The 71,446-nt window shown below is 39.1% G+C and overlaps 7 protein-coding genes and 1 long non-coding RNA gene across 8 annotated transcripts; 6 read left to right on the top strand and 2 right to left on the bottom strand.

Annotated features, from left to right (window-relative positions):
• Positions 1–11,343: 11,343 nt before the first annotated feature.
• LOC112190961 lies at positions 11,344–13,205 on the bottom strand. Its single transcript, XR_002932721.2, has 3 exons — positions 13,149–13,205; positions 12,103–12,124; positions 11,344–11,536 (listed from the first exon to the last, which is right to left on the bottom strand). It is a non-coding gene; the product is annotated as an uncharacterized LOC112190961 (long non-coding RNA).
• A 4,781-nt stretch (positions 13,206–17,986) lies between these two features.
• Positions 17,987–19,435, bottom strand: LOC112183937 (disease resistance RPP13-like protein 4). The gene has a single exon (XM_024322255.1). It carries the CDS (start codon positions 19,433–19,435, stop codon positions 17,987–17,989), a length of 1,449 nt encoding a protein of 482 aa, XP_024178023.1.
• Positions 19,436–26,315: 6,880 nt separating this feature from the next.
• Positions 26,316–35,218, top strand: LOC112183935 (disease resistance protein At4g27190). The gene is made up of 3 exons (XM_024322253.2): positions 26,316–28,700; positions 34,455–34,811; positions 34,922–35,218. Exons 1-3 carry the CDS (start codon positions 26,316–26,318, stop codon positions 35,216–35,218), a joined length of 3,039 nt encoding a protein of 1,012 aa, XP_024178021.1.
• A 4,694-nt stretch (positions 35,219–39,912) lies between these two features.
• Positions 39,913–40,927, top strand: LOC112190762. The gene is made up of 2 exons (XM_024330243.2): positions 39,913–40,544; positions 40,625–40,927. The coding sequence occupies exons 1-2, from the start codon at positions 40,308–40,310 to the stop codon at positions 40,838–40,840; spliced, it is 453 nt and encodes a 150-aa protein (XP_024186011.1). The 5' UTR covers positions 39,913–40,307; the 3' UTR covers positions 40,841–40,927.
• A 9,016-nt stretch (positions 40,928–49,943) lies between these two features.
• LOC112183933 lies at positions 49,944–50,582 on the top strand. Its single transcript, XM_024322244.1, has one exon. The coding sequence runs from the start codon at positions 49,944–49,946 to the stop codon at positions 50,580–50,582; it is 639 nt and encodes a 212-aa protein (XP_024178012.1).
• An 81-nt stretch (positions 50,583–50,663) lies between these two features.
• LOC112183931 lies at positions 50,664–51,281 on the top strand. Its single transcript, XM_024322243.1, has one exon. It carries the CDS (start codon positions 50,664–50,666, stop codon positions 51,279–51,281), a length of 618 nt encoding a protein of 205 aa, XP_024178011.1.
• A 4,622-nt stretch (positions 51,282–55,903) lies between these two features.
• Positions 55,904–60,850, top strand: LOC112190693 (PE-PGRS family protein PE_PGRS5-like). The gene is made up of 3 exons (XM_024330161.2): positions 55,904–55,930; positions 59,148–59,540; positions 60,672–60,850. The coding sequence occupies exons 1-3, from the start codon at positions 55,904–55,906 to the stop codon at positions 60,723–60,725; spliced, it is 474 nt and encodes a 157-aa protein (XP_024185929.2). The 3' UTR covers positions 60,726–60,850.
• Positions 56,394–58,144, top strand: LOC112190692 (IMPACT family member in pol 5'region). The gene is made up of 5 exons (XM_024330160.2): positions 56,394–56,765; positions 56,857–56,972; positions 57,103–57,208; positions 57,484–57,537; positions 57,637–58,144. Exons 1-5 carry the CDS (start codon positions 56,439–56,441, stop codon positions 57,790–57,792), a joined length of 759 nt encoding a protein of 252 aa, XP_024185928.1. The 5' UTR covers positions 56,394–56,438; the 3' UTR covers positions 57,793–58,144.
• Positions 60,851–71,446: the final 10,596 nt, after the last annotated feature.

The following is a 71,446-nucleotide window of genomic DNA, read 5'->3' as shown; positions in this document are numbered from 1 at the left end:
TCTGTCTTGATTCTCAGTCTTAGACACTGAGCTGCATCTTTCAAGCTGGTTGAGAAGTTTGGGAAGCAGTTGAAATAAGCCACTTGATTGCATAGTGATGCTTCAAGGGTTCCCAACAGACTAGCTTGAAAATCTGTTAGTCTATTGTCTTGTAGGACACATAAAACTGAACAGTTTATGCCTTCACGGGCAAGAAGTTTTATGCCTACTTGGATTGCTCCAATATGCATAAATTGATAATTTTTTGTTCTTGCTCGGTCAACTTCTGCAGGAGTGATCATCAGTAGATCGGTTTCTCCTGTTGTGGAGGGGGTTGTAAATTCTAGTAATTTGAAATGATGGCTATCCATAAGATCAAACGTTCCCCTTTTGTAGATTTGTTTAAAATCTAACTTTGGAATTGAGGAGTTTTTTTACCTCATGTTCGATTTCATTGTATTCGAATTCTTCAGCGTTTAGGAGTTGTACTCATTTCTTTTTCCCGAAGATGCTCATCATTTTGATATCTCTTGTATCTTTCGGGTTTTCATACCGAATACTAGTATGACTAGTAGATGATTCCAGAAAAATCATGTTTGGAACAAGATTCTTATCTGGTTTTTCTAATGGTTTAAATCCATTAGTTTTCTTTGTTTTTACTGTAGGCACTTTCTTGTCCTTCAGTATGGTTTTCATAGAATCCAACGTTTTTTGCTGTTCATTGATTTTTCTACTAACACTTGTTAGCTTTTCTTCTTCCGTTTTTGGAAGTTTCTTGATATAATCTATTTTGTTTTCCAATTTTTCTAATTGGAAAATTATAGCAGGTAGTTTTTTTAGATGATCTTGACATCTAGCTAATTCCTTCAGTAGGATCTGATGTTTCTCATCAGAGGATTTCAGTAGAGAATTCAACTTTTCTAATATTAAATCAGACATTGTCCCCATTGGGGATTCCCCTTTTGAGCTATTTTACAAGCTCTGATACCAGTGAAGTGCAGATCTAACCAATACTCAAATAATCAAGAGGTTTTTGTTCCTCTTTAAGCACATATAAGATATTTTCAATATCTTGTTCAACTTTATAGATTCTCGTTTGAATCCTAAAGATGATATCCTAGTAATTGAGAGTTTCTCTGTTAAGATTCTCTAGAAAGTTTTTCAATTTTCTCAAGTTTTCTCTTTCTTTCTTCAATTCTTTGCTAGTAATATTACAGATGGCAATTAACTCAAGTCTGTCAACGATTGAAATTATGAATAGTAAAATTTAACTGCTTACCTTTGAATATAGAGGATGAATTATAGCTGCAATCATAGTCTAGACAAATAAATTCAAGATGGGCTCACCACGCTTTATCAAAAAATAATAAGGATGTAAGAAGGAAGAAAAAGATGATGGAGAGGGGTATTAGTGAGATGAATAGTGAGTGGTTTTGAAAAGTAGGGAGAAAAAGTGGAAAGTTTTGTATGAGTGGGAATAAAAATAAGTTGGTGGGGTGTATGAGAAGTAGATTGCTAGATTTGGGGTGTATGAGAATTTTCCCTAGAATGAACTCATAGCTATAGACACGACATTTACCTAGTCAATGTCACTAGCAGTTAGACCTGTAAATGGATCGGATTTTGATCCGGACCCGCTCCAGATCAGTGGTTATTGGACGGGTTTGGATCGAAAATTTTGATCTGTTAATGATCCGAATCAGTTAACCTGTTTATTTAACTGATCAAATACGGATTTAGGTCGATCCGATCCTTTAATGATCCGACCCCTTTTTGTAATAATAAAATATTATTTTTTATTAATATATTATTATTTTAAAAAATATAAAATATAAAATATGATGAATTTCTAATAAAATTTTTTTATAGAAATCTGAGGAACATTCCACCACCCAAGATTCCAAGAAGCATTAAGAATTTTGATAACGTAATTATACTTTTGGTGATAGTTTTCGTGTTGTTTTAATATTTTATTAATATCTTATGAGGTATAATTATATAAATTTAACATTACTAGTTAAAATTTTAAAATATTTGAAATTATAAACGGGTCGGATTAGCGGATCGGGTAGCCGTTAATCCGGCGGATATGAATTTGGATTGAGCTATCAATGATCCGTCGGGTTAACGGAGCGGGTTTGGATCGAAGTTTTTTTTTTTAGTAAACGGATTTGGATTTAGGTCGATTCGATCCAAATCCTGTTCATTTACAGGTCTACTGCAGGTCTAACAACATTAATCCTACCCACTGAAGATTTCATTCTCAAGTCAAAACATTCCATAGCGCCATCCTTACCACCACAAGCATCTAAACCATGAAGCTTGCTGAAATTTTAAAACAAAAGCAAAAAGCACAGACTTGATAATTGAAGAAAAGAGAGAAGAATCTAGATAGCAAAAAAGGTCGATGTAAAAAGACACACAGTTTCCTACACTAAAGCTTTTGTGGGGATTTGTAGCAGTAAAATTGGACTGGATTTACATGTAGAAACATTCCCAAGGCAAATCCACTAATCCCTAGTCCACTTCAAACGACAATGCATTACAAATTAACCCAAAGTTTATCAGAAGAAGAGCTCGTAAACAAACCAAAATTCCTTACCGCTTCGAAACCAATAATCCACACACATTCCCAGATCCTCATCAAAATTTCGTAACTAAAACCCAAACGAAGCAAATTAAACATCTTCGGCATTCAATCTAAATTGAGCTTTGGGTCAAGGCCCGTAATGGACATTCTCTTGGAGCTTTGCTTCTAGTCTTGATATCCCTAGTTCCACTGTGGTGAAGGTGATGACTATGATTAATGCAATTGAGCTGACTTAGCTAGTTCGTGATTGGAAGCACATATAACTGGAAGTTGATTCTTCTCTTATTCTTGATTGTATTAAATCTCCTCTAATGATTCCTTGCCAACTTCATGTTAATACCGGGTTTCTCAAATAACTTTCTGTGTTTCCCATATTTTTCGTGAAAGAAATAAGGTAGTCGATGTTTTAGCAAATTATAGTATGACTTTTTCTAATATGCTGTAATGAGATGCTCCTCCATCTTTTATATTATTGCATTGTAATAGTGACCAATTGGGTTATCCTCAATTTTAATTTCGATTGCTTGTTTTTTCATTGGATTTTAGGGCGGTTTGGTTTGGCCTAAATTATTATTATTTTTCAGGCTAAATACTGTTTACTATCTAGTGGTTTGGGTTCAAAATCAATTAAGTCCCTGAACTTTTAATTTCATCAAAAACACCCTCACACTATCATTTCTCATCCAATAGATCACTCTGTCATGATTCCGTCAAATGGACCGTTAAGTAGGTGATGTGGCGTGCCAACTTAGCATTGGTGCGCCCATATGGCAGCAAAATTCTGAAATAAATTTTTAGAAAAATAACAAATTTGATTGTCTCTCCCTCTCTCCCTCCCTCCCTCCCTCCTCGGTTTCTCTCTTATCTTCCTCTTCAGTATATTCTCGCTCTCTTCCCTCTTCCTCCTCTACTCCGCTCTCTTCTCTGTTAATCCCAACCATTTTTCTGTTACACTGATCCCTTCTTAAGTCGACTAGAAAAGACTACGACTCCACTGCTTGGGGATTGATGTCCTCGCCGGAGAAACCGACGAAATTGGGTTCTGGGTTTCGAAGATGGATTGAATTATGAAACTGGGTCTGAAGAATTTTGAGCAATATTCATTCTTGGGTGGGTAGAGGATTTTGAACTTGGGGGCTCTCAGATTGGTTTATTCTAAAAGTTATGTTGGTGACTTCACAAGCCATAGCCTGCATTAATAAACAAAAGTTCAATACCCAACAAATAAACAGAAGCAGTGTTGTGAGAACATATGTTTACAATTCGATAAGGATTAACTTCTAAGCTCACCTTGCTTCGAGCTGTTAGAGTGGAAGTGAAAGCCTTGACTTCCTTCCTTGGACCTTGTACTGGCTCTATTACCAAAACATCTAAATAAAGCGTCTGAAAGTATAGTAATTGATACACAAAATAGTAGCAGAGAAAGTAAGATTGGACCCATAAAAGAAAGAAGTTGATTGAGAGAGAAATTACAATCGAACGTGAAGAGAGGTAAACACATAAGAGTAAACCCACAAAAGAATCACAAAAAGAAATATAGAAACAGGTAAACACATATGAGTAAACCCAGAAACCCAAGATTCCAAATTTATGAAAAGAAAATGACAGAGGCCTAGAATCAAAGAGTGAGAACTGGGTTTTGTTCATAAAGTTCCACAGTTCCAATGCGTTTCAATGTTGGACATCTAGAGGCAGAATCAAAGAGGTAGAAGATAAGAGAAAAACTATGATCTAATTAGTTATTGTTCTTATGTCGTGTATTAGACAACTGAGATTTGATTTGAGAAGATAATTCTTCTGCTATGAAGGAGACACATAAGATAGAGAAGTGATAAGATATTGATGAGAGACAAACCGGGGGGGGGGAGAGAGAGAGAGAGAGAGAGAGAATCAAATTTGTTATTTTTCTGAAATTTTATTTTAGAATTTTGAAATTTTGCCTGCTATGTGGGCTCCACAGTGCTAAGTTGGCATGCCACATCAACTACTTAACGGTTCCATCTGACTGATGGAGTGATCTATTGGATGAGAAATGATAGTGTGAGAATGTTTTTAATGAAATTGAAAGTCCAGGGGGCCAAATTAATTTTAGACCCAAACCACAGGTTACTAAACAATATTTAGTGTTTTTTTTTTCCCTAATAAATTGCGAGGATAGGGAGTTGCTACTGCTCAATCTAGTCTTTTTTCTTTAATCAAAGGAAATAACTTAAAGCTCAATAGAGTTGATTACAATCATAATGAACACATCCAGAATACATTCTTGGAGTGTTATCAACTCACAAGGAACTTGTGCTAATCTCAAGCCAGAATGGCTACTATATACCCTTCTGCTGCCATCGACAGATAGAACAGGAAGTTGTGGTAGTACACACAGTGGTACATAGAAATAGGTCCACTCATTGAACATCCAACGTTCACTTATTGAAAAATGGCTTGAAGCCTCCTTCGATACTACTCTAGAAGATACGCTAGTACTCCATCTGTCAAACAAAAAAATAATTTCACGAAACCCTAAAGAATTAGAACCCTTTAGAATGATCCACCAAAAGGCCCAGGTCCAAAAAACCTTTCTAATTGTTTTGGACACCCTAAGTCCCCAATTTGAATTTGTTTTGGGCCCCCAGATTGGTTTGGGCACCCAAACCGATTTGGGCCACAAAACTATCTTGGGCCCCAAATTGATTTGGGCACCCTTCCACAGGTTGCACCACCATTCTCTGCCTGCAACTTCGCCTGCTCCACATTCGATTGAGACACATAAGGTCTTGTCACTGCACGATCCAAACGAAGCATAAATCCACTCGTCGCCGCAGCCACTGCATGGGAGTTTTTCGCCTTTGCCTCTACATATTGGAAACCCTTTGGCCCTCCAGCGTGCATAGCTCTGAATGGCACAACCATCACACCGGTCACACTTGCAGGTCGGAATGCAACGATGCCCATTCCTCTGGTATGGGGACTGGAATCTTGTCTCCGCCGGTCAACCAGGGATTTTAGACCATCTTGATTAGCATCGCGGTTCTCCACTGTTGTCAGAGTTGGGTTGGAGTAAAGGTTATCCCTCCTTGATACAATATGCTCTCATCCAACCCTGATCAGATCCGATTTGAGCCGAGTCCTACACGGGAGAATCAAAAATTCCATTCTCACACCCATCTAGCCTTGGGTCTCATCGGATTAGACCCCCGATCAATCTCATCCACATCAACTATTTCACTCTAGCGTAAAGCAAACATAGTGATGAAGCTCTGCAAGCTAGATTTGGTGGTCGGCGCATAAGATCGGCGTTGGAGGACCATTAAGAAATGGCTTAGGAGGGAGGCCAGCCATTGATGGAGCGCAGAGCTCCAGAGGCTAAGGTTTGGAGAAAGTCGAGGCATTTTGCTATTCCTCCTCTATCTAGCCTTTGCTAGAGCGAACAACAAAATTAGAGAACATTGAAATAAAAATGCTCTGTCTTCTGCACTTTTGCTTATTGGTTTGGCATTTGTAACCAAAAAAATCACCTTTTCACCCTATACGCTAGAAAATTATGTTGACTCTGGTCAACATTTAATTTTCAGAGTATTGAAGGATGTTGACATTGGTGAGCCTTATCAAACTAGTATTAGTTCTATAATTGTAATAGGAGAAAATGTTCTAGAATTCCTAGTCCTATTCGGAATAATTTTCCTTATATCATTAGAATATGTACTTTGTAATCCTTATATATAGGGCTCCAATTATCAATAGTGGACCACACAATTCTCTCATCTATCTCTCTCAAATCTCTCATTCTTAAACACATTATCGGCACGAGTCCTAACCCTGAAATTAAAAATCCAAAACCAGAAAATTCTCCAACGTTAGCCTTGGCAAGCACCTGACCCGTGCTAGCCTGCCTGCCCTTGTAGCCATCTCGGCCAGACTTGCCGGCCATACCTCTCGATCGACCATTAGCAGCCCTCGGCCAAGACTAGCAGCGCACAAGCACGCACGCACCAGCACGACCGAGATTGCAACCCAATAGCAATTCTGCTGCACGTTTGCAAACCTACTTCGGAATCAGGATCGAAAGCTGCCTTGCAATCCTATAGAAAGGATCGAAAAACATCAACAATCCTAAAGACCTTTAAATGCCTGCATCAACACGTGCATGTATCAAGGTAAGCTGCCTTGCAATCCTATAGAAAGGGTCGAAAAACATCAGCAATCCTAAAGACCTTTAAACGCCTGCATCAACACGCGCGTGTATCAAGGTTTTCAAGCTTCAAATTACCAAGTTTTATATTAAAGTTCCCGCTTTTGAATTTAATTTTAATTTAAATTCTTTTTCTCGGGGACTTGCAACCTCCCTTCTTCTACATCCCACCTTTCTGTAACGTGGGGTCGATTTTCTATAAGCAAAATCGTGGGGATTCACGCTATATACGAACTAAGAGCATTCATAGGCTACAGACTAAGAGTGTCCGTGAACATCAAAATTTGACCATATAAACGTCATTGGTTTCAATCCAAATCCAAAATTTGGAAACTATCAACAAAGACAATAGTTATAAATTTTTCCAATGTAGGCTCATTTAAAATTAATTGTGATGTCTAGGAAAGGTTTGAACTGAGAGAACGGTTTTAAAAGTGAGCACTGCTCCACCAAAATCTAGCCTTACCTTGTGTGGTCACAACAAATTGGAGTTACCGAAAGGATTGAGTAACTACTACTTGTCTAAGCTCGATTGTCATTTTTTGGATTAAATTTTGATTTAGAAACTTTGACATAATCATTGGCTTTCATTGAAATAAAGTGTCGATTTTGATTCGAACTTTATTTATCCAAGTATGTTTCCCGGTGAACTAGAATGCCTCGTGGATAGTGCTATTACGCACACCATACTTCGAAATAGGCAGTTATTTCTTGAGATGATGCGTACTCGATCTTTAGTGACTACAATGGCAGGGTCATCTAAATTGATTCATGGTCGAGGACCAGCTCAAATCTGGCTGCCACATGGCACAATCATTAATGTCACTGAAGCTTTCTACGCTCCTAGGGCTGAAAGAACCCTTTTGAGCTTTAAAGATATAAGAGCCAATGGTTTTCATGTGGAAACATATTGTGAGAATGGACAAGAGTTCCTTTGCATCACCTCTAATGACTACGAACATAAAAGAGTCTTAGAGAAACTTATGTGTCGATCTAGTGGGTTGTATGTAACCACAATTCAAATCATTGAATCCAATCATGTTATGAGAGATGATTTATGGGATTCTGACACATATAGGCTTTGGCATGACCGTTTGGGACATCCAGGTCGTGATATGATGATCCGTATCGTAAACACTTCACACGGACATCCATTCTTTTGAACGAAAAGAAGTAAAAACTGAATTTTGGACCAAGGAGGTGCACCTGCACCTCACGGCGCCGTCCCCCTACAAGACCAGCCATCACAGGTCGGCGCCGCGTCCCGGCCAAAGAGTGGCATTGACGCCACATATACTTCCTTGCTTCCAAATTCTACTTCTAAAGTCAATTGTGACTTTATGGCTCATCCAAAATCCTCATTGGTTGTTTCTAAAGCCCATCATTCGTTCTGCAAAGCCTGCTCTTTAGCAAAATTAGGATCGAGACCATAATATGCAAAGGACACTAAAGAAAACATACCATTATTGCAAAGAATCCAATGTGATATTTGTGGACTCATCAACCACCTTGCAGACCATTTAGATATTTTATGGTGTTGGTTGATGCATCGACACGCTGGTCACATGTCAGGCTTTTGTCCACTAGGAACGCTGCATTTGCTAAACTCCTAGCACAAATTATTAAGTTAAGGGCTCACCACCCTGATCATCCTATTAAGTCTATAAGATTAGACAATGCTGGGGAGTTTATATAAATTTTTTTTGATGATTATTACATGTCCATTGGGATTGAAGTTGAACATCCAGTTCCGCATGTTCATACCCAAAAAGGTCTCGCAGAAGCCGCTATTAAACTACTGCAAATAGTTGCTAGAGCATTGGTAATGTGCACCAATCTCCCTGTTTCTGCTTAGGGCTATGCAATATTGCATATAGCTGTGCTTATTCGTTTGAGGCCCACTGCCACTCAACCCTTTTCTGCGTCCCAGATGGTGACTAGGTATGAGTCACACTTATGCATATTTGGGTGTGCAGTTTATGTGCCAATTGCACTGCCACAGTGCACCAAAATGGGTACTCAAAGACAATTAGGCATTTATGTTGGATATGATTCTCCAACTATTATCCACTACTTAGAACCCTTGACAGGCGACACTACAACAAAACCTAGCATTAATGACCAACACAATGGTCACTAAAAATAGCCAATTTGGTCACTAAATATGATTAGTGACCAAATATTGTTGGTCACTGAGTGGTCACTATAGGCCCGTCACTAATTCTATTTAGTGACCAAAGTATGTGGTTGGTCACTAAAATAAAAAATTTTAGTGACCAAGATTATTTGGTCACAAATCATGAAAGAATTAGTGACCATAAAGTTCCTCACTAAACCTAACAGATCTGGTCACTAAAGCCTAAGTCACATGCGTATATCAGTGACCGAACCTTAAGGCCACTAAAGTTTTGGTCACTATAAAAAAAATATATATCTCCTAAGCTTTTTTATTTTGGTCTACTACAATAGCTATTAAATTGTCCAAATGTTAGCAACTAAATCACAATATGCAATCGGCCATTGTTTTCAACTTTCTTATATATATATAACTAGAAAACTTTCCCGTGCTTTGCTGCGGAGAAATCATTGTAAGTTATTGTTGAATTGCATTAGGATAGGCAGGCAAGAAATATATGACTAAAGCTACGGATACTGATGAAGTTTCATGACCAGAGAAGAGCAACCTCAATATCCAGTCAAGAATTTGCTCCTTTAAAAGATTTGAATGCTTGAAAATCCATCCAAGGAGATCATTTTCCCATATGTTTTTACTTTCCTTCTTCACTCTCTCTTCCATTTTGAGGTTAAGCTGCTTCTGCAAGAACCAAGAAAGAAGATAAATAAGTCATGCAATGATGTCTAATTAACATGTAGAAAAGTTCACAAATTCCATCTAAAATTTTTCTGTCCCAATGTAACACAACTCAAGATCATGGTATAAGAAAACATTGTTTTTCAGTCCATATGGTTTAGCAGTGCCATTATTACTAAATGTCTTGGAAACCAATTATATTCATACAAAGCTAATACCTACTACTTTCTTATCACTAAAAGAAATTAGCAGAAAGTAAACTTTTCATTAGAAGAAATGATTTTCAAAATGTCTCTGCAATGATTTTCCTTTAAGAAATATGCTTTCAGAAGTAAGCTGACAGGATTTATATACATTGATGGGGTACCATGACCTTAAGAATGTCTCCTACAATGTTTGCCTGCTCAAGCAAGGGTGACTTTGATTTTTGGAGTCACTGCATCAATATCTATTCCCCTTCAAATACATGTAAAGCAACTTCTATGCTTCATGTACGATATCTGTATCTTCTTAATAATGCTCTAGCTTCCTGCAAATTAAAGATTAAGGCAGTGATGATAGGCAATGGGTATGTAATCATCTCCAAAAATTTGAATCATGAAATACTTGTGCTTTACCTGGTTAATTGTAGTAAATCCTTGCTGTAAATCTTGGACTTATGAACTTTGCTTTTTTTTTTTTTTAATTGGAACTTTACAGCTGAACAACAACTTGGCTAAAGCTTATTTGGAGCCTAAACACAGAGTAGAGAAATAGTTATTCAGTTCGGCATGCATGTAGTTTTTGATATGCAGAATAACTACAAATGCATATATATACCTCAATGATGTAAGCGTAGGGTTTTCTACCAAGGGAAAACAAAAGCACAGAACTGACTACCAGCATTTTCATACTCCATCTGTATGGAAAATTGCTGATGTGCTTTCTCTGGCATTAGTTTTACATGTTGTGAATCTGCATATCAGGTGAAGGCAACTATTGCTGAAGTGAGCAATGCCATATAAGTATATCTAAACGCACATGCCAGTATCACACATTTTTAATATACTTGTAAAACTAATATGCAAAAAAAATATTAGGTGGTTCACTATCTACATTGCTTACCTTATATATGGCTGCATTCAAGATGTTCAATTCCGAGACAATTTTCTTCTGAACAGCCTCTAACTCTTGAGGACTCATTAGCTGCTTAGGAAGACTTGATAAGATATTCACAGGACATGTGAAAGTAGTCATAGAAGAATTGAGAAATGACCAGAGAAACGATGTGGGTTTTGTTCGATCAGCAAATTTTTACAGATAAAGCTATAAAAGAGAATGAAAGAGTTTTACCATCAACTATTCAGAAATTAAACATAGAAGTGAAATTGGAACTCTAATTCAGAAATTAAACCCATAAAAAACTCTAGGAAGAAAATTTCAATCCATGAGGAGAGAGACCTTAAAAGTTTTCGGGGATCCGCACTAAGAAGGTCGACATGTGCTTTCTTATAAATTTGTCGACATGCATAAATAGATGCTAGAAATTAAAATTTAGTGTTTTCTTGGTAACGTTATGGAGTTCTGATTTGGCTGTTAATCTAATTTCATATAAATCTCATATTCACAACCACACTAAATTTGAAACAGAGCAATCCACTAGTGAACAATGATGTTAACAGTGAAGCCCATATCGATCAACATCCTAAATTATATATACACACAAAAACAAAGCTCAAGACAGAAAATAGGAAACTCATTTCAATGAAGAGCAACGCTTTAAATGTTCAAAGGAGTCGGTATGCAAGATAACGAAATTAAGGAAGGAGAACATAGCCTGGAATTCCCAAACAAACTAAATAAAAAATAAAATAAAAAATGAGAGCCGATTACTCAACTGTAAAGAAGACGACCAGGTTGAGATAGAAGCCCCAAAGATGGATGATTGCACCTTTGAACAGTTCAGATTGCAACCATACCCAGCACTTGACACCTAAATCACCAAAAACAAAAACAAAAAAAGAACTATCATTTGCTGATTCAGTGAGTAGTGATTTCATATCAGAAACCAACCAGTAATCGAAGAGCCATACAAAGCCATCAAAACTCAACTCCACTACTAAAACATACACCGAAAAATTGTTCTCTGGTAAAATAAAAAAGAAAGAAAGACAAAGTAGCAGAGAGCACAAAACATAAATCCATAACCGATGAAAGACGACAAAACATGAATTATAAAAGCAATAAACTGGAATATGTTTAAAAAATAAAAAATAAAATAAAAAAGCAAACAACTGGAATATGAATTATTCTATGTATGATCTACTGTGTATGAACCAAGGAAGCACCTATTTTCAATAAGCTAATCTATTTGCATTTAATCTTCTTGAGATATTTTCTTTCTGGATGCCATATTATTTGTATGTGAGAAATACTTCATTTTCTTGTATTTTATTTGATAAGTATGATGTTGAATTAAATAAGAAAAGAGTTAAGACGCTTAGAATACCCATCGTGAAACTATATTCTAAGTTGAGTCACACAAACATGAAATCTCACCTATTTCTTCTTGCTAACAGACCTGCAATACAATAAAAAGTAGAAATAAGGATATCATACAAAGAAAAATAAATGATGCAATTGACAAAGAGAAAAATTAAGCATGCAGCTTTTAAGAATAGAAATCTATCATATAATTCATATCGAACACAAACTATAGCTATGAAGATCATGAACATGCAAAAAAGGGTCTATGAATTCAGTTGAAAGTATAAGGAAAACCGGTCTGAAGCAGAAACCACAAATAAGAGGGCAATCATATCAATGAAGCATAACAGTAATCAATATTTTCTCTCTTAGAGCTCCCCCTTTCTTAATGTGGACATAATGTTCAAATAGAAATGAAATTTTGAAATAAAGGTCCAGCTGCCTATGAAGCTATTATTTATAGTGGAAGGTACATACCCAGGTGATGGCAAGCTGGGAAAAGAGTAGAGAAAAGGCTTGGTAAAGCAGAAGAAGACGCAGCAGAGGACTAAGTTTGTTTCATATTCACAATCCCTCAAATATATGGTGATATCTGACTTTGTCAGCAAAGGAGCTTTACTTACCCAAAAGAACCTACATTTGATGAATCTAAACACAACACCCTATCTATTTAAAAAGAAAAACAAAAAGAATTGTCTTTTTAGCCGAAAATATCTAACTTGATCTCATCGAACTAAGACAGAAACACTAATCTTATTCTCGCAACTCATTCAATCAACTCAGCTAATAACAGCAAAAGACCTTTGATCAATTCCATACAATGATCCAACAGACAATTATAACAGTCAATTAACTACCATGTCTCATTGTGTACAACCAAAAATTAGAAAAAGTGGAGCCATAAAATGGTTTGAGATTATCAAACAGATACTAAAATAAGAACTGTGAGTGCTGCCATAATCTAAATCCCCTCTGCATAAATGCATGTTGATTATAAACAATATATAAAAGCCAATCAAAAAGATCACTAATTAATCACAGCTTGTCCCCAAAAGTTTTTTTTTTCTTTTCCGGTAAAGCAAATAAGATCGATATATATAATAGAGAATGAACCAGACCTTGAGATGGCTGATTTCACTTTAACAACCTACGTTGTTTATGCTTCAGAATAAAACTAATACTGGGATAATGGCATTTGTCCTGCAAGTCAAATTAAGCAACAATGTTCAAGGGTAGACAAATACAATGTCAATTCATATCATTAGAATCGTAATTACCTCTCTTGGAAGAGCCCTCATAATAGTCAGAGTAGTCATATACAAAACATAATTACTTCTACACTTCTCAAACACAAAGCATCTCTAACAAAATTACATTCACCAAAAGTTTCCATTTTCTACTTAGAGGCCGATCAATCCTAACAAAATCATAATCATGAGTTTCCAGGAACTATGTTTATGTTCTAAGCAAAGAAAGGTCCAAACTTTACTTACAACGTTCATAATCGACAGGTCTCAGAACTTCCCCTATAATTTGACCAACACTTTGAAGCGACTTCAAATCATCTTCAGTTTTCCCAAACTCCTTAGCTCCTCGCAAGTTTTCTCACACTGCAAAACCCAAAACATGCAATTCAGACCCAAACAAATTCCTCATACCATCTAAAATTTCCCAATTCACACAGAAACCCACTACCCAGAAACTACATCAACCAAAATTAACAGCTAGGGCATAAAATCGGCTGAATTGAAAATCAGAATGGAAACCCTATACTAAAAATTGAACAAATTGGGAACATTTGTAGTTGGATAGAAGAGGGTTTGGAGTGCGAATCTGACCTGCGCGGACTCAGGAGTCGAGCTCCTTATGCTGGAGTAACCTCTTCAGGTAATCATTGATGGCGGTTCGACGTCGTACAACGTCCTTCGTCTTGGTCAAGGTCATCGCGGTGGTGTTGGGGTCTGAGAGGTTTTTGGGAAAAGAAGAAATCTGAAAGCTGCTGCGTCCAATAAAGCTTCGCTTTTACCTTTTAGGGGGAGTTGAAAATTGGGGAGGAGGGAATCTGAAAATTAGATGAGGAGGGAGGTGAAATTTGGGGGAGGAGGGAAGTGAAATTTGGGGAGCGAGGGAGCGAGAGCGCGAAGTAAAATTTAGGAGCTGTTTTTGGAATTAAAGTGAAATTTGGGGAGCGAGGGAGCTCGAGAGCGAAGTGAAATTCCCTCCAACCAGCTGAAAAATTTTGGTTACTATAGCAAAATCACTTGTTATAAAGTCTAGAAACATCAGTGACCCAACATAAATGGTCACTACTACTAAAATTTTTGGTCATTAAAAGTGTTAGTGACCGGCTGGCAATAGTGGTCACTAATTCAATACTATTTGTGACCAACATTAATGTGGTCACTGACAATTTGGTCACTAATGCCAGAATTTGTTGTAGTGCGATCTCTTCACCGCTAGATTTGCGGATTGTCACTTTTATGAGACAGTCTTCCTGTCGTTAGGGGGAGATAAGAATATAAATGTTCAACAGAAATGACAGGAATTGTTGTGGTTTGTCCCCACTTTGTCTCATCTTGATCCCCGAACCGTACAACCTGAAATTGAAGTGCGGAGAATTCTCGATCTTCAGAATGTATTCAGAACGTAGCAGATTCGATGTCTGATGCATTTTCTGATATCGCTAAAGTGAAGAGATCACACATACATGCTGCAAATGTACCTGCAAGGATTGAAGTCCCTAAAAATAGAGGACATGGGGCGGCCGCCCACAATGGTGATGGTGTAGTGGCTCAGGCCGGGCTCCCTACAAGGAAGCGTGGGAGGCCCAAATGTTCGATGGATTCTCGTCCAAGAAAGAAAGCGAGTTTGACACAAAATAATTCACTAATCATCGATGTGAATAATCCAACTCATGAGAATATTCCGGATCATGGTTATGTCCAAGAGACATCATTGAGGGACGCTCCAATGTCAGAACCAATTCCAGAGAATAGGGAGATCTCCATGAATTACACTTGTGTACATGAGATGATAAATAGAAACACTATTTCTATTGATGATGCATTTGCATATCATGTTGCAAAAGGAATTATAGAGTATGATGATATCGAACCTCGCTCGGTCGAAGAATGTCAACGAAGAGCGGATTGACCTAAATGGAAAGGTGCGATCCAGGCTGAATCAGATTCGCTAGCAAAGAGATAGGTATTTGGGTCTATAACGCAGACACCCCTAAATATAAAGCCTGTTGGCCATAAATGGGTCTTTGTTAGAAAGCGTAATGAGAAAAATGAGGTGGTTAGATATAAAGCCTGCTTTGTGGCGCAAGGTTTCTCACAACGCCCTAGAATCGACTACGAGAAGACATATTCCCCCGTAATGGACATTATAACGTTCCGCTACCTTATCAGTTTGGTAGTTTCCGAAAAACTTGACATGCAGCTTATGGATGTGGTTACAGCATATCTCTATGGAGATCTAGATTCAGAGATATATATGAAAGTTTCAGATGGACTTCAACTACCCAAATCAAGTGGCTCTAAACCACGGAGCCTGTATCCAATAAGATTAAAACGCTCACTATATGGATTAAAACAATCCGGATGGATATGGTATAACCGTCTAAGTGACTACTTAATTGGGAAGGGATATATTAACAATAAAATATGCACATGCGTGTTCATTAAAAGAACAAGTTACGGATTTGCAATTGTAGCAGTTTATGTCCATGACATGAACCTAATTGGAACTCTAGATGAGTTAAAAGAAAGGGCTAAATACAAATTACTACCCTGTTGTTTAGGTCCAAAATCAATTCAGTCCCTGAATTTATAATTTCATTAAAAACACCCCTGCACTTTCAATTTTGATCTAATAGGTCCAATTTGTTAGTTTTCCGACAATTGAGTTATTTAACTTGTTAATGTGGCTCATATATGGCCTATGTTTTATGATGTGGTGTCGAGGTGGTCTGCATAGTCAATTTAGGAGTGAGTCCTACTATTGAAAATAAATAGTTTTTCAACAAATAATCGAACTATAACTTGAACTCATAACAAAATATTAACGAATCGGACCTATTAGATCAAAATTGAAAGTGCAGGGGTGTTTTTGATGAAATTAGAAGTCCAGGGACTGAATTGATTTTGGACATAAACCACAGGGTACTAACTAGTATTTAGCCCTAAAAGAAACTGCTAAATATTTGAAATCCAAATTTGAGATGAAAGATCTTGAGAAAACACGGTTTTGTCTCGATTTAGAACTCGAGCACTGTAGTGAAGGGATTTTAATCCATAAGTCTGCATATACTCAAAACATTCCAAGGTGCTTTAATAAAGATAAAGCAAAGCCTGTGAGTACTCCCATGATTGGTTGTAGTCTTGAGCCCAGAAAATATCCGTTTCATCCAAAGGATGAGGATGAAGAGTTATTAGAGGCCGAAGTACCCTATCTAGGTGCAATAGGCGCATTGTTGTACTTAGCTCAATGTATAAGACCAGACATCTCATTCGCAGTGAATTTGTTAGCTCGACATAGTTCTGGGCCAACACGCGGCCATTAGATTATTGTAAAGACAATCTTCCGATACTTGAAAGGTACGATTGATATGGGCCTATTTTATCTCTACAGAGAGAAGAGGAATGACAGAAAATTGGGATCAGACCCCAAGAGGCAAGTCACCGCCGTCCAAGGCATTGCTGCCGCCGTCCAAGGTGGTCGACGTACATCCTCCTCCTCCCCACCATCAAAATGACAACGATGTTTTGATGGGTTTTGCTGATGCAGGGTACCTCTTTGACCCTCGCAAAGGTCGCTCCCAAAAGGGTTATGTCTTTACCATGGGAAGCACTGCGATATCTTGGAGGTCTACAAAACATACCCTTGTTGCTACTTCCTCAAATCATGCAGAGATTATTTCTCTACATGATGCCATGCGTGAATGTATATGGCTAAGGTCTGTAATTAGACATATTTGAGGAAGTTGTGGTTTGAAGTCTACCACGCATGAACCTACATGCATTTATGAGGATAATGCAGCTTGTATTGAACAAATGAAGTTAGGCTTCATTAAGGGCGACAACACATCAAGGGCGACAACACCAATGCAAACATACATCGCCTAAGTTCTTTTATAATCAACAACAACAATCACTTCTAAAGATTGAAGTAAATCAAATCCGAGCAGAGGATAATGTAGCGGACTTATTCATTAAGCCGTTACCTAAATCCACCTTCAAGAAACATGTGAAGAGCATCGGATTGAGAAAGTTATCTGAACTCCTATGATTGTAGTAATCAGGGGGAGATATCGACATCAGGGGTAGGTATGATGTCTACATGCTCGATCTCGAAGAGTGAAGGATGTGTTGCACTCTTTTTCTCTTCTTCGAGTATGTTTTTGTCATATAGGGTTTTTCACTAGAGCAAGGTTTTAACGAGGTAACGAATGAAGCGTCACCACCAAGTTTGAGCGGCACAAGGGGGAGTGTTGAAGGATGTTGACATTGGTGTGCCTTATCAAACTAGGATTAATTCTATGATTGTAATAGGAGAGAAGATTCTAGAATTCCTAGTCCTATTCGGTATAGTTTTCCTTGTATTATTAGAATATGTACTTTGTAACCCCCATATATAGGGCTTCTATTATTAATAGTGAAACACACAATTCTCTCATTAATCTCTCTCAAATCTCTCATTCTTAAACACAGAGCTGCTTACTGGGAAAATTGAGACGCTCTCTGTTACATGGAGTTGTAAACGGATCAACTACACATAATTTTATGAGGTTCTAAACAATTAATTACCAAAAATTTTTATACTAAAAGTAAAGTAATTAAGGAACAAAATACACAAATATATTATTATTCACAAAATAAAACAAATAGCTTACGATAGAACCCACAACGTTCAATTCAAGTATTCAAGACATGTAAAGGTAGAATTGGACCAACTAGATCGGAGCATTATTTTGCTCATCTACCAACAATTTTGAAACTGCGCAGTACTGCATACAAGGAAACTCTCTCTTGAGTCTCTCCAAGCCTGGCGATTTCAGTTTTTTGAGGAAATGGAGACGCAAGATTTCCACTTTCCAGTGCTCATTAGTTTCCCCATGAGACAAGCTATTAAGTTCCCCACCCATTATATAGAGCTTCTTTAACTTCTTCAGTTTGCTAGGCTTCAACCCTTCTGGTAAATTCGATATTGGAAGGCCTTGAAGATCAAGTTTTTCTAAGTTGGATGGAAACGATAATTTCCCGGACTCCTTGTCGATATCTTTTTTGAAATTTGAAGAAAGCACTCCCCATGATATTTTCAGGTGGCGAAGAGAAGATACACCCTCTAGCTTTGTGAATTCTCCTTGTTGAACGGAAGCCTCATTTCCCAAGTGTATGCTGAGCCGCCTTAGATTCTTCAACTTGGCAAGCTCACCAAGCCGGCAGGGAGTTTTCTTCAGTGTTCCTATCAGAAAACCTTTTAGTACTTGAAGGGAAGCAAGTTTTTGAAGCCCTTTCGGCATGCCTTCCAGTAAGAAACACTCCGATACATCCAAATGTGTGAGCTTCTTCAGTGAAGAGATATCCGAAGGTAACCTCTCTAAGTCGTGACATGCTCTCAGATCGAGAATTTCGAGGCTGATAAGACTCAAGATGGAATCAGGGAGTTGGGTAATTCTCGATATTCCTCGGAGGCTTAAATACTTCAAGTACTTCTGAGCCCCCAATCCATTTAGAATTCCCTCAGCTGATGAGGCACCAACAGATCTTCGATGTTCCAATTCAATGTGATGTGTAGGCGAGTTCTGCCACCGTCCAAGCTGAAGAACCTCAACCTTCTTCAACTCCTCTAGTCGTTTTTGTTCCAAATCAAGATATTGAACATTTACATTGAATAATGTCAATAGAGTATTCAACTCAGCACCCTCGGGAATTGGTTCAACTTTTACTGGATCCTTAGAAACTAAACATGCGCGCCTCCAAGTTGGAATGGAATAAGATGGCATCATTGGCCATATTGAATCAAAGTGGAATAGCCTAGCCTCACTGGCCAAGGATATCAACATGCGACGAATCCAAGGGTGCATAGTACAACTTTTGACAAGTAATTCACAGTTGGGCTCACCTTCACCTGGTTGAATCAAGTCCTTCCTCATGAGCTTTTCGAAGATTTCTTCTCCGATCTCTTCTGCTCTCTTCTCTTTGGTAGATGTAATGAAGCCCTCGCCTATCCACCAGTAGATTAGAGGCCTCTTCTTTATGGCATTATTTTCGGGGAAGATCGACAAAGAAAGCAAGCAGACCTTCAATTCCGTGCCGTCAAGGTCTTCATAACTCCTCCTGATGTTGGCAATGACATCAGATTCTTTTTCCTTGCCCATTCTTGGCCGCTCCTCTGACATTTCTTGAGTTACATCTAAGTTGTCTAACAGCTCTCTGGCATTGGTATCGCCAGATGCTGCAGTGGACTGATTATCTGTTCTATTTTCTTTACAATTGGTGCTATGGAAAGAAATCAAGAGATGGATGAGGAGAGATCAAATTCAAACCTGGGTATATGATACTTTGAGTGGAAACCACGGATCTGCAACAAAAGTTGATAGGTGGATAGGTGAGTCCTCTTTTTATATATGTTTAGTAAAGCCAACTCTCTTTTTTTTTTTTTTTCAGTGAAGCCAACTTGATCAATAGAGCCATAGAGGCTTCTTCATGTTGAGTGTTTCTCTGAGAATTTTTTAGTACTTTTGAAGTTTTGATTACATTACTTCAAAGAAGAGAAAAGGAAAAGGAAAATGGTCGAATATGGATAACATGATTTGTGGGGTGATCAATAAAATTGACCCTACAATCAAAGCAATTAAAGGGAAGTAATAGCAACAGTAAATGCAACGGTTAATGTAGCTATAAATGTGATGATAAATGCGACATTCAGTATGACAATCATGGCCGCCAATAAGTGACGATTATTGCAGGAGTGAATACGGCCTTAATGGTGGCGTGCCGCTCAAGTCACTGCAACTTGCTGTGCAAGTTTACTTGCAGCCCACGCCGAAATACACCTATAAATAGGCTGCTCGACGTTGAGGTAAGGCATCGAATTCCAATTCTCTCTACTCCACTACTAAGAAACGTACTGACTTAGGCATCGGAGAGTTTTCTGCAGGTACCCCCCCTTCTCCTTGAGCCGACGATCAAACTCCAGGTCAACGCTCAAAGGAAGCTTCTCGATTGTTCCCAAGTCAGCTCCCGCTCCAGTCCGCATTAATTGTTGGGTCAAACTCCTCTACGGAATTTTTCACCTCCAACATGATTCTTTTACTTTTTTGTGGGACATTTCAAGTTCGACATATATGAGTTTGATTGAAAAAATATATACCCCTTATCATATATGAGTTTCGAAAATGATTGAAAAAATCCTTCGATTAATTTGGACTACCCCTCATATACGTGCGATCGATGCACGTATGACTGCTAAAGGCAACTTAATTGTCACTCACTTAAGAAGATTTGTATTTATGTTTTTCTTTTTAATTGTGTGTTGTTAATAAAATAACTGTTTAAATGATTTTATTATGAGTTTTTATTTTTGAGAATAAGAGGTAATTTGGATAATTCATATTTTGGTGAAGCGTGAGTGCTTCGCTTTCGCTTTATACTTTTATAGTATAGTAAGTAAATATAGCTAGCATAGATAGATAGATTATATCTATAGACAAAACTTGTGAATTATTAATTACCGAATAATTTTCAGTTTTCTATTGACATTTTTAAATCTATCGAAGTTGATTGAACAAATGGTTTATTTATTTGGCAAATCAATTCTTTGAGTGCTATATTTTTATTCCAAAACAACTATGCATGCATGTTCCACACTTCTCCAGAATAATATCTCTATTACTCAACTGAAATCTTTTGAATCGAAAAGGTCTGATGCAGTTGATCATATAGCTGGAGAGTGATTTCGAATTTTCAATACAGTCCAGGCCAGATCCGAGCTCTCCAACCAAATTAATATACACTCTGCTACCTCAACCGGGTTCCACCTGGCCTCCAACGGTCATTAGATTGTTACAAGTAAGTTAGGTAACCGCAGATGCTTAATTTATTTATTTTTATTTTATCTAACATCGAAATTGTGAATATGTTGATAGGAGAGTCGCACAGAGAAAATGTATGCGCAGCTAATAACTAAGTGTATTAGTTAACTAAGTGCATTAGTTAGCAAAATAATGTGAATGAAACACTTGGTTCCAAGAAAGACGTTGATTTTTGGGATAGAGTACAAAACAGCATAATCTCAACTTGCACTTGTAGTCTGTTATCTTTTGTAAATTCTGCTTTCTTAACGAAATCAATTTGAACCTCGAGGTTTCAATGCTGCGTTATGTAGTTCGTTATAAAAGCATTGTCGTTTGTTATATAACCCCAGTGCAGATGCTTATATAGTGATGGAGACTCAGATCATAAAATCATTGAAAATATAAACCATCTTTATCCAAAAATTTCACAGGTTTGACTTGGATTCGGCATTTGCACAAAGGCGAGTACCATGGCATTGGATGTTGCTGAATTCCTGTGGAACAAGTTCTTGAAGTCTCTAGCAGAGCTAGAGTCTGAATCTAATTCAGGTTCTATTACCATGTCTGTCTTCAAATCATCTATAAAAGAACTCGTGTCTGATTTCAAAGCAATGAAAGATGTTGTGAATGAGAGAGATACAATGCCGAAACCTTATACCCGCTCAAAAATTATTGATGTGCTCTACAATCTCAACGATGCATTGGCCGAGTGCCGAGTCTTCGCACATGAGTGCATAGAAATAACTGATATGTACTCACGCTTCAACTTTCGAAGATTTACTTTCATCTCAAAGATAAAGGGTCGGCTGGCCAAAATAAAACAGGAGCTTGAGGACTTGCCGCAACAACAAAATGGCAATCCTCGGGAAAAGACCGAATTCACTGGATCCGGACCTAAACTTTCAGCCAAAGTTTTCGGATTTGATGAGCAATTAAAGGAGATTAATGAAAAGTTGCTACAAGCAGGGGGTTCCAGTTCTAGCAGTACTGGTAAATTGACGGCAATTGGGGTAGTTGGCATTGCTGGAGTGGGTAAGACCACCCTGGTTCAGAAGGTTTTGGAGAGCGAGGAAGTGATGAAGAAGTTTAATCATATACTGTGGCTGCCCTTTTCGGGTATGAGTGAAGGAGAACAACAATATAGTAGGTTTAGCTTTGAAACACGTATCTTCGATGGTAATGGCCGTACCATAGAGGAGAGGGTTGTTGGCCTTGACAAGCTCCTGGAAAGGCTAAGCCGCCTGCTGTTATCAGGTAAATGCTATTTGATTGTGTTGGATGATGTGTGTCATCGGCACATTAACATTATGGAACGCTTATGCAGCGGATTGCCCAAGCATATTGGTAGTGCTATAATTGTCACTACTAGATTGAAGGAAGTAGCTCTGAAGCTGGGGAAACAACATGAGTTGAAATTGGTTCACGTGCCTCTGGACCGAGAGATTTGTGGGCGTATATTTGAGGAGATTTACAGGGCTAGAGTGGGGAAGCTGAGTGAAGAAGTTACGAGAAAGATTGAGGACATCAAGGATCGGTGCCACGGTCTACCGTTGGTCGCCAAGACAATCGCAGACACTCTTGATCCTGTGGAAGACTATCAGTCTGACTTGTTATCCGCTGTACCCCTTTTCAGATTGTAACTTACATTCAAATTATTTATGTATTTATTATTCTTCAAATTAATTTCACGTAATGTCAGCATTAATATTTGTTCGATCTTCAAGCCTGGTAAATCTCCGTTGATCTTGAAGGAGATCTCTCAGTAGATTAAAGTGTTGCTTTTGTATATATATCTCTTTAACTGAAGATCTAGAGAGCTGATGAAGAATTAGCAAGCTAGGAATTACGGGGCTAAAATCTGTCTTCGATCACTTGAAAACTAAGATGGTGAGTGATTTATTGGGGGGATTAAGTTAGCAAATTAAACTGATCAAGATCGAGGCTTAATTACCCAAATCACTAGCAAAAGTGAAACATTTTGTCGAAAATTCACGCCATTTTCTTCTAAAATTGTGTTTATTTCCTAAAAATTAACAAATTTGGATTAGTTACAGATTAATTCATTCGAGGCTTGAAATCCACAAGAACCCAACCCAACCCAGCCATGGCTCTCTTTCTACTTCACTTCCGAAGCCCAAGAAATCTCTCCACCTCCGCACGACGACCTCTCTCATCTCACTCCCAGTCTCAGCTTCTTCCTCTGCCGCTCTCCAAGCCTTGAATTTCGATTGCGACAGCGTCATCCTCAAGTCGGAGCACTTGCACCGCCAAGCTTACAACGACGCCTTGTTCGCTGCTCCTCTCAGCCCCTCAATTGAAAAATTTGATATTTTGTGTTTTGGTACTTTCCGGAAGACGATGAGGGCCGAGCCAAGATCATATTTGGCTCCTCCAGCAATGAAGATTTCGCTGAGTACATATTTGGTCAAGTAGGAACAAATCCGTACAGCCAATTCAGGCGTTCATCAGACGTGGTTAGGCGTCGCCGAGGCGAGCCCGGGGCGCGCTCCGGTGTGAGGCGACCAGAAAAAGCCTCGCTGGATCAAACTGAGACGTGCTGCTGGAAAAGCGGCCGCCCAGGCGATGGAGCGTCGCTTTTTTGCAGAAGCGGCGCCTCAGGCGGCAGTGCGAGGAAGAAGAAGACGCGAGGGTCATTTTTATTCTTTTTCTTTCCGTCAAAACGACGTCGTTTTGACTTTTTTTTTTCTTTTTTTTTTTTTTAATTTCCCCCATACGAAGTCGACATCTATCACATTGAGTTGTCTACTTCTATCAGATTGAGAAGCAAACTTTTTCTCTCTTCTTCTTCGTCATCGGCGACCTCCGACAAGTCGCAAGTCACTCTGGTCTCTGTGGCTTCTAGCGAAGGAAGGCGAGAAGAGTTCCACACCGAAACGATGACGCGTCGGGGAATCTGGAGTACGATTTCTATTGGAACCCAAAAAAGTGAAGGTAAGCTCTGTAAATGAAGTTTTTTGGGATTTTTGGGTACTATGTGCTGAAGTGGGTATCAATGGTGTTTGGTATCATCTGCATCTCATATGGGTATGAGAAATTTTTGTTCTTTAATTGTAATTCTAGTCTCGTATTTGAGTTCTTTGTTTGCAACCAATTTTGAAATATAGGAAGAGTTGTCATTGACTTTTTAATGTGTTTAAGCTTGAATGATGAAATCAATGTCCAATTCATGGTGTTAATTGATCCACGAGAGTTCTATATGTTTGAACTTCAAGAGTTCTATATCTCGGTACTCATTATATGCTTCCTTGTGCCCTCAGGCAGAGACCATTGTGAGGTCGAAGATGGCTTGGATTTACGGCCAGCAGAGGAATGTCTCGGCTCAGTTGCTGCGTCTCTTTTTCCATGACTGCTTCATTGAGGTAAAGAACTCAGATTCTTCATGACTTTGGTGTGAGTTTTTTTGTGATATGGCTTTAATTTCTGGTTTGAAGTATCGAAATATAAGGATATATGGATTCTTGAAATTACGGATTTCTTGATTGTTTGTGGCTGATCAGCTTGGCATTGAATGTGGTTTGGGGTTTTGCTCAAATCGGTTTTAGTTGCTCTGCTCTTAACCATTGAAATTATTTCTTGACTCTTGTAATTTAGGGATTTCTTGACTCTTGAAATGCTTAAAATGTAGCTTGTTTCTTTGGATTTTCCTATATGGGTGTTGTTTGGAACCTTATTTAAGTATATTCATATTATTTATAAATGTAGTGTATTATTATAATAATTACGGGAAAAGCGATCGCCTCAACGCCTTGAGGCACTCGCCTCGCGAGGCTCTAGGTGGTCGCCTTCGCCTTCGCTTTCGCATTTGAAAACACTGGTTGCACCTTCCTTGTTTCCAAACTTTGATGTAGATATGAAAGGCCCTACAGAGGACTCAGAAGGCGGAGGAAATTCCACAATTTTGTGTACTGACAGAAGTAGACATCGCAGGAAGTCAACCTCAGATTAATTAATAGCAGTAGCTAGCACTAGGGGAATTGACCAGCCGCAATTTTTATGGACCAGGCCAGCCCTTGCTCTTTCCCGATGTAATCTATATTTATCTGTATCGTTTACATGAGCAGAGCAAACGGATAGAGAGAAATCAGCTCAAACATTTTACCGAGGTTTGAGCTGAGATGTAAGTAGAGAATATGATAAGGTCATTAAGGCATTACTCACTAATTCTGGTATAATGAAGAGAAATCAACCAATTCTTGTTATGGTTCCGTGCTTTCTACGGTATTGTATTGTCACTTGATTTTTCCTAAAGGTTAACGGAGTTGAGTGGCTGTTAACTTGCTCCTAAAGAAAAGTATGATTCTGATCTAAGTATGTTAGGTTTGATTTGCGGTGAAGAAAGAAATCAAGATTGACAAAATAATGAAGGAAACAGAGATTGCTGGGACTGGTTCTCTCTCCTCACTTGTTTAGACTGACGTTTTCCTTAGGCCAGTTAGTGACTGGTCTTTCTGTGCCTTTTTTTTAATATTTTTGTTTACCTGTCTTCATGTTGATACACTGATGCTTGACTTGGTTGACACTTCTACCTGGCTTGGTTGACGGTCTATCTTCGATTCTCTTTACACATATCAAAGATAACAGAGAGCTGCTTTCTTGTCCATTGTGCTATACTTTTCGATCTAGAATTCAAGTTGCCCAAAGCTCCAGAGAAACTGAGAAACAGCTCTTCATCCTTTGATATCATAAACTGAAAGAGAGTACTTTCCCTCATCGTTTTCGTTTCTGTTCTGTTATCATTTTCTTGTCGAACGAGGCATACAAGGTACGTCCTTATTTTTGTTATTACCCTAATATCATATATCCCACTGCAAAACAGGATTTGTTACCCCTGATATCAAAATTTACTACATTCTTAATCTTTGGTTGCTCTATTTCATGTTTGCTTAATTGATTTTCTTGGGCAAGTTATTACAGCTCTCTGCTTTTACGTACTTCAAACTTAGTAACTGTCATTTAAAAACTCTCTGGTCATACTTTAAGTTATTGTTCCTCTAAGATTTGTTGTAGGCCGGCCGGCCGGCTTGCAGGTAATTTGTTTTGTTGCGTCATCGAACTTTTAGTTTGATTGTTACTGAATTAGAAAAAGCAAGACCAACTTATATAAGTATATATTGCCTTTAGATTTCCTAGTTTTCTTCCTTGGAGTTGAACCTCATGATTTGCTTGATAGTATTCAACAGGCATGGAAGCCATGGATTCAATTCTTTCAAAAATTGCCGAGTACACAGTTGAACCCGTTGGACGCCAAGTGGGTTATGTAATTCACTGCAACAGAAACCTTCACCACCTACAATATGGAGTGAGATGGTTAAAAGCTGAGAGAGACTATTTAATAACTGAGGTTGATGCGGCTGAAATAATAAATGAACGAGCTCAACCTGCTTTACAGGATTGGCTGGCAAGAGCGGAGGCGATCACTGTAATGGCAGAGGACCTTCTGAGAGATGGAAATCGAGCAAATCTGGAATGTCTCCATGGGTTTTGTCCTAATCTGAAGTACCGTTATCGGCTAGGCAGGAGATCAACAGGATTGCTGGATGAGATTGAGATGTTCCTGCACATAAAAGAAGCACTAATCTTGCAAATGGAGTGGGGTGTATCCACCGGGGAGTACCAGGCTTTTCGATCAAGGACGTCAACTGTGAGGCAAATCATGGATGAACTGAAGAAGTCTAGTGCCCGCAGGATTGGGGTGTGTGGACCTAGAGGTGTGGGTAAAACTCTACTTGGCAAAGAAGTTTATAGGCAAGCTAGAAAAGATAAAAAGTTATTTGATGATGTGGTTATCCTATTAGATGTCAAGAAAAATCCAGACCTGGAAGTAATTCAGAGCAAGATTGTTCGTCAGTTAGATATGAAGATTCTTGACGATGAGAATTTAGACGGAAGAGCAAATCATCTACATGCCAGGATACTAAACAAGAAGATTCTTGTGATTCTGGATGATGTTTGGGAACATATTGACTTGGATGCTCTGGGACTTCCTAGTGTCCCTACTTGTAAGATATTGCTGACATCTATAAGTAGAGAAGCATTATCTGATACAAAGATGCAGAAGGTGTTCGCACTCGACATTTTAACAGAAGAAGAGGCTTGGTTTCTGTTTAAGAACAAGGCAGGTGATGTTCTTAAAGAAAACGTTAATATAGTAAGTGTGGCAACTCAAGTTGCTAAAAGATGTGAAGGTTTGCCCATCTCAATTGTCATAGTTGCAAGCTCTTCGAAGGGAATATCTACTTTGACTTCATGGGAAAATGCTTTGAGATGCCTTGAAGAGTTTGATACGGATCACGGGATCACACGAAGCCCACACTTGGGGATAGAGTGGAGTTACAATCAATTGAATGATGAGGAAGTGAAGCAGTTGTTCTTGCTATGTGGATTTGCAATATGGGGAAAAGATATTTATTTGCCAGCCTTGTTGAAATTTAGTATGGGTCTGGGCCTCTTCAGTAAGGCATACACAATGGAGCAAGCAAAAGATGCATTTCAATCATCGGTTGAAAAACTCAAGGATTTTTGTCTACTGACAGACAGTGATGATGATAACAGATATGTCAGAATGCATGACCTTGTACGTGATGTTGCTAACCAGATTGCATTCCGAGATGGACACATCTTATCATCGGCAGAAGATGGGGGTGAGTATGAGTTAAAAGAATGGCTAGATAAGGATTTCTTCAAGAAGTGCAGTATGATGTCTTCACAATCCAGTACTGTTCCTGCGCTCTCTGAAGTAACCAGGATACACCCCAAATTAAAAATGCTTTATTTGCACGGTAAAGGTGATAACTCGGTGGAGATGCCATCCAACTTTTTTAGGGAGATTCAGGAACTCAAAATGTTGGATTTAACCAGACTGCATCTGCTGTCACTACCTTCATCTCTTCAGTTCCTGAAGAATATGCATGCCTTATTTTTAAATCAATGCACCTTGGGAGACGTTGCTTTAGTTGGGCAGCTAAATAACTTAGAAATTCTCAGCTTTTCTCAGTCCAGTGTCAAACAATTGCCTAAAGAAATAGGGCATTTGACTCGTCTTCGGTTGTTGGATTTATCTGATTGCTCTGAACTTGAAGTTATTTCACCCAATGTCATATCAAGCTTGGAGAGACTAGAAGACTTGAGAATGAGAAACAGCTTTAACAAGTGGGAGGCTGAAGGTAAAAGAAGCAACGCAAGCCTTTCTGAGCTGAAGTATTTGTCTCAGTTATCCGTATTACAGATACATATTCTGAATGCTGACATTCTTCCAGCAAACTTGTTCTCACGCAAGTTAGAAAGATTCAATGTTTTTATTGGGGGCGAGTGGGTTGAGAGATATACTCGAAAGACACTGCTAATGGTTGAGACGACACTCAACACACTAAAACTCAAGCCCACTACCAGCGCTGAAGGATTGGATACAGGACTAAAATTGTTGCTGAAGATAACTGAAGACTTGTCCTTGGATGGAACAGAGGGTGTCAATAAGGTGCTCGATAAATTAGATACTCAAGATTTGGAGCATTTGAAACATTTGCAAGTCCAAAACAATGTTGATATAAGATATCTCATTAACAGGGAGGTACGTTCTCCGCTGTCAGTTTGATGAGTTTGCTATGATTATGGTACATCTTATTATCTATTGTTATGTTCGCTACGTTTTTTTTTTTTGTCATTCTTTTTGCAGTCGTCTTGAGAATTATTGAGATTGCATCTATCATTTTCCTCTCATTCCAATTTGATTAATTGTATGCCGTTAATTCATAACTTGTTGTAGAGAAACTGAATTTGGGAGGAATTTGCTGTGTATTCTCATTGATAATAGGCGCCTCTTTATATAGAGGATTACAATGCATAGAATCTCAATCATACAAGGAAAGTAATTCTACATTGATTAGGATTCTAGATCCTTCTAATTAAATCCTATTACCACTAGGTCAAGTAACCTAGAGTTTGGGCTAAACACAAATTAGGTTTTCCTTGAACACTCCCCCTTGTGTTGCCCAAACGCGGTGCTTCTCTCGTTGCCTCATTAAAAACCTTGTCGAGTAACAAAAACCCAGTGGGACAAAAATACCTCGGTCGAAGGGGGAAAAGAGCACAACACACCCTTCACGATTCGAGATGAACATGTAGACATCTCCCCCTGATGTCTGCGCCTCCCCCTGATGACTACGATCATGGGAGTTCAGATAATTTCCGCAAGCCAATTCTTGCCACATGTTTCTCGAACGTGGATTTGGGAAATGACTTAGTAAACAAGTCTGCCACATTGTCCTCAAATCGGACCTGGTTCACTTTGATCTTGAGGAGCTTCTGTTGTTGCTGATTGTAGAAGAATTTAGGTGATATATGCTTGGTGTTGTCGCCTTTGATGTAGCCTTGCTTCATTTGTTCAATGCAAGCAGCATTATCCTCATATATGCTCGTTGGCTCATCTGTGGTAGACTTCAAACCACAATTGCTTCGAACATGCGTAACTATGGATCGAAGCCATATACATTCACGGACTGCTTCGTGAAGAGCAATAATCTCTGCATGATTCGAAGAGGTAGCGACTAAGGTCTGCTTTGTAGACCTCCAAGATATCGTGGTATTTCCCATGGTGAAAACATAACCAGTTTGGGAGCGACCTTTGTGTGGGTCAGAGAGGTACCCAGCATCAGCAAAACCTTCCAAAACACTTATATCGTTTTGGGTTGGGGATAGGGAACGCGGTCCACCATGTGTGGCGTCCCTAGCACTTGATGGGTCCGAATCCATCATCTCTCTATAGGGATAGAACAAGCCCATATCGATCGCACCACTTAGGTATCGAAAGATATCTTTAACACCAGTCCAATGGCGTCGTGTAGGCGCAGAGCTATATCTAGCTAGCAAGTTCACAGCAAATGAGATATCCGGTCTTGTGCATTGTGCCAAGTACAATAATGCGCCTATTGCACTTAGGTAGGGCACTTCAGCCTCCAGCACATCCTCATCGTCATCTTTTGGACGAAATGGATCCTTCTTTGGATCAAGACTACGGATGACCAATAGGGGTGCTTGAAGGCTTAATCTTATCAGTGTTGAAACGCCTAAGCATCTTTTAGGTATAAGCTGATTGATGAATCAGGATACCATCTCTACGGTGCTCGAGTTCTAAACCGAGGCAAAACCGTGTTTTCCCAAGATCTTTCATCTCAAACTCGGATTTCAAGTGTTCAGCGGTTTCCCTTAACTCTTTAAGGGTGCCAATTATGTTCATGTCATCAACATAAACCGCTACTATTGCAAATCCGGAACTTGTCCTTTTTATGAACACACATGGGCATAGTTCATTGTTGACATATCCCTTTCCAATCAAGTAGTCACTTAGACGGTTATACCACATCCGCCCGGATTGTTTCAATCCATATAGTGAGCATTTCAATCTAATCGCAAACGCGCTCCGTGGTTTAGAGCCACTTGATTTGGGTAATTGAATTCCGTCTGGAATCTTCATGTATATCTCTGTATCTAGATCCCCATATAGATACGCAGTAACCACATCCATAAGCTGCATATTCAGTTTTTCGGAAACTACCAAACAGACAAGGTAGCGGAACGTAATGACGTCCATTACGGGAGAATAGGTCTCCTCGTAGTCGATTCCAGGGCGTTGTGAGAAACCTTGCGTCACAAGGCGAGCTTTGTACCTTACAATCTCGTTTTTCTCATTACGCTTTCTAACGAATACCCATTTGTGACCAACTGGTTTGGTGTTGGGCGGTATTGGCACAACTGGTCCGAATACCTTTCTTTTCGCTAGAGAATCAAGTTCTGCCTAGATCGCATCTTTCCACTTTGGCCAATCGGCTCTACGTTGGCATTCATCAACGGAGCGTGGTTCGATGTCATTGGTCTCAATAATCTCACGCGCCACTGAATACGCGAATACATCATCAATGATGATGGAGTTTCTTTCCCACGTCCCATGTACACTAGTGTAATTAACAGAGATCTCTACGTTCTCAGGGATAGGTTCTGACATTGAGGCGTCCCCCAATGATGTCTCATGGACATAACCATAATCCGGAACATTCTCATGGGACGGATTTTGAGTATCGATGATCAAAGGATTTATCTGTGCCTCATTCGCCTTCTTTCTAGGGCGAGTATCCTTCGAACCAATTGGTCTACCGTGCTTCCTTGCGGGACCTGCGGCCATAGATGCCACATCATTCCCATGGTGGGCAATGACGCCATCTCCTGGTGTCACAGGAGTGGCGTGATGTCCAGTGTTTGGGACATCAATCCTTACAGGCACGTTTGCAACAAGTATGTGTGATCTCGTCACTTTGGCAACATCAGAAAACGCATCAGGCAGAGTGTCTGCTACGTTCTGGAGCTCGATTATTCTTCGCACTTCAAGTTCGGACTGTGCGGTACGGGGATCGAGATGAGACATAGTGGGGACAGACCACGACAATTCTTGTCGTTCCTGTTGAACTTCTGTGTTCTTATCTCCCCCTAACGACGGGAAGACTGTCTCATCAAAGTGACAATTCCCAAATCTAGCGGTAAAGAGATCGCCTGTCAAGAGTTCAAGGTAGCGGACGATCGTTAGAGATTCTATCCAACATTAATGCCCATTCGTCGTTGTGGACCCATCTTAGTACGCTGTGGCGGCGTAATAGGCACATAAATGGCACACCTAAAAATGCGTAAGTGCGAGATATCAGGCTCGTACCCAGTCACTAGCTGTAACGCAGAGTAAGATTGAGTGGCGGTGGGTCGTAGACGAATTAGCGTCGCTGCATGCAATATTGCATATCCCCAAGCAGAAACAGGGAGATTGGTGCGCATAACCAATGTCCGTGCTATCATCTGTAGTCGTTTGATAACGGCTTCTGCGAGACCATTTTGGGTATGAACATGGGGAACTGGATGCTCTACATCAATCCCCAGTGACATGCAATAGTCATCGAATGTTTTCGATGTAAACTCCCCAGCAGTATCAAGTCGAATCGACTTAATAGGGTGGTCAGGGTAGTGAGCCCGTAGACGGATAATCTGGGCGAGGAGTTTAGCATAAGCAGCATTCCGAGTGGACAATAACGCGACATGTGACCAGCGTGTCGACGCATCAACCAATACCATAAAGTATTTAAAAGGTCCGCATGATGGTTGAATTGGTCCACAGATATCCCCTTGGATTCTTTGTAAGAACGGAATAAGTATTTTGGGATCCTTTGCGTAGGACGGTCTCGGTCCAAATTTCCCGAAGGAACAAGCTTTGCAGAAAGAGCGAGGGGCCTTAGAAGCAACCAATGAGGATTTTGGTTGGGCCTGAGCGTCCGTAGCGCTATTAGAAGCAAAGTGTGTGACTACATCTCCCATTATGGCGTTAGAGCCATGGAAAGTGGTGTGTGTAGCGTCATGGCTACTAGGAGGAACAACCATAGCGTCATGCTCATGGTTGGCGCCATTAATGGCGTCATCACATGGGACGTGGGCGGCCTTATGGCGCCCCAAGACAGCTGCAGTTCCAGATGCTGCAATTGTTGCGGTCTTGCTAAGTCCTGGAATCAATTTTCGATTCTTGCTTCTTCTCACTCTGAAGAATGGATGTTCGTGTGAAGTCTTTAGTATACGGAGCATCATATCACGACCAGGATGTCCTAGTCAGTCATGCCAAAGCCAATATGTGTCTGAATCCAAGAGATCTTCTCTTATAATATTATTGGATTCAATAGGTCGAATGGTAGTGACATAAAGTCCACTAGATTGACACATAAGCTTCTCTAAGATGCGCTTTCTTCCGCAATCATTAGAGGTAATGCAAAGGAATTCTATTCCGTTCTCACTATGCGTTTCCTCATGGAATCCGTTGGCTCTAATATCTTTAAAACTCAATAAGGTCCGATTTGCCTTAGGAGCGTAGAGAGCTTCAGTGACTTTAATCAAGGTGCCATTAGGCAAAAGGAATTGGGCCATTCCATGTCCTTGAACTAAACTTGATGGCCCAGCCATCGTAGTCACAGATGAATATGTAGGCAACATCTCTAAGAATAATTGTCTATGTCGTAGAATGGTGTGCGTAGTCGCACTATCCGCAAGACATTGAAGTTCATCCATTCCTTAAAAGATGGTCAGAAAAGTCGTCGCCGGAAAGTTACTGTAGCTGACCGGAAAGTTTCCGGAAGTTGGCCGAAAAAGTCGCCGGAAAAGTGGCCGAAAAAGTCGCCGGAAAAATTGCCGGCGGTGGTTGACCGGCGTTGACCAGATTGCTGACGTGGCACTGATGCTGACGTGGATGCGGATGACGCAAGGATGACGTCAGGGTTTTTATGCTGCTGGGCTTCAGGTTGTTGGCTTCAGGCTGCTGGGCCTAGTACTTTGGCTACAGGGGCTTGGGCTGACCGCAGCTGGGCCTAGGGTTGACCGGAGTTGGGTTTGGTTGACTGAAGCACAGATAGGAGGTGCAGGCGGCGGTTCAGCGGCTCAGTTGGTTCAGGCGGCCGGTTCGAGTCGTTCTAGACCGGTTTCGGTGGTGATCTTTTGGGTCCGGTGGTCTGAGGTCCGTTTGCAGCTTCTGGTGGAGTTTGGTGACGGTGGGCAGGGGGGAAGGCTTCGAACCGGGCAGAGAGGGTAACTGTATTTCCGGTGGCCGGTTCGTATATTTTTCGGCCGAATCTGGGGACAGCGCCGCCGGTTCTGGACTCCTGGAGGTGAGAGCTTCAAGGTGGGCAGCGGAGGTTTCTGGGATTTGAAGGCTACGAATTTAGGGCTTCAGGGTTAGGGTTTCGTGCTGATAACGTGTTGTAGAGAAACTGAATTTGGGAGGAATTTGCTGTGTATTCTCATTGATAATAGGGGCCTCTTTATATAGAGGATTACAATGCATAGAATCCCAATCATACAAGGAAAGTAATTCTACATTGATTAGGATTCTAGATCCTTCTAATTAAATCCTATTACCACTAGGTCAAGTAACCTAGAGTTTGGGCTAAACACAAATTAGGTTTTCCTTGAACATAACTAAATTAAAAAATAGATTTTATTTTTTATTTGTTTGACATTCTTTCTAGAAAAGGACATTGTACCTATCAACAGGAAATTTATTTATTTTTAAATTTTATAATAATATTCGTAGTTGAGTGTACTAAACTTGAGACAATACTAGAACCTTTGACTCTTCAGTGTGTGTTTATGTTGCAATGTACAAATAGAGTGAACAGGGGCTCAAAGCAAAATATTGAGACGATTGTAAATTACTTTCTTTTTACAAAAAGGGTGAATTAAACTATTGTTTCTCTGTACTTAATGGATCTTAATAGATGGATGAGCTTGTATTAACAAATGTGCACTGCAGGTTCTGTTGCGTAACTTAATAAGCTTAACTGTTCACCGATGTGATGGTTCAAGTTTCTTATTGTCACCTTCTATGGCAAGAAGTTTTGTACAACTCAAACATCTTGTAATATCAGAATGTCAAATCATGGAAGAGATAGTATCGACAAAAGAATACAGTGAAGAAAACAAGGATAACATGTTTCCTAAGTTGGAGAAATTGGAGCTAAGTGATCTTCCTCACCTCACTAGATTCTGCTCGGGAGGTTACGTTGAATTTGCATTTTTGGAGAGATTGCAACTAGAGAAGTGTACCAAGTTGGAGACTTTCATCTCTAATCATGAGAGTGCTGCACCACAATTTCTTTTTGACGAGAAGGTGAACTATACCATAAATGTTTATATTTCTTTCATCATATATTTTCAACAGTCACTTATGGAGTCAACAGTTTCTCAATTACGATTTCCTCTAAATGGATGCGCATGCAGATAGGATTTCCAAGGCTGGAGATATTGACCTTCAATGACTTACCTAAGCTGACAACAATGTGGCACGCCCAAATTGCTCAAAACTCTTTTTGCAAACTCAGGGACGTTACAGTTCGACGATGCAATAGTCTTAAAAGCATTTGTCCAGACTCAATAATAGCTGGAGCTTTTCAGGAGCTACAAAATTTGACAGTGGAGGACTGTGCAGTGGAGGAAATAGTTGCCAAGGAAGAGGGACTACGAAAACAAAACCACGATAAGTTCTTCCCAAAGCTAGAGAGAGTGTTTGGAACTTAAAAGTCTATCCCAACTTGAGAGATTCTATCCAAGTATGCCTGCTTTCAGTTGGCCAAACCTCAAAACATTAGTGTTGTTTGATTGTCAGCAGGTGGATATTTTTACCCCGGAACTTTCAGGCCATGAGAAAACACATGACTTGGGCAGTCAGTCTATTCTAGTTAAACAATCTTCTGTTATAATCGATAAGGTTAGTCACTTATGCAATATACATGAGTCAACTGTATCTAATGCTTGCCATGTTAGGAAATCAATCATGTTAAGAAAGTAATCCTAAATATCCTCTGTATGATCTGTAGATATCCGTTACTTTTATACTCCTTTATTATAGCTTGATTATAGGATAAGTGAGATTAGTTACCTTATGAATATAGGTTTGTACCCTCTATATGTAATCTGTATGTAATCGACAATGCATCAATGCAATATCATCTTTCTCATTCTTTCATGGTATCAGAGCAGGACTAAAATCCTGACTCCATAGCCGCTGCACCTTAGCTTTCGTGCAACGAATTTTCTTCTCATTACGTTGTACTCTATATCTCGTACAACAATCCTTAATCTCGTTTCCATGGGAAATCAAAATTTCAGATCATTTTTCATTGATCATTCTGATCATCCGGTCTTGGTGATAGTGTTCAACCAACATAATCGACCAAACCAATCTAATCGGCAAAACGGTTCCTCCGGTTGCAGTCCTCTCTCTGAGCAACAACTTCAACAAGTTTTGGCTATTTTGAATCACAAAGTATCTGATGATTCTTTTAGTCCTCAATCACATTCAGCTACCATCGTTGTTAGGAGCAGCAAGCCCAATCAGTCTAATTCACAAGCCAATGCTGCTGTAACTAAACCAGGTTTATCTAAGATCGCTTCCCGCAACTGGATCATTGACAGCGGGGCGACGGATCACATCTCTTCATCTCCAAAATTATTTTCGCATAAAAGTAAAAATTGTTCATTGCCTCCTGTGTTATTACCTAGCGGAGAGAAGGCTAATATTGTTGCAAAAGGATCATTGCCTCTGAATTCTGTGTATTATCTGCGTGATGTATTGTGTGTGCCTACATTCAAAGTTGATCTATTATCGGTCAGTCGTTTGACAAGGGGCTTGAATTGTTCAGTGACATTTTTCCCATATTGGTGTGTTTTGCAGGATCTGGCTACAAGGAGGATGATTGGTTTGGGTAAGCAGCGTGATGGATTATACTACTTAGTAGCATTGGCAACGAAGAAAATCTTGACCAATTCCAATTCATCACCAAACCATCTACCAGCCTGCAACCTCACAACCTCCTCTACTAATCTCTGGCACAGCCGTTTAGGTCATGTTTCTCATTCCCCGTTAAAATTCATTGCTAAGAATTTCTTAAATCTTTCAGTTCAGCCTATCGATGCTTGCCCTATTTGTCCTTTGGCTAAGCAACATCGCTTGCCATTTGGTGTTAGTTCCATTTCATCTAAAAAACCGTTTGATTTAATCCATTGTGATATTTGGGGTCGATATAAACACTCTTCTCTTTCTGGTGCTCATTACTTTCTAACTATCGTTGATGATTATACTCGTTTTACTTGGATATTCTTGATGAGACACAAAAGTGAAACACAATCACTTTTGAAGCATTTTTTTCGCTATGTGTCTACTCAATTTTCATCACATATTAAGACTTTTCGAAGTGACAATGGTGCTGAATTTCTCTCACTCCAATCTTTCTTCAAGGATAATGGTGTTATTTTCCAACATTCCTGTGTTTACACGCCTCAACAGAATGGGGTAGTGGAACGCAAACATCGCCACATTTTGCAAGTTGCACGGGCTTTGAAATTTCATGCTCACCTCCCTACACAATTTTGGGGAGAGTGCGTTCTTTCTGCCATTCATATCATCAATCGTCTTCCAACTCCTCTTCTTTCTTTTCAAACTCCTTTTGAACGCCTTTACAATAAAATCCCTTCTTTTTCTCACCTTCGGACCATTGGTTGTTTAGCTTACGCTACAAATCCTCGTGTTGTTCATAAATTTTCTCCTCGTTCCATCAAGTGCATCTTCATTGGTTATCCTGCTGGGCAAAAAGCTTACAAATTGTTTGATTTGTCGACTCGACGAATCTTTACTAGTCGAGACGTCATCTTTCACGAAAACATTTTTCCTTATGCCTCTGTTGAGCCCAATTCAGTTTTCCCTCCTTTGGGAACCCCTTCAGGCCCAATTCCAACTTTAATCCCTGACCCAACTCCTTCCAACATTGACTCTCCAATCCCAGTTACATCTCACACCCCTTCGACCCCATCCCATCTTCCAGCCGTTCCACCACCTGCAATTTCTGCAATTGACCCTATCCCAGACCAACCCGTACCCGCATCATCCTTGCCGGCACTCTCTCCGGCGCCTTCTACCCATTCCGATCTCCCAGCCACGTCTTCCTCTTCTTCCCAGTCCATCGCCCCAGAACCCGTTGACCTCGCGCCCCCGTCCTCTCCTCCTCCACCCCTTCGCACCTATGCTCGCCGTCCCACAACCCCAGCACCAGACCCACTCACCCCCTCCTCGACTTCCGACAACCCCGCCTCCCATTCTCCTCCACCAGCAACTCTTCCTTTGCCCGTGCCCGACCCACCCGTAGCAGAGCCCCTTCGTCGCTCCAGCCGGACCACAGCTCCTCCGGTCAAATTCCGGGATTATCTCGTCTCACAGGTCACGCTTCCCCGCTCCGATCAGTTATCCTCATTGTTTCCAGGTCCAACCGGCGGCACCCGCTATCCCCTCTGCAATTATGTTTCGTATCACCGATGTAAGCCTGCACACCAATCTTTCCTTGCTCAAATCAGTCACACCACCGAGCCCCGTTCCTATTCTGAGGCTATCTCCTATCCGGCATGGCAAGAGGCGATGCAGTCTGAATTGCAAGCTCTCCAAGACAACGGAACCTGGACTCTCACTCCTCTTCCGCTTGGTAAGACCCCAATTGATTGTCGATGGGTTTATAAAATTAAACATCGAGCTGATGGTTCCGTCGAGCGATACAAAGCTCGCTTAGTTGCCAAAGGATTTACGCAGCTGGAGGGTGTTGATTATCAAGACACTTTTTCTCCCACTGCCAAGATTATCTCTGTTCGATGTCTCCTTGCTTTGGCATCAGCTCGTGGCTGGTCTCTTCACCAGTTGGACGTCAACAATGCTTTCTTGCACGGCGATCTTGAGGAAGAAATCTATATGTCTCCTCCGCCAGGGCTTCGGAGACAGGGGGAGGAACACTTAGTCTGCCGACTTCACAAGTCGTTGTATGGCCTAAAGCAGGCGTCCCGTCAGTGGTTTGCTAAATTCTCAGAGGCTATTCAGTCTGCCGGATATGTACAATCAAGAGCTGACTACTCTTTGTTCACCAAGAAACACGGCAAGTCCTTTACTGCTCTCCTAATTTATGTTGATGATATTTTAATTACCGGAAATGATCCAGTGAGTATTGCTGCACTCAAGAATTTCCTCCATTCCCATTTCCGTATTAAAGATCTAGGAGACTTGAAATATTTTCTTGGTATTGAGGTTTCAACCTCTAGCAATGGGATCTTTATCTCTCAACGTAAATATGCATTAGAAATTGTCAAGGATGCAGGGTTAATAGGCGCAGCCCCTGCTGACAGCCCTATGGAAAAAGGTTTAAAATTGTCTGACAAAAGTGACTTGCTAAAAGATCCAGCTCGTTACCGAAGACTTGTTGGGAGATTAATATATCTTACAGTTTCGAGACCAGACATTACATATTCGGTACATGTACTAAGCAGGTTCATGCATCAGCCACGAAAGCTGCATATGGAAGCAGCTTTGCGTGTTGTCCGGTATATTAAGAAGGCACCAGGTCAAGGATTGTTCTTTTCTTCTAAAAGTGATTTTAGATTGCGTGCTTTCTGTGATTCTGATTGGGCAGGTTGTCCAATTACTAGGAGATCCACCTCAGGTTATTGTGTCTTTCTTGGTCCCTCATTGGTTTCATGGAGATCAAAGCGACAGAAAACTGTTTCCCTTTCTTCAGCTGAAGCAGAATATCGAGCAATGACTGGTGCTTGTTGTGAACTCACATGGCTTCGATATCTTCTCAAGGATTTGGGAGTATTGCATCAAGAACCAGCTCTTCTATATTGTGATAATAAAGCAGCGCTGCACATTGCAGCAAATCCTGTCTTTCATGAGCAGACTCGACACATTGAAATGGACTGTCACTATATAAGAGATAAGATACAAGATGGATCTGTTGTCACGAAGTTTGTGGGTTCTACACATCAATTGGCAGACGTTTTCACCAAAGCTTTGGGAAAGGAAATCTTCATTCCTATGGTTGGCAAGTTGGGAGTTAGAGACATTCACTCTCCAACTTGAGGGGGAGTGTTAGGAAATCAATCATGTTAAGAAAGTAATCCTAAATATCCTCTGTATGATCTGTAGATATCCGTTACTTTTATACTCCTTTATTATAGCTTGATTATAGGATAAGTGAGATTAGTTACCTTATGAATATAGGTTTGTACCCTCTATATGTAATCTGTATGTAATCGACAATGCATCAATGCAATATCATCTTTCTCATTCTTTCATGCCATACTCATTCATTCTAACATATATATATAATATACACATTGATAATATTTCAGACCTCATTCCCCAACCTAGAAGATTTGACCTTAGTCTGTATGGACAATTGGCACAGCCGACCTGCCCCATCAGTATTGTATGCGAAAGCTGTTTTCTCTGGGATCAGTAGTAGACATCCAGATGGCGGATCCCTTCTACCTTTAAGAACTTTGAGGCTGCATGGAATGAAGAAGCCTATGTATCTCTGGGACACCACCGAATCAACTGGCCCAGATTTTCCAATGTTGGAAATTCTAGAGGTGAAGTTTTGTGGATTGAAGAATCTAGAGTTACCTGCAATATCCTTCCAGAATCTAACCATTTTAGAAATAACTTTTTGCTGGCGATTGCAATATTTGGCTACTTACACAGTTGCTCAAGGTTTAGTGAGACTCAAAAAAATGAAAGTTGATGAGTGTAAAAGTATGAAAGAAATCTTCACAAGCGAAGGAATGGAAGAAGATGCAAGTGAATGTAAGATTGTTTTCAGCCGGTTGCAACGTACATTTGGAACTTACTGATTTAATAAGGTTGGAACGCTTTTGCCCGAGAAATTGCAGGGTGAAGGTCCCAGCAACCTTGGGAACTTTAGAGATAAAATGGTGCTCTTTCGAGCTGAAGATTTCCTCCGATGGGGTACTAGAAGAAATTGTTCCCAATATGCATCTAGAGGTACAAAAGTCACATCCCAAAGAAGAGGTAAAGGAAACCTATCTCCTAATGGCTTTTGTTTCAAAACATGCAGCTTTGATAATAGAAATTAATTTCTCTTCTTGTAGGCCTTCCCCAAGAAACAGCCTTCCCCAAACGCCTCTGAAGGAGCTCAACATGCCGAGTATAATCCACGAGAACTCCAAAGCATAGCTATTAAGCTTGATGAAGACATAGGAGGTTTGCGGAATGAATTAAGGCGTCTGCAGAAAGAATTAAGTGCCAAAGAAGCAGAGAGGAGAGATACAGAGCAAAAGCTTGCTGATCTTGTGAGAGCTAAATGATTGTCTGACCCTTCAGGAAGTTAACTTTCAAGATCGTAGTGCAGCACTGCCGCCCTTGTTGAATTTTTGTATAGCAAAGAAGCTCAGTTAATTGTTTACCGTGAATTTATCCTTTGGTCAATTAATAATTAAGCCATTAGCATGGCTGCTTTTTAGCTACCAAATTAAAGTTGATCACCTTTGGTCATTTTCTCATTTACTACATCTCCAATTTTAAATGCATATTTTAGCAAATAGAATAATAATTGAGTCCTTGACCCAAAACCCCAAAATTTAGAAAAATTATCTCACTTACCCCAGCAAGAGATTTTTGTTCTCACCTACCCAAATTAATAGAAAATGACCATTTTGCCCTCAAACTAATTAAAGAATTACAATGATGTCATCAACATCAACCCCTTTCTCTTTCTCCTCCAGATCTGAAACTCTCTCTCTCCTCCCGATCTGAAACTCTCTCTCTCTCCACCTCCAGCCGGCATCGATTCGGTCCAATCTCCACCTCCAGCAGGCGTCGATCCTCTCTCTCTCTCTCTCCACCTCCGGCAGGCGTCGATCCTCTCTCTCTATCTCTCCACCTCCGGTCGGCGTCGATTCGCTCCCCTATCTCCAACTCTGGCGCGGTTCGACATCTAGCCCAGATTCCGCTGCAGCTCATCGGTGAGCTCGGCCGAGTCCAACCGCCGTCGCGCTGACAAGGACGACCAGGCGACGTCGTCGATGGACTCTAGACGCCTCACCGACGATGAAATTGAAACTAAGGACTCCATGGCCGACGCAGAGCTGCCGGCGATTCGCAATGAGGAATTCCGGTGGCAGAGAGTGGAAAAGCTCTGCGAAGATGTCAAACAGTTCGGCCAGGAAATGATTGATGACGGCGGAGGGGCCTAGATAGCTTAGGCAGCAAAAAGCTTCTTCTTCTTCATTCATCAGGTTCCGAAATCGTGTCTGGAGTAGAGGATGAGTTCAGCAACAGCTTCTCTGCGGCAAATGGTCGAACACCTTATATGCACTTTTTTGGAGCTACTTTGCAGCTCAGGGGAGTGAACCCAGTAGTTCAGCCATTGATAGGTTTGAATAAGAATATTCTTGTTTATAATGGTGTGTATTTGTTTTTGAATTTTCGGGTGTTTTGGATTGGTTTGCTTGGTTTTGTGTGTTGGGTTTTGATTTAGTGTGGTGTTTGTATCAGAGGAATATTTAGTGAATTTCTAGCTTTTTTTCCCTTTTTTTTGGTAAAATGGGGCAGAAGGCCTAGAATGGAAGAAAAAATGAAGGAAAAAAAAAGATTTTATTGGGCCAAAAGAAGTGTGTTAAGGGCCTATGGGGGGGCAATAGACGTCTATTGGGGGGCAATAGATGTTTTGAATTGATGTAATATTCTCATTTTTTTTCTTTAATCAAAGTTTTATTTGTCTAAATCTAGAAAGATTAGTTCTTATTCTCGCTTTGGGTTTTGATTTAGTTTGGTGTTGTATCAGAGGAATATTTAGTGAATTTCTAGCTTTTTTTGCCCTTTTTTTTGGTAAAACAGGGCAGAAGGCCTAGAATGGAAGAAAAAATGAAGGAAAAAAAAAAAGGTTTTATTGGGCCAAAAGAAGTGTGTTAAAGGCCTATTGGGGGGCAATAGACGTCTATTGGGAGGCAATAGATGTTTTGAATTCATGTAATATTCTCATTTTTTTTCTTTAATCAAAGTTTTATTTGTCTAAATCTAGAAAGATTGGTTCTTATTCTGGCGTTGGGTTTTGATTTTGTGTGGTGTTGTATCAGAGGAATATTTAGTGAAATTCTAGCTTTTTTTCCTTTTTTTGGTAAAATGGGGCAGAAGGCCTAGAATGGAAGAAAAAATGAAGGAAAAAAAATGGTTTTATTGGGCCAAAAGAAGCGTGTTAACGGCCTATTGGGGGGCAATAGATGTTTTGAATTGATGTAATATTCTTATTTTTTTTCTTTAATCAAAGTTTTATTTGTCTAAATCTAGAAAGATTTTTTTTTTTTTTTTGAGTGGAAGACGTCAATAGAACCAACACACACATCCATGCAGTGTATCCCAGCATAGCCAGACTAATCACTGCACTGCAGACGCACGAACCATTGGGTGTTTTAACTAACCCAGGTCCCTCAAATATGCTGGCCACGGGATGGAGTTGGGATTCGAACTCTAGACCTGGGGGTTCCAGACTAGGCAGCTCGACCAACACACCACACTACGTGGTTAAAATCTAGAAAGATTAGTTCTTATTCTGGCGACTGAAAGTCTTATGGAGGGGCAATAGATGTCTATTGGGGGGCAATACATGGCTGATAGTCGTCTATTGGGAGGTAATAGAAGTCTATTGGGGGCAATACACCAAAAGGTCTATTGGGGGGCAATAGACGTCTATTTGAGGGTAATATATAGTTGATAGACGTCTACTGGGGGACAATAGAGGTCTATTACCCCTTTATTGGTAAGCAATAGATGTTTATTGGGGTAATAAACATTTCCAGTAAGGTTTTCTGAAAGGTCCGATAGACGGCGGCCGGTGATCGGAATCAGGCGAAAGTTGGCCAGAATCCGGCGACCGGTGACCTGATTCCGGCGAAAGTTGGCCAGATTCTTGTGACCGGTGACCGGTTCCGGCAAAGTCTCATATGATTTTTTCTCTCTCCCTCTCTCTCTCTAAGTAACAAAGGGTGAGGGTAAAATTGTATTAAAAAGAAAAAATCTTAATGGGGTATTAGAGAAGACATCCTTAGAGTCTTTTGGGTAAGAGAGAATTAAAAAAACTTAATGGGGTAAGTGAGAACAAAATCCCTAGAAATGGGGTAAATGGACACAAACCCATAATAAGAGAAAGTTCACCCGTAGTCAAGAAAAGGCAAAGTTGAGAAGTCAAGAATTCGACCGGTCAAGTTACTATTCATTGCCACTGGACATGGGTTTACACCCGTTGTTTTTCTTACCCGGTCAACACTGTTCACTTTTTACTGTTCACCAGTGGTTTTCACTGTTTAACTTTACTGTTCATTTTTTTAAACTGTTCATCGATTTTTTTTGAAAAATTTTAAAAAATATATATATATATATATATTTAATGTTAATAATGAATATTTATGGATAATTAATGTCATAATTATGCAATTTACTTTTTTCAAAAATATTTTTCGGTGGACAAATTATGAGCCACCGACATTTTATCTTGAAATGAGTGAAAGCACAACGGACAATCATGTTGGTAGAGATGGTTATTACTTCAACGGATTCATGGATCGATACGATGCCATTAGATGTGCAAACAGTCACTCAAACCTTCAAGAAGATCTGATAGAGTATTTCTGGAACGTTCAAGGCAACATGGAGATCTAGATCATAAATGAAAAAAATTTGGAATAATTGGCTAATATCTATGTTTTGTTATATTTGTGTGCTTTGAATTTGGCTTGTATTATGTTTTGGAAAGTTGGTGTGCTTTTAATTTGGCCAATGTCTATGTTTTTTATGTCAATGTGATTTGAATTTGGCTTGTATTATGTTTATTATGTGCTATGATTTTGAATATAAGGTGTGTGCTTTAATAAGGGGAATTTCCAAATACAACTTTTATTTCCTTAAATTGTCGCTTATATAAATGAAAAACTAGGAGTAAGTACAATACAATTACAAACATGCATAATAACCTAATTATTCAAATCATAATCCTCATCCTCTCTAGAAATCCAATTTGTGTTTGAAGGCTCATCATTAGGGTTAGGGTTGGTGGAATCACCTGTAGAGAAAGGTGAAAATTGTGGTTGTGTAGGATATCCCCCGGGGTAAGGTGGTTGCGGATAGTATCCACCGGGGTAAGGGGGTTGTGGGAATCCACCGGTGAAGGCAGGTGGTGGGAATCCACCGGTTAAAAGAGGTTGTGGGAATGCATCGGGGTAAGGTGGTTGTGGGTATGCACCGGCGTAAGGAGGTTGTGGGTATGCACCGGCGTAAGGAGGTTGTGGGTATGCACCACTAAAATTTGGTTGTGGGAATGCACCACCAAAATTGGGTTGCGGATAGTATCCACCCATAGAAGGTGGTGGCTGCTCGTCAAGATCTTCTTTCTCCGCTATCTTCTTTTGTTTTCTTGACCAATAACACTTTTTATTTGGTGTCATTTTACTTGTATCAATCTCCATAATACGCTCTTCCCTCTCTTTAATTCGATCTTGCCTTTCTTGAAATAGGAGTTGCTCTTTTCGTATTTCGATTTGCAAGAGGATACATGCTCTTTTCTCTTCCTCTTGGAGACTTCGAGCGAATTCGTCATCAAGTTTTTTCTTGCCCTTGGTTGCCTCTATTTGGTTGTTCGCTATACTCTCCAGACTGCTTGACAAAGGACTTTGATCTTTCGCTGCCTTCTTTCCTTTCCGTATTGCTTCTTTTGCAGCCTTCCTTCCTTGAGGCCTCACATTAGGATCTACAGTTTGACCTGCAATTACCTCATCTACATCCATGTCCAAGTTGATGGGGGAATTTTCAGCAATTGGTTGTGTGTGCGTATGTTGACTTCCTACATTTGATGGTCCTCCGGATGTATGAATAGGGATGTCTTTAAATTGTACAAACCCCTCCACAACAGCGTAACTATCAAAGCTCTGAAAATTGTGTCTTTTGTCCTTCCCAGTTTTTCTCTTCATCCCGGCATGCCACAATTTATGTGCTTCATCTTGTTACGTAATTAAAAAAAAAAAAATATTCAATTAGTACAAATATAAACGCTATTATGAAGGGTCATCTATTATAAAGCTCATAATTTTAAATGATTTAATTATCTCACCGTTTTGCGTTAAAAATCAGTAAGTACAAATATAAAGGTCATAATTTTAATAAGAAAGTATCTCACCGTTTTACAATAAAAATAAATAAGTACAAATATAAATATCGTTGTAAGGGGGCGGATCCGTGGCATTACAAATTATAGTTAAAATTATACTTCAATTACTAACCATTAGATTAAAAGGTTATCAATGGATGAGATTAGTCATAAAGAATATATCATTACCTATTATTTTTCTTTTTTTTTCTTTTCTTTTTAATTAATTAATCAAATCTATTTATTATGACTTAATAAAAATCAATAATTGCTATTCTGATTTGGAATACAATTAAGGGATCAAATCTTTCAATTGTTTTCCTATTGAAACTCATCTACTGCTCAGAAAAGAAAAAGAAATCAATCAGATGAGGCCTTTGACGAAGCATGATGAAAATTGATTGGTTCTTTCTCACCGTTTCCTCTTCAAGATGACAGAGAAAAATCAAGATTCATCATATTTTCATTGCATCTCCAATAGGTTACCCTTAATTCTTTTTTTTTTCTTTTTCTTTGCTCTAAATATTGTACAGTTCATGCCATTTGTTGATGATAAACATTAGGGTCTCATGATATCTAGTTGAGTAGTTGACGTTGTGTAAAATTCTTTCATGTTCATTTAGTTTATTAAAGTTTTCATTTAGTTCGTCAAAGGCCTCATCTGATCGATTTTTTTTTTTTTTTTGAGGAGTAGATGAGTTTCAATAGGAAAACAATTGAAAGATTTGATTCCTTAATTGTATTCCAAATCAGAATAGCAATTATTGATTTTTATTAAATCATAATAAATAGATTTGATTAATTAATTAAAAAGAAAAGAAAAGAAAAGAAAAATAATAGGTAATGATATATTCTTTATGACTAATCTCATCCATTGATAATCTTTTAATCTAATGGTTGGTAATTGAAGTATAATTTTAACTATAATTTATGATGCTACGGATCCGTCCCCTCGTTGTAATTACATCATTATTTATCAACTAATTATTTTAATTATAACGAAAAAAATTATTACAATTAAAACGATATTATAATTACTACATTATTTATCAAGACATATTTTACTATAATGTATCAACAAATTAAATGATTTATCAAAAAATATAAAGTTCATAATTTTAATAAGAATGTATCTCACCGTTTTACAATAAAACTCAATAAGTACAAATATAAATAGAGGGGTAATTACAACATTTTTATCAACTAATTATTTTAATTATAACGAAAAATAATTATTACAATTAAAATGATATTATAATTACTACATTATTTATCATGTAATATTTTATTATAATGTATCAACAAATTAAATGATTTATCAACAAATTGTTGCCTCTGAAAATCACCTCGGCCTATAAAGCCGAGGGATCAAGGAACAAATGTCCTTCTCGATGAATAGATGCGGAGCGTGCCAGCACACGGCCAGAAGGCCAAGTGTGCAACTGTAGGTGTAGTGGATGTAGATCTGACTTATCAAGCAATCGTTAGCCGAGGAAGGAACTTATTCTCGGCTGCGGTTCGATGCCTCTAGATTAAGGACTTGGTGGCTGAAGGTCGGGCGAGTTAGGTGCGGTCGTGAGAGTATGAGTAAATATGAGAGTAATAGCTATTATGCGACTACGAACAGTAAATAGCACGATCAAACAAGTAAAGCATAAAGACAATAAGGATCAAATAAAAGATAATAACAACGAAACTAAAAACTGGAATGGCTGCAAATTATCAACTATTGTTTGAAAGAAAACAAAGAGAACAATTCGAAATCGATACTAGGCTACAAGAAAGATAAAGTAACTGAGATTGTAACTAGCAGAGCAAATAAACTAAGGTAACAGACGGAAATTCTACCTAAGCAAAAGGTAAGACGAAATAAGAAAAGCTTGATGGCTTGAGTTTCTGGAGTTGTGTGTATCGATGTCTTCTGTTGATGCTTCTATTTATATTGGCTGCTCTGTGACTTGAACTGATCTCTTGACTCTTTGAAGTCGAGTGGAATTCGGCCTCCTCTTGGCTCAGAGACTCTATCTTGATTCGGCTTCAATACTTATCGTCGGCTGACTTGACGCTGGACTCTATCCGGATTGGCTTTGATGGACGTCATCAACGGTTGCAATTAATCTTGAAGTAGGCTATCTTGGATTGAACTCTCCTCATCGGCCGACATGAACTTCAAGTCGATTGAAATACTACTTGATCAAATTTAATCTTTATCGCTCATCGGCCTCTCTGACAATCGGCCATTATCTTTCTAAGTTGAGTTCGGGTTGGAAACCAATTAGAGTATTGGCCAATGGGCTTTTAGACAATAAACCAATGACTACGGGCCGGCCGATAACCAAAGGCCTAGCTTCGTCTGACTCATCTTGGACCAACTGAAGTGTCCACTTATTCACCGGCCACCGTTCCTAGCTACCGGCCCAAATTACTTGTAGAGCTGCTCATTGTAATTAGAAATCATTCAATAACCATGCACATTAGCTACGTCCAAGTGGCCATGCGAATGTGGGTACAAACACAAATATATACCTCATAAACCGCATTCGAACCTCTCTTGTACCAATTTTTCGCTTACCTTAATGCACAATGCCACTCAAAGAGTTCAATCTTCAAAATTTTCCACCTTCCCTGCAAAGATTGGGCTGATCGGCTCTTGGGCCAATTTGCGTCGAAGTGTCGCTTCACGCGCAACCATAATTCGAGTTTTTTCTGATTTGTGCCCACAGCCAGACATCGGCTTACAACTTTCCAAGACTTGCACAATTGAACATCTTCCTCATCCGTCCATCTCCTTTTATCTTGGGTATCTTCACTTTGATCTCCCTCTTGTCCGGTCACTGAACGTGTGTTTCCCCTTTGTTCGGCCATAGTGGATAATGAAAAATATGGATGATGAGAGCTATATGAAGAGGAGGAAGGTGTAACTATGAACTCTAATTTTTTTGGTGTGAGATGTAAAGAAAATCCTAGGTATTTATAGAGAAATTTTTAGAATTTTTTTTCTTACCGTTTTGTTACCGTTTATTAACGTTACATATATATATAGTGGTTATTAATTAGTTACCGTTGGATCCTCTTCTTAATTGAAATGGACGGATCAGATTTCATGACCGTTAGGCAGCCAATTCGAAATGACCCAACGACTCTGTTGCACGTGGCACAGGCCGGGCCTAAAAGAGATCCGCTACACGACAAGAGTCTGGAGTCACTCGACCTGTCTTTGCGGCGCCACGCGTCCTCCGTTCGTGACCCAGTCGCTGCCTTCAGCGCGTTGCAGTGGAGGGTTTGCTGGTGATGTCAGCCACGTGAATCCTTGGGCCGAGCTGGCAGCCCCTCAAACCCAGTCAAGAAAAATGTCACTGTGTTACCTTTTTTCTTCGCCTCAGTCAAGAAAAGCCAATAAATGGGTGGGCAAACTTTCACCGGTGGAGGACCAACTTTGCTTGTGGCCGGTCACCACGTCGGTTTTCCTTGCTGGAGCCCGAGCAAAAGAGAACCGCTGCACTTGCTCTAATTAGTAAAAGCAAGTTCACCCGTTGGGTCACCAGGTCACGGTCACCAGGTCACCAGGGCACCAGGGCAGGAAACTATTCACTGCCACTGGATCTTTGCTTCCACCCATTGGGTCAGGGTCACCAGTCAGTTACTGTTCATCGAATATTTTATAATTTTTTTTTGGAAAATGAGAAATGTATGATGTAAATAAATAGTATTGATAAACAATTTGAAAATGCAACCAAAGAAAATTTTATTGGTAGACAAATTATATGTCTACCGACACTTTTTTTTTTTTTTTTTTTTTACTCCACCGACAGTTTTATCATATATACACTACCGACAAAGTTTTTGAAAAGTGTGAAAATATTTAAAACTCCACCGACACTTTTATCATGTACACCACCGACAAAGTTTTTGAAAAGTGTGAAAAAAATTTTAACTCCACCGACACTTTTATCACATGCACACCACCGACAAGTTTTTTGAAAAGTGTGAACAAAGTTTAAAATCCACCGACACTTTTATCACATGCACACCACCGACAAGTTTTTTGAAAAATGTGAACAAATTTTAATTTCCACCGACACTTTTATCACATGCACACCACCGACAAGTTTTTTGAAATGAGTGAGTGATAACCCACCGACACTTTTATGTGTGGAAAATTTCAATAAATAGACATGATGTTTTCACTACATACACACACCATCCGAGCTTAACAAAACTTCACCCTTTTCATATCTCTAGCATTACATATTTCCTAAATTCCCCTCGTTGCAATGAACAATTTGTGGGATCAAATTCGACGGTCTCAGGATGAGGATGATGAAGAGATGATGGCCACCAACGCCATTGTCATGGCTGCAGTCGCTCAAGAATCTGGAAACCAACACCGAGGGCGCGGTTCTCATCCGGGTCGTGCACCAAATGAGGAACGATTTAGAGAAGAGAGGGGCAAAGGTATGTTGGCCGACTACTTTGTCGACCGGCCAGTGTTCAAAGATGCGGAGTTCCGAACACGTTACAGGATGAGTCTCAATCTCTTCCAACGTATATCTACTGACCTTTGCCAGTATGATCGTTACTTTGTTCAAAGGTCAGATGCTACTGGCAAAGTCAGACTGCTCCCGGAGCAGAAGATGACAGCTGCCTTGCGAATGCTTGCGTACGGTGCAGGGGCAGATCAATGTGCTGAGTATTGTAGGATGGCGAAATCCACCTCCGTTGCAGCCCTTCAGCACTTCACACGAGGAATTGTTAATCTTTACTCAACACAATACCTTCGCGCTCCAACTGCAGCCGACCTCAGACGACTTCTTACCAAAGCTGAGAGGAGAGGTTTTCCAGGAATGATTGGGAGCATCGACTGTATGCATTGGCAATGGAAGAATTGTCCGACAAGTTGGGCTGGAGAATAAAGTGGTAGGAAACAGATCCCCACTATCATCCTGGAAGCAGTCGCTTCTTACGATACCTGGATTTGGCACGCATTCTTTGGAATGCCTGGGGCATGCAACGACCTGAACGTCTTGGCAAAGTCTCCATTGTTTGATGAGCTTACCGCCTGTACAGCACCTCTTGTCCAATTCCAAGTTAACAACAGAGCTCACAATCTAGGGTACTATCTCGCCGACGGTATTTATCCTCGATGGGCGACTTTCTTGAAAACTGTTCGAAATCCTACACGCCCCAAGGAAATCGAGTTTGCAAAGGCTCAAGAGGGGTATAGGAAGGATGTAGAAAGATGTTTTGGTATATTACAGTCACGGTTTGGTATTGTTCGAGGAGCTGCTCGTGGGTGGCATAAAGAGGACATTCGATACATTATGTTGACGTGTATTATATTACACAACATGATTGTCGAAAATCAACGACCTGAAGATAGCGATGATGAGTTGGAGTCCGATGATGAGGAGGATAATAATATGAGGCCCAGGATTGCTGAGGTATGGGAGGGACCAACCGGTAGAGACTTTGATCCTGTTGGTAGAGATGCTCATCATATGAACGGATTCATGGACCGCTACCAACAAATTAGATCTGAGCACAGTCACTCCAACCTTCAGGAAGACCTTATTCAACACTTTTGGGAATTTCAAGGCAATAGGCGTATCTAGATCTGCTATTTGTGTGTGTTTTCTATTAGTTTTTATGTTTTTAATTATGTTTATGTGGTTTCTACTTTAGTTTTAATGTTTTTAATTATGTTTGTGTGGTTTTATTTAGCTTTTCATTTGTAAGGGTATTATTCAAATAAATTTTAATTTCATCAATCTAATATTACATAAGTCAAAAACCAAGCATTGGAATCATAACAATACAATTATTTAAAATATATAACTCCCTAATTTTCCTAATCCTCATCTTCATTAGGAATCCAATTTGTGTTTGTGGGGTCATCCATATGGTTGGGGTTGGTGGATTCACCCGAAGAGAAAGGTGGGGAAGGGACACCACCGGTGAATGGTGGTTGTGGGAAGCCACCGGGGAAAGGAGATTGTGGATAATACCCACCGGGGAATGGTGGTTGTGGATAGCCACCGGGGAAAGGAGGTTGTGGATAGCCACCGGGGATAGGAGGTTGTGGATAGCCACCAGGGAAAGGAGGTTGTGGATAGCCACCAGAGAAAGGAGATTGTGGATAATACCCACCGGGGAATGGTGGTTGTGGGAAGCCACTGGTTGCATCTTCAGCTTCTTTCTCTGCAATTTTTTTTTGTTTTCTTTGCCAGTAATTCTTTTTGGTTGGCGTCATCTTACTTGTGTCCATCTCCATAATACGCTCTTCCCTCTCTTGAATTTTGAATGCCTCGTTTCGCATATCCATTTGCAAGCGTATATAATCTCGTTGTTGTTGGTCACGGAGATGTCGAGCATATTCCTCATCACGTTTCTCCTTGGCAGACATCATTGATGTTTGGTTCGTTGCTATAGTCTCCACAGCGGATGTCAGAGGACTGGAATCATTAGATGCTTTCTTTCCTTTCCGAAGAGCTTCTTTGGCAGCCTTCTTTCCTTGAGGCCTCACCGAAGGATTGGGAGTTGCATCGGCGTTTACCTCATCTGCATCTATGTCCAACTGGATATGAGAATCAGGAACAGATTGTTGTGTGTGCATCCGTTGAGTTCCTCCCCTGGAGGTTCCTCCAGCTGAAGATGAATGGTTTGGAATGTCATCAAATTGTTGAAACCCCTTAACAATCTCGTAACATTCTAAACTAATGAAATCACCTTTTTTTTCTTTTCCTTTCGATTTGGTCATCGCAGCTCTCCACAAATCTTGTGCTTGACGTCGCTATTTAATTTAAACAAAAAAGTATAAATCTATTAGTACAAATATAAACGAGGTACAATGTATCAACTATTTAAGTATAAATTGGTATAATGTATAATTTAAATAAAATGAAGTATAAAGTTTGATTATAAAGTACTAATTTGAAGTATAATTATCAACTAAATTTTAATATATGAACTAATAATTTAAAGTATAATTATCAACAAAATATTTCAACTAATAATTTAAAGTAAGATGTATCAACTAATTAAATTTTAATATACACTAAAAGAATCATAAAAATTAAAATTCGTGTTACACTACAAATTCATACCTCATCAATCATATTCGCACCACTCTTGTACCAAATTTTCGCTTGCCTTAATGCACAATGCCAAGCATAAAGTTCGACTTTCAAGGTTTTCCACCTCCCTTGAAAAGCTTGCAATGATCGGACATATCCATCCCAATGTTCGGCATAGTGTTGGCGTACCTCTATCCATAGATCATCTTTTCTTCGTTCCGTACCCTTTGCCGGATCTTTGCTAACATCCTTCCAAGACTTGCACAATTGAATGTCTTCACTAGTTTGCCAACGTGTCCCGTCAATACTTGGATCTCCTACGGGTTGGACAATCGTATTGCCTCGTACACTCATATTGGAAAAAAAAAATTGTAGAGTATGAAAGCTATGAGGAGAAGGAAAAAAAAATTTGAGGAAGAAAGATGATTTTTTTGGTGTAGAAGTAAAATAGGAGGTGAGGTATTTATAGGAAATTGTGGTTAATTTTTTTTTGTTACCGTTGTAATCTAACGGTTAGTTTTTTTTTTTTTTTTTTTTAAACCTCTTGTACCAGCCGTTAGATCCTTTCAAGGCTCAAAATCAACGGTCCAGATCTGTGGACCGTTGCATTCAAATTGCAAAGTAGCCCAACGGCTACACGCCACGTCGCACCCGACTGCACCCCCACGCCACTAAACGACAAAAGCGTGGCGCCCAAGCGCCTGCTGTCCTGTCGCCGCTAGAAGACAAGCGGTTGGGCTTCACGTCTTCGGCTACGCGCGTCTCCCCTGTCGTCTTCTTCTTCGGCCAGCCTGGCAGCCTGGGTCACCGGCTCAGTCACCATGGTGCCCGAGATGGTGCCTTCGGCCTCCCCCTGTAGTCTTGCCCCAGATCCGGTGGAAGGATGAACAGTGCGATATTCCTCCCCCCCCGGCCTCCTTTTGACGTGGTGCCCGGGCAAGAACAAGCCCGGTGAACTTGCTCTAAGAGTCATTTAAAATAGTCATTACATAGAATACACCTTTTTAAAGTACACCCCAAATACAACTCCTTTTTGGACTAAGCCCATATTAAAGAAAAACTAGAAGGTAGGAACCCTGAATGGCAAAAAAAAAAAAAAAAAAAAAGTTTAAAACGAAGTCCCTATTTTCAATGTGACATGCACACTAGAGACAAAATGACCCAATCATCTTTCCGTAAAGAATGATGGAAGCCCAACGCTAAAATAAAAATAAAAAACCCAAAAACACCGTCTAAGCCCGAAACCAAGGACAACTGCCAAGTGCCAACAGCCCATGAAAGCCAACTATGAAAAACCCTAATTACAAAAGAAAGCGGGCCACTGGCATTGCTGGTGCAAGTCGGATCATCAACCCTCCCGTGGGTTGCAATTCTAATTTTTTTTATATGAAAATTACGAAGTTACGTGCACATGAAAAATCACGTATTAAAATCCATTGTATTTTTTTTTTTGAATAAAATAAAGATTTCATTGATAATCATAGGACAGAACGACACTTTCAACATTCTCAGAAATCGAGAGCCATGCACCATTCGCTTAAAACATCGAAACTCATTTAAAAAAGAGCCTAACAAACTGCAACATTACCCTACAAAGAGATAATTTTTTTGGTGAAGACTTCATTTGCCAATGTGCTCAATTGCTGTGCGCAAGAAACTTCCATTATCAAGATGTAAAAAGCAACATCATAATTTGCAGGCTCAAAAGCCACACAAAGCCATAGTAAGTAGGCTAAGTACAAAAGTCTAACATCGCCGGGATCCCAAATACGAAACGAAAAGTGTAGGGGCCTTACATAAGCCCATAGTTGAGTCCACTTCCAATTAGGCCCCAAACCAAAGTCATGTTTGGGCACACAGATTGGTTTGGGCCTGAACATGGACTTGGGCCTCAAAACTGATTTGGGCATCCAATCTGCCGCTTCACCATCGGTGCCCATGAATTTCAAGCACCGCACCGTCGCTGCTCCTATCGGCATAAGGTCAGACTTGTGGACCGCCTCATCTCTCCACCCCATGATTTGCCTCACAACCTCAGGCATCAGATTTATAGCAAGACTAGCATGCCATTCCATTGCCGATGTCATCAATCTCATCGCTGCCCTGGCCAGGATGTTGCACACCGCCTGTCGCCGCCTTGTTCCAAGTCAACGCATGCTAACGCGCCGCCTCAGCCGTCAAGCCAGCCCATCCAAATCCAGCCAGATTTCCTTGCTCAGACCACTGAGATTTCAAAACACCGTTGTGATTGACCGAAAGTTTGAGTCGCCCTCTCTCCGATCTGATTTACACACCAAGATCCCCAGTTCTCCTATTCCCGATCTCAATCAGGTTTGCCTAGCAATTACGCTCATTCTCATCGAGCTCCCATGATCAAGGGGTTGGGCATGTTTGGGCGGTCGTTGGAAAAAAAATGGCACTGGAGTGCGGGTACAAGACGTGGAGAATCAGACACTACTTAGGGTGGGGACCAGAGGCGGTCGCCTTAATGGAGAACCATAGCCCGAGCGGTTAGGTTTTGGAGAGAGCTAGAATCTCATGGTAACTAACAAAAAATAATCATTTAAAATCACTTGTATTTCTTTCATCTTTCAAAGAAACTATAAAACTATATCAGTAATATGGTATAGTTTAAATAATAAACAGGAGAGACGAAGCTGGAGACAACGCCACAGTTGTTGTGTGAATATCTCACTATGACAAATAGTACTATAGTAGCGAGTGACAAAATGGGTGGCCAAATAAGTTTATTTTTTTTATTTTTTATTTTTTTCTATTTCATCTTTAAATAATAAAAAATGTAACTATTTATTTACGGACTCATTATAGATCAGCAAATTAAATTAGTAATATTGCTAACACTAAGAACAAGAACAATATTATTATCAAATGGAAGCCACCACCTACACATTATGCTAAACAGAGTTTTGATGGATCTTTCTATCAGAATAATATAGGAGCTGCAGGTTTTATTATAAGAGATGAGACTAGTCTACCGATTATAGCTTGCACAAAAAAATACTCTTACTTTAAAAGTTGTTGCCCTGCGAGTTGGTTTGCATGCAGCCCTTTTACGTGGTCACAAAAATCTGAAGGTTGAATGAGATTCCAAGATACTTGACAGCATCAACAACATTATAGCTACTCCATGGAGAATTAAGATGCCTATTCAAGGCATCAAATTTCTAGCAAACAATTTTGACGATATTGAATTTCGACAGGTCTGGAGAGAGGCAAACTTCGTGACAGAATCATTGGCAGATCTCGGACATACTGTTGGTCTTGGCAACTAGAACAATAGCCTATCTCTAAGTTCTTTACATGCTTTCAATTTTGATTTTCAAAATGTAGGTTTTTTTTTTTTTTTGGATTAGATAAACAACTCAAATGCTACAACTCGTTTTTTGTGAGTCAAACACAACCTCTCACTTATGAAGAGGAGGCTATGCCAGTAGACCAAATTGTATTGGGCATTCAAAATGTAGGTTGTAATAGAAGTTTTCAGAATTTCATAAGCAATTCTATAAAAAAAAAATTAAAATTAAAAAAATATATATATATATTTCATAAGCCATTTCGGCCCAAGTTCAAAAGCCCAAATTCAATACATATTTTTCATTTCCAAACAAAATGAATTTGGCTAATCCAAAACAAGCCTCGAGGCTTAAGCACGTTGATACGATAAAATCAAATCAAATGCCGGCAGCAGCAGCATCAATCACACCAATACCTAATTTCCATTTCCATTCCCACAAGGTAGCTCCCATTAGGTTTCGTCTCTGGGCCTCGATTCTCAGCATTGCCGCCGTATCCAACCGAGCCACCATGGTCACCACCGCCACCAGCAGCAGCTGTCGCGGTGGCGCGTACACCACCATCAAAGAGCGCGTCACCTTCGAAAAAGAGATCAAGAAGAGCAAATTCATCGCCCTCGCCGCTTCCGTCTCCGACGAACAATCCGCTTTCTCCTTCCTCTCACAGGTTAGGGATCCTCGTGCTACTCACAATTGCTGGGCATACAAGGTAAGCTTGGATTTTGAACATATTCAATTGCTTTTTTTCTTGCTTGGTAATTTGAGATTGTGGCTTTTGATTCATTGAATGAGAGACTCAGGTGGGAGATCAGTACCGGTCTAATGATGACGGGGAGCCATCTGGAACGGCTGGGAAGCCCATTCATTCTGCTATTGAGTCTTCAGGAGTTGATAGAGTAATGGTGGTGGTCATCCGGTAATAGACTTTATTCATTTTCCGTGGTAAATGCTTGCAGTTTGATTTGTTGTAGAAATATATGTACTTTGTTGTGTGGTTGTTTTGTGTGTTATTATTGGGTTTTACATTGGGGGTGTGTGTTTTATAGGTATTTTGGAGGAATTAAATTGGGGACTGGAGGACTAGTCAGGGCATATGGAGGAGTAACATCGGAATGCTTGAGAAATGCCCCAACTCATCTCGTAAAATCGAAGGTACTAACTCTCTTGCTCTGCTTTCGTGCTTTCATTTCAACTTGGGTGCCCAAAACTCTTCTATGAATTGGGTCTATTCTTGGTCGGACTCTTTTAAGTATAATCAGATGGAGATGTCTTTTCAACTTTTGCCTTGTATTTGGAACTTGTCGAGCTCATTTCAAGACCTTGGGGCCAAACCTTGGTCATGTTTGGATGAGATTTAGTTTCACAACACATCCATTTGGGTGCTGTGAACATGTTGATATATGTGATCTTATCCATTTTCTCTGTAGGTAAGAATGGGTGTAGAGGTTCCATTTGATCTTATCGGCATTCTATACCATCAGGTGAGCTGGTTCAGATGGAAGACAGTGACTCTCCCTTTTGCTTTGATATGATCAACTTTTGTTAATTGTTGTCCCTGTTTTGTAAAATGATGTTTGCAGCTACAATCTTTTCAAGTTGAAGACATCAAACAAGATTATGAGACCGGTAAAGATGGTATCACCATGGTTACCTTTCAAGTTGATTTTGACTGTGTTGATAAATTAGAGGATGCTATCAAAAACAACTGTAGCCGGGAGTTAGTGTTCTATAAGTAACTGAATCAATCTTGGGTGTTGTTCATGACAAAGCATTTTGAGACGGAAAATTTTCTTAGGCCTGCTTGGAAGCAATCATATGCGACTGGTATTGCCAAAGATGTGTAGGAGTTACTGAAGCATCCATGGCTCGTTCAGGGTTAATCACTTAATGTCTTTATCTAGTTGGAATTGACTATTAACTTGTTCTTGAAAGGTGCTCATTCACCTGACTGTTGTATATAGTACGGTCTCCATTTGTATATGAAAAGAAATATATTAGGCTAAATACAAATTACTATCCTGTGGTTTAGGTTCAAAATCAATTCAGTCCCTGAACTTCTAATTTCATCAAAAACACCTCTGCACTTTCAATTTTGATATAATAGGTCCAATTTGTTAGTTTTCCGACAATTGAGTTATTTAACTTGTTAATGTGGCTCATATATGGCTTATATTTTATAATGTGGTGTCGAGGTGGTCTGCATAGTCAATTTAGGAGTGATAATAAATAGTTTTTCAACAAATAATCCAACTATAACTTGAACCCATAACAGAATATTAACGAATTGGACCTATTAGATCAAAATTGAAAGTGCAGGGGTGTTTTTGATGAAATTAGACGTCCAGGGACTGAATTGATTTTGGACCTAAACCACAAGGTACTAACTAGTATTTAGCCCAAATATATTTGTTGCTTACTGTATGGGCTTCGGTTCAAGTTTGAATATTTTGAGCTGAGCTATTTCTTTTGGCTGTCCCATACATTCTTTTCTTAAAGTAGAAGTTTTGTTAGTGTTCATTTCCCCAAGCTGTTTATACAGAGATGGATTCCATTTAGAATTGTCCGTTGTCGAACTTTTTGGCATGTGTTTTAGGTTGTGTCTGTCTCGCTTCCTGGTTTAATGGCTAGTGTCAGATTATATGCTTATAAAACGAAGGCTAATATGTCTCCGTATCATACTTCGTGGATCATATATCTTCTGACTCACTGATATTACCAGCTCATAATTGATAGCAGGTTCTTCTTATGGACTCATTTGTTCTAATTATGAATGTTGCACTTTGAAACAGAAAAGAACAAACGGGAAGGGGCAGTCTGATGAACGGAGTAACAATAACACTACAAGTAGTAATCATAATACAACAAGAACAGTAACAAATACAACAGCAGACACGAGAAAATCCATGAAACACAAAAGGAGAAAATAAAGAATCGTGAAAACTAACATCCTCAGAGCACGCTTAACATAAGTGATGCATAAATTACTAGGCCACCATCAAACACAAAAACCGTATCTATCCGAAAACTCTTCCACACATATAGCATGACGGTGATCATATGATATGTCACTACTCCGTAGTCAAGTATTCAGTTTGATGGGGGTGGAGAGAGGAACGGAATGGATGGAATTGCTGATGGAATAGTGGGGATTGTTGTTGGGAGTGTGGGCAGTGAGTTGGCTGGCAATGGAGGTAGTGTCACGGGCAAGGGGGTTGTCGGCACAGTAGGCAATGCTGATTTTGGCAAAGATGGGATTACAGGTGGGGTGATAGGCGGTGTAGGCAATGGGGTAGATGGCAATGGTGGCAAAGTGGCTTTTGGAAGAGTTGGGGTAGTTGGAAGTGTAGGCAAGGGGTTTGAGGGCAATGGTGGCAGTGTGGCTTTGGGCAGTGTTGGTACCGAAGGCAACGGGGCCAGGGTGGCCTTAGGCAGTGTTGGTGCCGAGGGTAGTGGAGGCAATGCAGTCTTGGGTAGAGAGGGAATTGTGGGTACCACTGGCGGACCGAGGTAGGGGCGAGCGGGGGCTGGCGCCCACTCAAATTTTGGGGAGAATGAATGTAATAGATGATCAATACAGAATTTTGTCTTTTAATTAACATACATGCCCCCACTAAGCCACTTAATCTAATACTTTAATAATATATATTTATAAATAATTGATAAATTGAATCATGAAAACGTTGCCAACAGACTTGTATAGAAGAAGGTGCAATTAAAATAATAAAGAAACAGAAACATTCAATGCCTTTATGATAAAGGCATCAGGCATGACCAACATCTCAACATTGTCTGATGACCTACGTGATTATCCAAGCTCCATGTCCCAAATTCCAAAATAAAATTTAAAAAGGGAGTAGCTACCAAAAGTCCAAGAGTCCAAAGTCCAAAACGTGAAGAGATAAGCAAAAAAACAAAAAACAAAACGTGAAGAGAAATAGAGAATCAGAGATGAACTGATGAAGAAAAGCTCCGATTTATCTGGTTGAGATGAACTGATAAAGCACTAGAAGACAAAATCTCTTTCCACCAGCAAACAAATCATTTTCTCTATATTTTTATTTCTCTTTAGTCTGACCGACAAGTACAATACAGGTTAGTTATTTTTTTCTTCTCTATATTTTTACGAAAATTTCTTTTTTTAATCTTTTGGGTTTAAAGTTGTAAAGTGCCAAGCTTGATCATTGTTGTATGATTTAATAGTTTAATTGAATTAGAAAAGATTAGCCTTTAGCGAGCAATCTCGATACAAGATGATGATTAGTTTGAATTTCTTCATCGATTAATTTTATCTTTTCTTGCTTATTTGGTTTTGTATATATATTTTCACTTAATTGAATAGATTAACTTCATTTGATTAATTAAATCACTGGGTTACATAATTGAAATTTAATTTTGAAACAGACATGGAAAGATTTTATAAGAGAATATCGGAGTTGCCACACCCTAGAGAAACAAATATTGGTAGTTCAAAGAGAAGTTGTATAGAAATCAATATGGCAGATCTTCCATTAGAAGTTGTGCTAAATAATGAATTGTCTCTAATTTTATTGTTTAAATTTTTTTTATCTATTTTTTACTACGCCCCCATACAAAAAAAATCCTGGGTCCGCCACTGGTGGGTACTACTGGCAATGCTGGTGGAGGAGCTGCTGCTGTGTCCAAGAGGTGACGAGCTGCTTGACTCATATGGGTTCTTGAGAGTAACAACATCATGGCCAAAGACAGAACGAAGAAAAGCTTAGAAGAAGTCATGTTTGAGTTTAGAGGAGCTGCCAAGGCAAATCTCATCATGAAAGAAATGTTGTTTCTTGTGATGATGAGATGACAATACTGCATTGGTTTTTATAGGGAAAATATGTCAAAGATTTTGCATGAGTTTGATGAGTTGTGGTTGGAGGAAAAGCGCGAAAGCAGTTATTAGCTCACCTCCCTAACTTCATTTTCATTCTGAAGTCAAACCAATACTAACCCAGAAGGAGGGCTTAAAGTCGCCTAAGCCACAACTATCCGTTTCTAAAATGGTTTGGTTATTAATAATACCAATATAATCTCACAGCAAGATAATCACCACAGTAGCCTCAGCAATGAGGATGCACATAGGCAAGCCTTACCCAAAAGAACTATATGAAATGCTTCCTCACAAGAGAAGACAACTCGTGCACTGAATCAATAGTACAAGAAACCAGCTTTTGTTGCTCTATGTCAGCTGCTCTAGACTTCACCCAAACCACACACTTCAATTGTACATTAGACAACTCCTCTTCAGATATCACATGTGATCTATTGTCTAGTAGTAGCTAGGTCTTCATCAATTATTGTATAAATAGCATCCTACTATACATTAACACATCAAACAAATATACAAGAGCTATTATCTTTATCCTCGGATTCAAATTTGCTCACTACTAATACTTTGGTGGTAATACCAGCACTCAATATAAAACTGTCATGTATTATAAAACATAATTATAATTAATCATAATATTTTATTAAATAAATAATTTTTAAATATTAAATTAATACTACGTGACGTAACAAATTTTAATTGGGTGGTGATATCACCACAAAATAAAAATGGTGAGCAAATTTGAATCCCTTTATCTTCTCTGTTTTCAAAGTCTTTCTCTTGTCAATTTCTTTCTTAGTATTAGAGCCAGGTTACCCATATGTACATCTCTCACGGCCACACGGGCTCCACGTCACCAAAAGTTTTCCACGTGTATGGCTTGAAAATTCGCTACACGTGCGGTGGCATATTGAGAATATATACATCCCAAATGGGAAAAATGAGACATTACTTGTATGTTTATAAGGGTTTGGGTCACTCCATCTATTGCAAATTTGTTTTGATGTGAACTCCAAATTACTTCATCATGGTGTCAAAACTGTCCAAAATGATTAGGCCATCTCTCAACTTGATGTCTCTAACGCAGTAACGCATTCTTACATGGGCATCTCACTGAGGAAGTCTTCATGGCCCAGCCATCAGGTTTCGTGGATTCTACGAAGTCCAATCATGTTTATCAATCAATTGTCCATTTACCCTAATTCTAGGGTCATTTATCCCACATACCCCATTAAGTTTTTTTTAAGGGTTAATTACATGTAAGTGCATTTTTGAATGTTTTGTTAGTCATAAGGCCACCAATTAATTTTTTCCCTCATAAGGCCACTAGATTAAAAAGGATGTTATATTTTGGATATAAAAAACCAACATATTTACATAAATGCCACAAGAGTAAAAAGTCAACAATCATTCTCTCTCTCCTCTCCGGCGAGGTCTCCGGTCAACTCCAGCAGGTCTCCGGCCGACCTCCGGCGGGTCTCCGGCCGACCTCCGGCGAGTCTCCGACCAACTTCCCACGAACTCCGGCGACCACAAAAGCTACTGTCAGTAACACCAAAAGCTACTGTAGCAAGCAACAAAAGTTACTCTGATGAGATTTCCGGCAACCTCCGGCGAGGTCACAAAAGCTACTATCACTAGCAATAAAAGCTACTGTCACTAACAACAAAAACTACGCTGGTGAGATTTCCGGCAATGTCACAAAAGCTACTATCATCAGTCACAAAAGCTACTATCACAAACAAAAGCTACGTTGGTGAGATTTCCAACGAGACCACAAAAACTACTGTCACCAACAACAAAAACTACTGTCACTAACAAAAGCTACGCTCTCCAAAATCAAAAGATACTATCCATACCAACAAAAGTTACTGTTACCAACACCAAAAGCTACTCTCACCAACAACAATAATCAGTCACAAAAGCTACTATCACAAACAAAAGCTACGTTGGTGAGATTTCCAACGAGACCACAAAAACTACTGTCACCAGCAACAAAAGCTACGCTCTCCAAAATCAAAAGCTACTCTCTCCAAAATCAAAAGCTACTATCCATACCAACACCAAAAGCTACTCTCACCAGCAACAACACTATTGTCACCAACACCAGAAAACTACTCTCATCAGTAACAAAAGCTACTCTAACCATTATCAAAAATTACTCTGACCATAGTGCAACACAAATCTCAACCAAGAAATGCTAGAAAACTAAGTTTCATACAAAATTCTGATACAATGCTAGCATTACACCAACATACATGCAATAGTATATAAGATAAGACAACAATCAATCAATAACAAATGGCAATAGCCAGAATGTCAATCTTTTTGCTTCCTCTGAGCCTAACAGGGAATGCATTGTAAGCTGCAAGACCTCAAAATGCATTTTTCATTTTTGATTTGATTCTAAGAACCCATAGCAGTGAATACTACTCATCGATCATAAACAAAAGTTCGATCCAAATATACTACGAACAATTACTTCACAATTTCCACTAGGCAATTAAAATCGAGGTTTTCAAAACAATTTGCAGCTACAAATTCAAATTCAAACGAAATGGAAAATGCGAATTACTTGGGAGACGACGAAGGCGAGGCGAATCCGAGACTTGGAGACAACGAAGCCGAGGCAAGGGAGCACGAGAACGCTAGGAACGTCGATGGCAGAACACCGAGAAACGCTGACAGCTCTCGGATCTACACCGAGAATGAGATCCGGAAGCACACCAACACCAAAGTCAGAGGACGGCGACGTCGGCCTTGTTAGTGACGACGACCGGAGCTTGCTCGCAAACCTTGAACATCTACACGCACTGGTGGAGCAACGCGAGCTTGTTGGCACCGTGGATCTTCGAGTCGCAGGTCAGGCACAGGTAGGCCGAGTCGGTGAGGCAAAAGAAGGCCGCCGGCAACAACTTGCAGGTTCGTAGGGCTTGGGGGAGAGGCCCGAGAAGCAATCTCAACGCCGAAGTACGAGCACAAGGTTGAGTTCACAGAGAAACCACAGGCGAGTTGAGAATCGGAGATCTGAGTTGGACTCCAGTGAGGTAGCTCCGATCGGAGCTTATTCGTCGTCGTCTTCAGGCGTGGCGGCGCCGTTTCGAGGTTTTGCAAGCTTAGACCGATTGAAATCTCACCAGATCGGAGGCAGTGGTCGCCGAAATTAGAAGGGGGGAGCGTTATGCCGGTGGTCGCCGGAATCGGAGGCGGAGACCAAAGGTGTGAAAATATGTGGTCGAGGAGAGAGAGAGAATGTGATCGGGGGGGGGGGGGGGGGGAGAGAGAGAGAGAGAGAGAGGGGTAAAAGGGCGTAGACTAATGGGGAAAAGAAAGTGGGAGGGTAAAATTGTCACGAATGAATTAATTTGTGGAAGCAAGTGGTTCTATGTGTACAAAAATAATTAAGTGGCCTTATCACTAATTAAAGTTTCAAAAGATCACTTGTGTGTAATTTTCTATTTTTTTAATTCCTCTTACCCATAAAGACTTTAATAAGGTCTTTCCTAATACCCAATTAAGTTTTTTTTTTTTTTTTTTTGAGACTATTTTACCCTTACCTCTTTATTAGATAGAGAGAGAGAGAGAGAGAAGTCATAGGAGACTTCGCCGGAGTCCAGTCATCAGCAGCTGGATTCCAGTCACCGGCTGCTGGAATCCCTAATTCTAGGGTCATTTATCTCACTTACCCCATTAAGTTTTTTTAATTCCCCTTACCCATAAAAACTTTAATAAGGTCTTTCCTAATACTCAATTAAGGGGGGGTGTATTCAATTCAGATTTTAAAAGATTTTGTTTGAGTTTTAATAATCCATGGATTTACTTAATCTACGGATTGTTTAAGTTCTATATGGACTCTGATTGATTATAATAGATTGATTTACTAGTATTTGTTTAGATTTTACAAGTCCTTATGATGTTTTTGGTAGGTTATTTTTTTTTTCTTTCTTCTTTTTTAAAAGCAATGGATGTATGGATCCAACTATAATGCTATATCAGTGACAAAAAAGTATGTATCTACACACACACACACACATGTATATGGCAATCTACCATTGTTTATATTGTGTATTATATGAATAATAAAAGAAAGGGAAAATGCTCATTTACCCAATTTTAGCTTAAAATTTGCCCACTTGCTCCACTAACTGTTTTTTAACCCCGTTTACCCAAAACACTCTAAGGGATTATTTCCCCTTTACCCAATTAATTTTTTTTTTCTGTTTATTTATTTTTGGGACTTTTTTGCCCTCTCCCCCCTCACCGATTTCTCTCTCCTCCCCCCTCACCGATCTCTCTCTCTCTCTCTCTCTCTCTCTCTCTCTCTCTCTCTCTCTCTCTCTCTCTCTCTCTCCAGACGACATCAGATTTCTCTCTCCCTCCCTCCATCCCTCCAGCAGGTCGCCCACGACGCCTGCTCTCGCCAACCCCGCGCCGAAACTCGTCATCGTGCTCTCCGCTGCCAGGCCCGACGCCAAGCAGACGGTCCTCGTCGCTGAGAAGCTCGGCGAGGCTGGGTTTGACCTTCTGAAGGAATCGACGACGGACTGAAAACTGCTATCTGCTATTGTGCAGTCATAACCATAAAAGTTGTAACATTAGTTCCCCCCAGTAGACTTTGTATTGGGGGCCAATGATGACTGCTTTATTTATTGACGGACTGAAAACTGCTATTCTAAAGTAAATGTAGTGTTATTGCAGTAGTTGATAAATGAAAAAAAATTGTGTGGTTTGTGTCAGTCTACTGGGGGGCAGTAGACAGAATATTGACCCTCATAATGTGTGTTTTTAGACATTATCTGTTGTTTTGAGTGTGAATAACTTCTATAATCTGTGAAACATAGGAAGCGGTGTAATGTTTGATGGTCTATTGGGGGGCAGTAGACACATTAGTGCCACCTAATAATGTCTTTCTTAGGAGACAGTAATCATCTCTTGTTGATTATAAAATGATCATTTTGGTTTTGTTTGTGATAAAGTGCAATACACTGTGAATCCTTGAAACTGGTGCAAGTTTTAATGGTTTAGTGGGGGGCAGTAGACACATTACTACCCCCAAATAATGTCTTCATATGAAGTCAGAACCCTTCACTTAACTATCATTGACAGATTATTGTACTTTAATAAACTCAAAACAACATAAGACTTATCAAAACTCTAATTTCAGTGATTAATTAACCACAGTTAAGAAATTAGTGGGGGGCAATAATTTGTCTATTACCCCCCAATAGACCACAGTTTTGACGTCGTCCGAGACCTGCAAGTGAAGCCCAGACCCGATTCCGGCGTGTAGCTTCGGAGCTTCCCGGACATCTAACGAACAAAACCGGCGAAGCCCAGAGGGGTTGGGATCGTGGAATTAGATGGCGTCATCCTCTGGTGGTCCGACGGTGGGACAGAGCGGCGGCGGTGGATGCCGACATCGACGGTGGAGTGGTGGGCGTGGTGGCTCAGAGAGAGAGAGAGAGAGAGAGAGAGAGAGAGAGAGAGAGAGAGAGAGAAATCGATGAGGGGGAGGAGAGAGAGATATGAGTGTAATTTGTTAATTAAAATGAGGGCAATACTATCAAACACTGTTAAATTGGGTAAATGGGGTTAAAAAACTCTTGGTGGAGTAAGTGGTCAATTTTTGGCCAAAAATTGGGTAAGTGGTCACAGCCCCTAAAAGTAAAAGAAAACTAATCAACCAAAATGTTATACAAAAAATAAAGTAGTAAACTAATGACATAATACATTTCATATCTAATCTACAAAAAAAACATGTATGTATGTAACGGCCTATTATGGCTTAGATGAATATATGTATATATATCGGTACCCGGCTTCAGGTTTGATTAAAAAAAAAGAAATATGTGTGTATGTATCATCTTAACAATACCATTGAGGCTTCCAGAGCTATAGTGATAAAAATTAAAAACTCATTAGATGAGAGTAGAGGCAAGGGCAGAGGAGGATAGGACTAAGACAAAATGGATGAGTGTAACCTATTGAGAGTTGCTTCTTCTTCTTTTTTTTTTTGGTGAAGAGCTTCTTCATTTTTTGAGTGAGAAAGAATCCATCAAAATCTCTTGGGAAGTGGTTGGATTGTTTTTGAGTTTTGATATGTATAAAAAGTACTATAAAATCCTTCAAAATCCAACATTTAATGAAATGCTTAAAATTCCGTATACTTTTGAATATTTACAGATTTGAATGGATAATTTTAAATCTTAATTGAATACATCAAGATTTTAAAGGACTGTTTAAAATCTCAATTGAATACCCATAGACTTTGAAAATACAAAAAAAAAATCTTGTAGACTCTTAAATGAATACAAGCCCCTAAGTTTTTTTTTTTTTTTTGAGACTATTGTACCCTTACCCCTTTATTACATAGAGAGAGAGAGAGAGAGGAAGAGAGAGAAGCCATAGGAGATTTCGCTGGAGTCCCGTCACAGCAGCCGGATTCCAATCACCGGCTGCTAGAATCCGGTTATCAGCCGCCACCCATCGGACTTCTCTGAAAACCTCGTCGGAGGTCCTCAAAGAGGTCGTCGAAAAGGTTTATTGCCCCCAAATAGACATTTATTGCCCTCCAATAAACCTCTATTGCCCCCAATAGACCTTGAAGATTTATTTGATTGCTCTGAACTTGAAGTTATTTCACCTAATGTCATATCAAGCTTGGAGAGACTAGAAGTCTTGAGAATGAGAAACAGCTTTAACAAGTGGGAGGTTGAAGGTAAAAAAAGCAACACAAGCCTTTCTGAGCTGAAGTATGTATTTGTCTCAGTCATCCGTATTACAAATACATATTCTGAATTCTGACATTCTTCCAGCAAACTTGTTCTCCCACAAGTTAGAAAGATTCATTCTTTTTAGAGTTAATTCGATTCAAGTCCTTTTTGTTATATAAAAATTAGATCTAGTCCGCGCATATTTTCTTGTTAATTGCGGCCCATTTGGTTTTTTTAATAGTCCATTTTGCTCTTAGAACCAAATAAGGTAAATAATTTCAAATTCACTAATTAGATCACAATTTTAGCTCAATTTTAAATTTTAAATTCAAATTCCAAATTTACAATTCATCAATAAATAATTTTCAGACAAAGAAGACTAAATGCATTCATATAAACTCAATATAACTAAGATGTAGGTCTAATACTTATATACCTACATTATAGGATGAAAAACATTAGAACAAAAATACAAACATTATTGCTTCATTTGTATCTATATGGTAGGTATTTAAAGTTGTATCGTAGAGATTTAATCTACCTAGACATACGAAGCAGGAAAAAAAAACATAGAATATATTCCCAATCTAATCAAAAGGTACAAATATGTATATATAGAACTTATACCTAATTAAAAGATAAAATGTATGAAAGAGAAAATGTGAGATAATGAGAGAACCTTAGATATAGAGATATAGACAAACTTGATTTTTTTTTAAACTTGTGAAATCTTACCTATAAATAAGGCACGTAAATGTGAAATAAAAATGTCTAATCAAATTCTAGGACAAATCTTACCTATAACACCATAATCGATTCTATATTAAAGGTAAGCAAAAACTTCTTACTAAATCTATAATAAAGGTAGCTGCGAATTGAAGATGTCATGTTAGTAAGGCCTAAAAATGATCTAAGAAGGGAGAAGCCACACAAACAAAATACTAATGTGAAAGAAAAAGCTAGAAATAAACAGAGAAATAAGAAGTATGTGTTGGAAATAGGATATGCATGAAACAAGAAGAGGGAAAAAAAGATGATTCGGTAGAAAAAAGGAGGAGGAAGAAGAAGAAGAAGAAGAAGACAATGTGTGATAGGCAAGATCAAGGAAGAATAATATCTTAATATATATAATGAATCTTTTGAATTCAATCAAGAACCTAATAATATAAATTAAAGTCAACACATTAAATTTGCTAATTTTACATTAACAAGATCGCAATAATTTAAGATTCCCATTAATATATTGGCTTTTACTGTTTATTGTGCAAAATATATTAAATAAGGGTATGTTAGGAATGAAAAATTTAGGTGTTGAGTCAGCAAGATAAAAAAGGAAATAAATCCAATGTGGTAGCTGAGTCATAGGACCGCGATTGATAAAAAAATTCATCCGGACTGCATCTAATATGGGCTGTGAGTTTTGGACTTGAATCTAATTAACTCTTATTTTTATTGGGGATCCATGGGTTGAGAGAAATACTCAGAAGACACTACTAATGGTAGATTCAACCTTCAACACACTAAAACTCAAGCCCACAACGTGCACTGAAGGATTGGATACAGGACTACTGCTGAAGAGAACTAAAGACTTGTCCTTAGATGGAATGAAGGGTGTCAATAATGTTCTCGATCAATTAGATACCAAAGACTTAGAGGATCTGAAACATTTGCAAGTCCAAAACAATGTTGATATAACATATCTCACCATGAGGGTACGTTCCTTGCTTTCATTTTTATGAGTTTTCTATGATTATGGTATATATATATATATATATATATATATATATATATATATATATATATATATATTATTTATCTCTAGCTAGTTACATTCTTTACTCTCACTTTTTTGTGGATCTTCGCACAAGTTAAGAGATTGCAAGCTATCATTTTCCGCTGATTCAATTTGATTCATTGTAAACTTTTAATTTTATAAGTAAATTAAAAAGTAGATTCTTCTTTTCACATTCTTTCTAGAAAAGGACATTGTTCGTAAAGATTGTTATTTATTTTTTGAAATTTATAATATTAATTCATATTAATAGTTGAGTGTACTAAACTTGAGATTATACTATATCCTTTTGAATATTAGAGTATATATATGTTGCAATATACAAAGAAATTGAAGAGAGTCTGAAAGCACAATCTTGAGACGGTTGTAAATTACTTTCTTTTTCACAAAAAAGGTGAATTGTACTACTGTTTCATAAGTACAGAGAAACAAATGTATATTGTCATTTCTTGAACATGAATTGTGCACTACAGGTTCTGTTGTGTAACTTAACAAGCTTCACTGTCCACCAATGTGATGGTTCAAGTTTCTTAGGGGGTGTATTGTATATGGAATTAGTGGAACTTTTTAAGAAATCTGTGGAATTTAAAAGTCTGGGTGTATTCAATATAGACTTTCAGCAGTCCATGAAAGTCTTGGGGTATTCGATTAGGATTTTTAAAGACTTTATGAATTCCACCAAAATCTAAGGGTATTCAATTAAGACTTTTAAAAATGAATAAAAGTTCAAAGGTATTCAAAATTTCATTCATACTTATGGAATTAGAAAATTAAGGATAATCATGGACTTTGTAGTGTTAACTATACATACCAAATTTCAATAATTTTCTAGCCACAAGACCAAAGATTTGAAAAAGTCTATCAAAGATTTTATTTTTATTTTTTAAATCTATCGAAGTTTTCTCTCTGCGCGCAAAGAGGTTGGTTATCTATCGTCTCTCTTTCTTGTTTCTTCTTATCTTTTCTCTAATGTTTCATGATATCAATATTTTTTTTATACCTAACATGTTCATTGTAGTTGTTGAATGTGATTTTTTTTTTTTTAAATCTATCGAAGTTTTCTCTCTGCGCACAAAGAGGTTGGTTATCTATCGTCTCTCTTTCTTGTTTCTTTTTATCTTTTCTCTAATGTTTCATGATATCAATATTTTTTGATACCTAACATGTTCATTGTAGTTGTTGAATGTGATTTTTTTTTTGGTTCAATTGTGATACTTGGAACCCTAATTTGCAACAAAAAATGATTTATGAAACCCTAAGACCCAAATATTGTGGTCTACCCCTAAAACCTTGAATAGTGTTGCTATGAAATACTAGGTTTTGTCTTATTAATTAATTATTCTCATCGATTTGAATTTATATCATATCATTGTTCAAGGAAAGCTTGAACAATTGAATTTCGATTGATTGATTATAGATCAAGACATTGATCAATATTTTTATGCTATATGTTAATAGGTGAAAACAAAATTGATGAGATTAATTAACCATAAGCATCAAGTGATCTATATTGTATCTTTAAGTTGATTGGGAGATTAGAAATGAGAACAAACTAGCTAGACAGAGTAATAATCATTCATTTGAGTCAAGTTCTACTAGAAGATACTCGACCATTGAATAGGCAACGAGTTATTATCTTGCTTTACATTTGGATTGCATTGGTTGTGTTCTTTGTTTTTAATTTTATTTACTAGAAAATCTATAGAAGTCATTCATAATAAAGTATATGGATTTTCAAGAATGAATAAAAAGTTTGTTGCTAAAATCAATGGTTTTAAGAAATCAATAGCAATCTATCAAGTTTTTAAAGAGTCTGTAGACTTTTCAAAAAAAAAGTCTGCACAAATCCAAATACAATACACCCCTCTTAATGTCACCTCCTATGGCAAGAAGTTTGGTGCAACTCAAACATCTTGTGATATCGGAATGTCAAATCATGGAAGAGATAGTATCGACAAAAGCATATGGAGAAAAAAAAAACAAGGAAAACATGTTTCCTAAGTTAGAGAAATTGCAGCTAAGTGATCTTCCTTATCTTG

Source organism: Rosa chinensis, chromosome 2 (genome assembly GCF_002994745.2).
Source record: "Rosa chinensis cultivar Old Blush chromosome 2, RchiOBHm-V2, whole genome shotgun sequence".
Taxonomy (NCBI): Eukaryota; Viridiplantae; Streptophyta; class Magnoliopsida; order Rosales; family Rosaceae; genus Rosa; species Rosa chinensis.
This window is presented reverse-complemented; position numbering and strand designations above follow the sequence as displayed.

Coding starts and splice junctions, on each gene's coding strand:
- LOC112190692 (XM_024330160.2), top strand. CDS start 56,439: ATGCCGGCAGCAGCAGCATCAATCACACCAATACCTAATTTCCATTTC. Junction 56,766..56,856: donor ACAATTGCTGGGCATACAAG/GTAAGCTTGGAT, acceptor TGAGAGACTCAG/GTGGGAGATCAGTACCGGTC. Junction 56,973..57,102: donor GTAATGGTGGTGGTCATCCG/GTAATAGACTTT, acceptor TGTGTTTTATAG/GTATTTTGGAGGAATTAAAT.
- LOC112190762 (XM_024330243.2), top strand. CDS start 40,308: ATGCAAGTGAATGTAAGATTGTTTTCAGCCGGTTGCAACGTACATTTG. Junction 40,545..40,624: donor AGTCACATCCCAAAGAAGAG/GTAAAGGAAACC, acceptor CTCTTCTTGTAG/GCCTTCCCCAAGAAACAGCC.
- LOC112183931 (XM_024322243.1), top strand. CDS start 50,664: ATGCCTGGGGCATGCAACGACCTGAACGTCTTGGCAAAGTCTCCATTG.
- LOC112183937 (XM_024322255.1), bottom strand. CDS start 19,435: ATGTCAGAGGAGCGGCCAAGAATGGGCAAGGAAAAAGAATCTGATGTC.
- LOC112183933 (XM_024322244.1), top strand. CDS start 49,944: ATGAACAATTTGTGGGATCAAATTCGACGGTCTCAGGATGAGGATGAT.
- LOC112190693 (XM_024330161.2), top strand. CDS start 55,904: ATGCCTATTCAAGGCATCAAATTTCTA. Junction 55,931..59,147: donor TTCAAGGCATCAAATTTCTA/GCAAACAATTTT, acceptor TCAAGTATTCAG/TTTGATGGGGGTGGAGAGAG. Junction 59,541..60,671: donor TCTTGGGTAGAGAGGGAATT/GTGGGTACCACT, acceptor GGTCCGCCACTG/GTGGGTACTACTGGCAATGC.
- LOC112183935 (XM_024322253.2), top strand. CDS start 26,316: ATGGAAGCCATGGATTCAATTCTTTCAAAAATTGCCGAGTACACAGTT. Junction 28,701..34,454: donor GATATCTCATTAACAGGGAG/GTACGTTCTCCG, acceptor TGTGCACTGCAG/GTTCTGTTGCGTAACTTAAT. Junction 34,812..34,921: donor AATTTCTTTTTGACGAGAAG/GTGAACTATACC, acceptor ATGCGCATGCAG/ATAGGATTTCCAAGGCTGGA.